Raw genomic sequence first — 72,089 nt, 5'->3', positions numbered from 1 at the left:
AGCAAGCTGTTTACACTAAATCCATTAAATCCATTATCCCCCAAAAATGTGTCTTTAGCAATTTTACACTACAGAATTTTCTCCCTTTTCTAGTCAGTTAATACCAACAAATCTCAATTACAATGAATAATGAATTTTTTTTTTTCCTAAGGCATAAACAAAACCCAGCTTTTGTTAAGTTTGTTTACTTATTTTGAGAGAGACAGAGACAGTACAAGTAGGGGAGGGCCAGACTGAGAGGGAGACAGAGAATCCCAAGCAGGCTCCGCGCTCCTGGCTCACAGCCCCATGTGGGGATTGAACCCACAAACTATGAGATCATGAGCTGAGCGGAAATCAAGAGTCGATCACCTAACCAACTGAGCCACCCAGGCACCCTTAGAATATATTAAAAGTTTTTATCATGTCAGTGGGTGCTTGTTAATTTTGCATAACTGGATAGTTAGACCGAAGAAATGAAACAGCAAAACAAGAAATAAACCCATGTATATATGGAAGTTTAGAACTTGATATAAACAACATTCAAAAAAACAGTGAGGTAATGAATGATGTTTGAACACCTAGATAGTCATCTGGAAGTGGAAAAAGTTGGAACTAAACCGGACACTGTACATCAAAATAAACCCCAAATTGATCAAAATGTAGATATTAAGAAATATATATATATATATATAAATTCTAAAAGACAATAGAGGGTAATCTCTTCCTTACCTTGGGTTGGAGGGCTTTTTAGAGATAACTCAAGATCCAGAAACCAAAAGAGAAAAGATTTTTAAAAAATTCATCTACGTAAAAATAAAGGTGGCTGCATCATTTAAAGAGGTCATTAGCAATGTCAAAAGACAAATGAAAAAATCTCAACATAAAGAGTTAATTCTGGTCCCCATATAAAAAAATTACGTGAGAGGTTATTGCAGCCCTGTTTCTTTTTTTTTTTTTTAATTTTTTTTTCAACGTTTTTTATTTATTTTTGAGACAGAGAGAAACAGAGCATGAATGGGGGAGGGGCAGAGAGAGAGGGAGACACAGAATCGGAAGCAGGCTCCAGGCTCTGAGCCATCAGCCCAGAGCCCGACGCGGGGCTCGAACTCCCGGACTGCGAGATCGTGACCTGGCTGAAGTCGGACGCCTAACCGACTGCGCCACCCAGGCGCACCTGCAGCCCTGTTTCTAAGAGAAAAAGATTTTAATTAATCTAAGGGTCCACATAATTATATCTCTGCTCCTGCAAAAGTCAACGATGGTGCACTCCATGTAATGATTCAGCAAGATTTCTAAGACAGATTAGTAAATGAAGAAAGAAAGAAGCAAGACAATGCATGGAAGGTGCAAATATTATTGGTAGGTACTTCTCCACAGAGAATTACCGCTGTGCACATTTTGGGAACAGAGACACTAACGATATTTTCTTACAGACTGTCTTTTCAAGGATACTTGTATAGCGAACAGCCTTGGATAATACAGACGGTACTTCTCTCTCTAGAGCAGAAAGCAGATTCATTTGCCATCCGATATAATAAAAAGAATATCTCCTTTATTTTTTTGATTTTATTTATTATTATTATTTTATTTACTTTTTTTAGAGAGAGAGAAAGCATGAGCAGTAGAAGGAAAAAGAGAGAATCTCAAGCAGGCTCCATGCCCAGCACAGAAACCGATGCAGGGCTCAATCCCACGACAGTGAGATCATGACCTGAGCCGAAATCAAAAGTCAGACGCTTAACCGACAGAGCCACCCAGGCACCCCTCCATTATTTTTAAAATAATTTATTTAATCTATTTTTAGTATTTAAAAAGAATGAACTATGTCTGAAGTAAAGATCAGGTAGGCTTGTTCAAAGCCTACTGCACAAGATCAAGGTTTCTTAAGGTGGGGACTGCTGAGCTGTGACTCAAACCCGCTACTTATGGAGAATATCTCTGGGTCACTCCTTATTGGCCCCGTAGAGCTAGGAGGGACCACACAAAACAAAGTGAACATGTAATTTACACGGCTTATCACGAATAATAAAGTTGCTTTGTCTCTGCCCCACAAATCTAACGACTTCTGCTAGCGTTCCTGAAATAGATGGCTACCTTGTTCCCCTGGAAAATAGGATAAAATCTCAGATTCTTCACAGTTTTTGACACTTTTGGGGTTGAAATGGGATGCTGACAGAAGCGTGCCTTCCTAGAAGAGAAAGGACAAGAGTTCCATGCATCAGGCTAGGGAATATCAGAAAAGTCCCTAGGATCTGCTAGTGAATGCTCTCATTCAAGTGGTCAGTGAGTAGAAAGGAACAAGGGTACTTCCCCATCCTAAATGTTAATGAATCCTTAAAGGCTGAGGGGCTAAGAGGTAGAATTGAAACAAGTCGTTTGAATAGTACCTTACTTGTTGCTTACTCTCTCCCAGGTAAGAGGAGGAAGGGACGTGTGGTAAGCAGAGGTCTCCAGAGCAACAAAAACAGTAAGGGGTGTGTGTGTGTGTGTGTGTGTGTGTGTGTGTGTGTGTGTTTTAAATAATGATGCCAGATCATAGATAGATACATGGATCATAAATAAAGTAGAGATGTATTATGGGAATCGGTTCACTTGATTGTGGAGGCTGGGATATGCCACGATAGGTTGTCTCCATCTGGAGGACCAGGAAAGGCCAGTGGTAGAATTTAATTGGAGTCCAAAGACCTGAGAACCCAGAGCTCTGATGTCTGAGAACAGAAGAAGATGGATGGGCCAACTCAAGAAGAGAGAGAACTTGCCCTTGCTCTGCAGTTTTGTTCTGTTCTGGCCTTCATTGGGTCGCATGATGCCTGTCCACACGGGCCAAGGCAGATATCTTCTTTACCCAGTCTACTGACTCAAACGCTAATCTCTTCCTGAAACACCCTCACAGACACGCCCAGAAATAATGTTTACTGCCCATCCTTTAGTCAGGCTGACACATAAAATTAACTATCTGGGATGCCATTATGAAAATAAGGCCTGAAGTCTTGTGATCCCAGCCAAACTCCAATGTGGTTGTAGCTGCTAAGTCAGAGTCCTTAAAGTCGAAACAAATGGTGTCGGCAATAAATATGTCTAGCTTTGGGTGGGTAGAAGTCACTAGTACTTCCTTTGGTTGAGCCAAGAGCATTCACCATCTTCTCAGAATGGAAAACAAATGTTCCTTCCTTATTAATACGGAACTTATTTCCTTCCATGCTCTCTGACCCCTGCCACACCTTCTACTGACCTCAGCAGCTCTAAGAGGAAAAGTGATGGGAGGTGGTGCAAAGGTCCCTCTGGCCCCAGGAAGGACCAAAGACCATATGCACCTGTATGAGTATGCTGGGAAACTCTGCAGAGGGGAAGGACTCAAACTTTTTTGACAGCCCATCTGAAACCAGGCAGATACCCAGACCATCATCCTACCCAATCCTTTGGAGAGTGGGGACATCCAAAGTCAACTGCTAAGGGTCGAGCCTAAGGGATTTAACCTTAATTGTGCTCCAGCCATGTGGATTGTCTTTTTGGACTGACAAGGTCCTGGATTGGAAGAATAATGACCACTTGGTTGAGGATATCGCTTGCTGAGTTCCCGTACAATAGTCCATGCGGGCTAAAGTAGGTCTCTGTAAATTCTATTCTTAAAATGCCCTTATTTGTCGTGTACCTGACAGTTTGGAACAAAATATCAGGGTACACCGAAGGGATGATTGAGAAAAATATATGAGGTTATAGCTACTCTAATGGGACACACTTTTTGGAAGCTGAAATAGAGTATGAATTCTAACTCCTAGGGAGGACATTTTGCAGACCCCAAGATGTATGGGGAAAGGAGGAATATTAGTGATCTTTGCCTTTCCAAACACCTAGGTGTTTCCTCATGAAGGAACACGCCCTGGGTGCAGCTCTCTCCAACTGCTTCAAACGCCCTAATTTTAAATCAGGGCCTCGTCTGTCATCCTCCACCAAATAGTTCTAACCACGACTGGTTGTCCTTTCCCGTAAGTTTTCTAGGAAGTCCATTGCAAATGGGAAGGGATGGCTTCAGCTCCTGTATCTCTCCTGCAAAACTCCTGCCATCCCTCCAGTGTATTGCCCATGCCTGTCCGGTATCTTTTAGTAAGTGGCATCTATGCTGCCCAGCTGTCGGCTTGGACAAAGGGAAAGTTGGTATGACTTTTTTCGGGCAGTCCCTCCAAAAAGAAAGAGTAGCCTCAATTATTAGAACTCAACTAGGACTCTTAAGATATGTCCAGGGCACTGTCAGTCTATGCCTTAAGACAGATAGAAATCCCACTTGGGTGCACCAACGACGGTAAATAATACTGTCTTCTTAGGCACACCCTTAGAATTATGCCCCCTGTGTGGAAATCGGGCATTAATTTGCCTTCCTCCCCAATACACGGTGACTGTCATAAGGGTAGTTAGATAGACTGAAATGTATGGGGTGCTAAGGGAAACTTTTGCTATTTCCCATTTAGTTAGAATTAGCCCAATTATTTTCATCCCAGATATTCTAAGAATACTTCTGCTTTGATAAGATGGTCATTACATTTCCTCCATAGATGAGGACAGTTTAGATTTCATAGCTCAATAAAATAATATAAAATAAAATAAATAGGAAGTTGACAAAGGTGGCTGAGTGTTTTTTTAATTTTGCCGCTTAAGGAATGAAAAATTAAGAAGTACGATCATTTATTTTTACCATTATTCTGTAAAAGAAAGGACATATGATATCAAACATGCAGGAAGACGGTAAGCTCAGAATAAAGAGCTTAATGTTCCATCAGGTGTCCTTATCTCCCCAAGGATTAACGCACACTCTGCCCCCAACACCAGTATCTGATTCTCAGCTATTCTTGCATTATCATTTGACAAATACTGTTCCTGGTGGTTCTCAACTGGGGGAAATTTTGCCCCCAGGGGATACTTGGCAACGTCTGGAGACATTTTTGGTGGCCATGACGAACCAGCCGCTAGTCAGTAGGAATCACAGATTCTGCGAAACATCTTACAAGGCACAGGACAGCCCCCGCCACAAAGACTTATCCAGCCTCAAATGTCAGTGGTGCCGAGGCTAAGAAACCCTACTCCGGGGGATAAAAAGAGTGAAGAAATTCCTATAAAATTATTATAAAAATGGTACCTCAGTTAGCACCACAAGGCAGCACTGTTTAGAAGGGAACGTTGATGTCTTGTTTCCTGGGATTTTATGACTCTAGTTAGGGACTGTTACCTGTCCCTGAAGCCACGTGGGTCAGAGCTAGTTATCGTTGAATCCAGTTGAATTTCTGATTACCCTCCTTTCCTCAGGTTAAATTTGCAGGAGAAAGTACACCTGAAAGACTCCGGCACGATGATGTCTGGTAGGTAATTAAGTCTCAATAAGTGTTGCTTTCCTCGTTTTTTTTTTTTTTTTTTTTCCTAAATCTTTTTTTCTAATAAACCTTTTTTTCATGTATAAATCCATTACGGAACTTAATAACCTATATGAAACAACTCACCAAACATCCCCTCACCAAGGAAAAATGATCATTTTCCATGCTGAAAAGATGAAGGATGGATGGACAGATGTAAATTTGTCCAGGTTTATCCGACACGTTCTGAATATTTTAATTAGCAAATTTGAATGCTAACCAGTCTTAGAACTTCTTTGAACACAATTTCAAACACCTGTTCCTGTCACTCCCACAAGGAAAACACTTTAACGGATTACAGTTGCCCTTTGAACAACATAAAAACAAAATGGCCACGTGATTTGGCCCCTCGCTTTGCTGGCTGCCTCATATTTCACTACACCCTGTTCTCTCTTTCTGCGTTCCACCTACTCTGGCCACTCTGAATCCTTGGACTTGACAGACTTTCCCTTACTTTTGTGTTGTGCACACTTTTTACCTTCATTTGAGACCGACTACTTACCCCAACAACCTATGTCTACATTACAAACATATACCTTTCACTTGTATCATACGTTTAAGGAGGTAGACTTCCCTGATGCTCTGGTCTGTGGTGGGCACCTCTCTTACTTGCTCCCTGTACACCTTGCAATCCTATCAAGGCACTTTTCACACTATATTATAACTGCTTTTTAAAATGTCTCCCCCCCCCCCGGGGCACCTGGATGGCTCCATCGGTTAAGCATCTGACTCTTGATTTCAGCTCAGGTTATGATCTCACAGTTTGTAAGATCGAGCCCCGTGTCTGGCTCTGAGCAGACAACATGGAGCCTGCTTGGGATTCTCTCTCTGCCCCTCCCCGACTCTCTCTCTCTCTCAATAAATAAATAAACATTAAAAAAATTTTAATACAAAATTAATAAAATAAAATGTCTCTCCCATTAAGTTGTAAAAGCTTTTACAGTGGGAATCACACCATGTCTTGTTAATTGTTGAATTCCCAATACATTTTTCAAGGTTTACCAAATAGTAAATGTGCAGTAATTATTTGTTAAAGAAATGACAAATTCTTTTAAACAAATCAACCTGCTTTTTACAGTCTTCCTTAGTTAATTCTTTGGAGGACTTCTCGAGCAATACTTAACTGATAGGCATTGGCAGGAGTCCAAAGACGAGAGGGAAATGACAAACTCTCACACATTATACAGAAGTAGGAGTTTGGCAATCATGCCCCAAGGTATCCCTGAAAGTTCATGACCAATGATGAATGGAGTGATTGTAGAATGGCATTTGAGCCAAATTACTGAAGTATGTCTTAATCTTGTTCCATGAATGTCAGGGTAGCAACTCAGCTTAATATGCTTGAGATTTATCATCAGAGACACAGAGTCAGAGTTAGAAAGATATTTGGACCAGCCTTGGGCAAAACAGACTGTTAGAAAATATAGTTGAAATGATAACTCAGGCTGTACCAACATATATTTCCATTTAATGTATCTTTCCTGTATTCCTGTGATATTAGGAAAGAGTAGAAAGACTGATTCACAAAATTACATGACATAATGTGGCAAGAGTCATATATAAACCTATTCTCCTATCACCATGGTCATCACTATGAGCTAGGTGTCTAGACCAGAAAGGTCTACCAGAACCATCAAGGTAGCTTGATGATTGCCCAGATAGTCACAGTGAACTCGGTCAGATCCCCTCAGCTAAGGTTATTTTACTTTACTATCTCGTCATTTACCCACTAAGGAAAGCATACACAAGAAAATAAGGATACAGCCTCCCAGGGCCTCCCTTGTTCTTTGAAAACCTTATTTGGTTTTATCCATCTTGTTGATGATAGAAGGAGAAAGAGACTGCTAGTTCAGAGGAATCCAGAAACCTGGATTTTATACCCTTTTATTCTGGGGAAGAAAGAGAAAATCATACCTTATCCCTCATGCCTACTGTCCAGGTTCCCCTAGCCTTTCATAACCTAACTTCTTCCAAGTTCCATGTACTGCTACAACTTCCGGTCTATTCCAGTTAAAATGTAACAGCAGTTCTGGGTAAGGAGTACATCTAGTTGAGGCTTCTGATTTTTAGATAATAATAAAATTAAAAGCCTGAAGATTCTTAAATGACCCTTCTTTGGTGGGATCCTCTTTGATCCTGCTCTCCTCCAGGCAGAAAGCTTCCTAAAACCCATGCTTCCTTATTAGTCCATTTGCGTGGTCTGGAGTTGATTTTGCATTTATCTCAACAATTCAATCACCATATTCTTGAGGAAAATAAGCTTTGTGTTATTATTATTACTATTTGATTCTACCCAATCACAAGACCTATTACTGATATGCGGTCATATGAACTGTATTCTGAATATTTTACAAAGCAGTCAACAAGTCTCTGTGTTGAATAATGTTAGTTGGAGTCTAAATGTCTTGCTAAGGCCATGTTTCCCCAAGGACAGTCACAGAAATTTCCAGGCGGATGGTTGTTCCAGTGAAGAATAACGTAACTATGCATACCGTACTATATTGTTACCATCATTACACATCCTTTCTCCATCTCATCTACCCCTCACCGCAACCTTTTAATATTTTCTCTAGTAAAGAAAAGGGCTGTAGAACTAAAGATGTCTGAACCACCATATGGGTGGTAACATTCGGTAAAGACTCCATTTGACATTTGTCTGCTTGGGTGGAGTGATATTATTTGAGATTGGTAGTGGGTGCTTAGGCAAACAGAAGGGCACAATTGACATTAAACAATCTTGGATAATCTTATCTTTGACACTGTTGAGTTTGGTTTGCAGAGTTGAAAAACGTGAAAAACGTGGCTTTGTAAACGTAGCCATGCCCTAAGTATTCAAGTGGTCATTCATCATCCATCTGGTTTTTTCCCCATTACTTTTTTTTTTTTTTTAATCACTCATCCACAGGTGGGTATTGTGTGGTTAGAAGTTTCTTGGCCACCTTCACAACCAATCAGTGAGGCAGGAGATAAACATCTGAGAATAAGAAAGGCAGTTTCACTCGTCAAGTAGGTTGTTCCTTTAGGAGGGAAAGGTGACTTCCCTTTCAATGGATTGCAACATCGGGAACTGAACAGCTTTATTTTAAAACGGAATTAACTGCCTATATATTACGGGTCTTGGGCAATGCTCTTATTTCTAATGTTGACTTAAACGTTTCACAAAGGTGAACTAGACATTCAAGAGTTTCTCAGGAACGCTGAAATAGGCTTTACATTTCGCACACGTAAAATGCGCTGTTATTAGTTAGGTAGCTAAGAAAATCAAGAAGTTTTCTTGCTGTTGAAAGAATTCGTAAAACGCATCGTGTCAAAACATTTTAAGGCATTGCCTCAGATTCATCTCATTCCCGCCCAGGTGGGATATATGTGATATTCCTCGGACACTCGTGGCTGCCCAAGAACAAAAGAAAGGAAAGGAAGCAAATGGTTGGCTGATAGAGATCACAGTCATGCAGGACAGGAGTCTCCCTCAGTTCACGGATAACTCAGTAAACTGCAAGAAAAAAGGCAATCTTATCCATAGCCTAATCTCCAGAAACCTATAGACTCGGTTGCTGGGAGCCCTAGTCTCGTCCTCATCAAGATGTGAGGGGGTTTAAGTGCTTGCCATGGTGGTGTGGGAAACAAAGGCAAATGAAAAATGATATTCCCTTACTGCCTACAGGCAGACTGACCTTTCTCAAGGAGCTCAGCTGCCTCGATGATGACACTTTGCTCCAGGGCAAAAGGGAATCTTAGCTTAACACTATCTTGACGCCCCCCACCACAGCCCCAGGATCCTGTGAGTCTCCTTAAACACATAAAAATTCCTTTGCAAACCTCTTTTATCTTTCACCCCCAAGTATATGTTGGCAATTATACTCCAAGCATATGGCTCCTGATATACATCTGAAGGGTCTCACGACTGAGGTTTTACTAAATGGTAATAAATGATGTCTTCCTAACAACAGCTAGCCTCTCAAGGTCCTGGAAACCTTACTTCCAAAATTCCTTAGAGATGTACACTGTCCCCAACCCCCTCCCAACCTAATCAGTCACTCTTCACAACTCAGGTGCAGCTCTTTCCGCCCACGTGTCCTGTCCCCGTGCTTTAATAAAATCACCTTTTTGCGCCAAAGACGTCTTCAAGAATTCTCTCTTGGCCACCACTTCTGAACCCCACCATCACCACAAGCCCCTATCAATCTCTACATTCATTTTGTCTTCCCTGTCTTGTCTAATTACAATGGCACTCACGCTTCGTGTCCATCTCGCCCTCTCCCATTCCTCATCTCCATGTCAAAACTCACCAAGTTCTAACACCTGCAGTATCGAAATGTTTCTTGAGGAGATACTGTCATCGTTCAATCCCTTACCTGTGTAACTTAGAATAGTCTTTGAGCAGACTTCCACATGGTTCTCTTACCACTATTTTGCTCACTCCCATTTTCCAAGGAGCCCAGTCATTACGTCCGTTACCCTCCAAAGTGACATTCAATCTCCTTGGCACAAGGAAAAGACTTCTCCTAAGCCAGCCACAACCTTTTTCAATCTCCTTATCGAATGTCATGTCATACCACCACCTTGTTTTCTCACCAAAACTGAACCTATTATTTTGAAAATATGCATAATATTTTATTACAGTCTTACAATTTTCTTCCAAAAGCTGTTGCTTCAGAAACGACAAATGTTGGTGAGGATGGGAGGAAAAAGGAGCTCTCAAAACAGTATGGAGGTTCCCGAACAATTTTTATTTATTTATTTATTTATTTTTTATTTTTTTATTTTTGAGACAGAGAGAGACAGAGCAAGAATAGGGGAGGGGCAGAGAGAGAGGGAGACACAGAATCTGAAACAAGCTCCAGGCTCTGAGTGGTCAGCACAGAGCCCGACGCGGGGCTCGAACTCACAGACCATGAGATCATGACCTGAACCGAAGTCGGACGCCCAACCAACCAAGCCACCCAGGCGCCCCTCCCGAACAATTTTTAAATAGAATTAAAATATGATCCAGTAATTCCACTACTGGGTATTTGCCCAAAAAACCCAAAAAAACTAATTTGAAAAGATATATGTACCCCTATGTGTTTTGCAGCATTCTTTGTGACAGCCAAAATATGGAGGCAACCCAAGTGTCTACCCACAGACAAATGGATACAGAACTTGTGGTGTCCATATATACAATGGCATATTCCTCAGCCATAAAGGAGATTAAAATTTTTCCATTTGCAACAATAATGATCGGGTCTACAGGGTATAATGCTAAAGGAAATAGGTCAGTCAGAGAAAGACAAATACCATATGATTTCACTCATATGTGGATTTAAGAAACAAAACAAATGAGCTAAGAAAAAAAGGGACAAACAAACAACAGACTCTTAAGTATAGAGAACGAACAAGTGGTGGCCAGGAGGGAGTTGGGTGAGGGGATGGGTGAAATAGGTGAAGGGGATTAAGAGTACTCTTATCATGATGAGCCCTGAGTAATGTAGAGAACTGTTGAATCATTATATTGTACACCTGTTATAATCTAACACTGTACAGTAATTATACTAGAATTAAAAAAAAAAACTTTTTTTAAAGCTGTTATAACAGTTTCTTTAATTTCTACTATACCTGGAAAATTCGTAATCATGTTAATATTTCCAACTCAAACCTTATTAAACTTGTTTCCAGCTTTCTAATTTATCATTTTAATATGATTCCACTGAGCATTGCTCATAGTTTCAGTATAGGATAGTCTTTGTGCCACATAGCATTGTAATTTATGTTTACATTTCCTGCTGAGTGGACAGGGAACTCTTCTAGGAAAAGAAGTGGTAGTACTCGGGGCGCCTGGGTGGCTCAGTCGGTTGAGCATCCAACTTCGGCTCAGGCCACGATCTCACGGCTCGTGGGCTCGAGCCCCACGTCGGGCTCTGTGTTGACAGCTCAGAGTCTGGAGCCTGCCTCGGATTCTGTGCCTCCCTCTCTCTCTGACCCTAACCCACTCGCATTCTGTCTCTGTCTCTCTCAAAAACAAATAAACATTAAAAAATTTTTTTTTAATTAAAAAAAAAGAAGTGGTATTACTCATCTGTTTATCACCAGGACTTAGTTTAATACTAAGTACATCCCAACATACATTCTCATGGTGCCCTATAGTTGTTTCTCCTCTGTGAGACTTACCGTGATTTTAATGACTTATTAGTTGTTAAGCCTCTGCCCTTCCTCATAGAATGATAACTCCAAAACCTACATTCACCTCTTCCTTTCTACCATCTACCACAATTCTAGCAGATAGTAGTTACTTAATAAACATGTACTGAGTGAATGAGTCAATAGAGGTATTCCCGCAGCAGTAAATACCAATAACTTAAATAGTGTCGAATCTGCCAAAAGATGTTGATGTAATATCTGTTTTCTATTACATATGGCTTTGCTCAGCAGAAACCTACTGAGAATTTAGAACAAAGTACATTAATCCATGTCCTTTCATATTCTTACCTATGAACATATCCTTTGATCTCATTCAATTTATGATTGCTAAAAGAAATTCTTCCCTTGGGGTGCCTGGGTGGCTCAGTCGGTTGAGCGACCGACTTCGGCTCAGGTCGTGATCTCATGGTTTGCGAGTTCAAGTTCCGCTTCGGGCTCTGTGCTGACAGCTCGGAGCCTGGAGCCTGCTTCAGATTCTGTGTCTCCCTCTCTCTCTGCCCCGACCCCACTCATGTTCTGTCTCTCTCTCAGAAATAAATAAACATTAAAAAAAAAAAAAAAGAAATTCTTCCCAACCCCACTTAACTGTCTGGGAGACCCTATGAAAATTAATGATATATTCCAATACTGTATTTTTCTTATCTGTACGATGAGAATAAGTGATACATTTAAAATTGTATTTTCTGAGGATTAGAGATACTGCCCATATCAGCCCCTAGTACACCGCCTGCTATGTATCAAGTATTCAGGAAATACTCTCTCTTCTCTATCATATCCCTTCCTTCATCTTCACTCTGCCCCTTCCCTTCTCCCATGTCTTTCCCTCTCTCCTTCTCTCCCTTTCTGCCTCCATTCTTTTCTTTCTTCATTCTCTTCTTCTTTCCTCCCTTCTTCCCTTGTCTACTAGAAGGTAAACTGCTTTAGAGAATTGTGTCTTACTTATCTTTTTATTTCTAGAACTAGCACTTTTGCCCATATATAGCAGGTCTTCAATAGGTAAGTTTGAATCCATACCTGAATTCTCTGGAGGAAATGTTCATCAGATAAAATTATATTTGAGGAAAGAAATGTCGTAAAACCCTGCTAGTCCCTAAGATGAATGAAAAGAATTGCGAAAAACCCACATTCTTGTTAGCAGTAAATTCCCTCGATTAACGTTAAGATCAACAGGCATTTACCCAACATAAAGTTTTACATTTGGAGGGACGCCCAGATGGCTCAGTGGATTAAGCGTCCTAGTTTGGCTCAGGTCACGATCTCACGGTTCGTGGGTTTGAGCCCCACGTCGGGCTCTGTGCTGACAGCTCAGATCTGGAGCCTGCTTCAGATTTTGTGTCTCCTTCTCTCTGCCCCTTGCCAGCTCACACTCTGTCTCTATCCCTCCCAAAAATAAGTAAACGCGAAAAAGAATTTTTTACGTTTTACACTTGGAAAAGTGCAAATATTTTAGAGAAGTTTCAAGCTCTTTGGATTTATCATCCCTGGGAATAAAGAATTCATTGCTTTGATCTAGCAACAATCTGGGAAGCTAGTGATTTAATTTATCTTATGATATCAGTATGGGGAGTGGACTGGAAAGAGTGGTTCTAATAATAAGCCTAAGGGGCTATCAAAGGAAGGGTGTTGGTCAAACACAGAGATTAACAGTCTGGGGTTCCAGTGGAAAAAAAATTAAATCTTAAAAATGATTGGACAGGTCAACAAGTGAGAATTAGTGCCGAAGCAGAGACTTTATTTTTTTTATTTTTATTTCTTAAATATTTATTTATTTATGAGAGACAGCGAGAGACAGCATGAGCAGGGGAGGGGCAGAGAGATAGGGAGACACAAAATCATAACCAGGCTTCAGGCTCTGAGCTGTCAGCACAGAGCCCGACGCAGGGCTCGAACCCAGGAATCGTGAGATCATGACCTGGGCTGAAGTCGGGCGTTTAACTGACTGAGCCACCCAAGCCCCCCCGCCATGCATGCAGACACTTTAAAAGAGTTGGCTTCCTCTGCAGGAAGAGTTGGCTTCCTTTCTCTTCCTTTTAGAGAAAAGGCAAACACAAAAGTCTTAACGTGGAAATGAGGAAGGGAGCAAGGTCTCACTTGTACTGAGAAAGCAACATGGTCAGAGTTTTGGGGAACACACTTCTGCACTGGAATTCGAAACGGGGTCAACCAGGAACCCTTAGTCTCCCATTCCTGAGGGCTCTTACTACTTCATTACAGCTTCTCCTCTATTATAACTGCTATTTTTTGTTTGTTTGTTTCTTTTGACTTTGCATTGCCTTTGCAGTGTCGTGGGCCTATTTCTTTCAGAAATGAAGACCGAAACCAGCTCCCTTAATCATACAACGTAACATTCTTCAAGCCAGATGTACTAACTCCGTCCATACTTGAAATAGAAAATATGTTAAAAAAAAAAAAAAAGGAAACGAGACAAGTGGGAAAAATAACACACCAGAGACACAAGTCAAGAGGTTGCCAGTTTCTTTGGCATGGCTCATTTTCCATTTAGAAATGCTTTGCAATCACCATAAGGGTGAAGTGACTACTGGGCGTGTATACGCACGTACATGTATTTATTACTTTTGCTTGAATTTTTTTCTTATTATATTTAAATTTTTTTTAACTTTTTATTCAGTTTTTTGAGAGATGGAGAGAGACAGAGCATGAGTGGGGGAGGGGCAGAGAGAGAGGGAGACACAGAATCCGAAGCAGGCTCCAGGCTCCGAGCTGTCAGCACAGAGCCCAAAGCGGGGCTTGAACACATGGAGTGTGAGATCATGACCTGAGCTGAAGTGGGACGCTTAACCGACTGCGCCACCCAGGCGCCCCTTTTTCTTATGACATTTAGGGTAGAAAAGGATATTGAACATTGTCAAAAAAATCTCCTTAAGAAAATCATTGTAAATGTTGAACACACGTCAACATTTTAAAGGTTCCATTCTGCATTTTGAATTTATAAAAGAATAAAAACAGTATCAATTATCCATAAAACGAGCCTGTATTGAGATATCCATTTCCACCTGTGTTTTGATAGCATCGGATATTGCTACTTTTCTCAGCAGCTTAAAAAATGTACCTTTTGGCAATCAGAATGATAACAGCTTTTTGGAGAGGTATTTTTCTGCCCAGTGCTAATTCCTATCTATCAACGCTTTCTGATACTGCGGTCAGCCCCGGGAGGGAAGTGCTAAATTAAATGAATGAGCTCTTAAGTGTTGCACAACTGTTTTCTTTGTTTTCTCTTGCTTCCTGTCCAACCTGTGCTGCTGATTCCAAAAACAGAGCAGCATCCAATGAACTTAAGAAGGAAGTTTTATATATAAAGCAATAACGCGCCCCTCCTTGCTCCAGAAGTAATGGGAGAGGCTATTCTACGTGTGATTGATGGGTCCCAGGTGACTTGTTCCAAAAAGTAACCGATCCTTTGTCGTGCCTGACTATAAAAGCAACAACGTACAGGGAAAGGCAGAGTGGAAGGAAGAAAAGAAAGTGGATAATTGGGGCAGCTAACATCGAATAAGAAGAGAGAGAGAGAGATTGAATATTTACCTTGAAGTCTTTATTGTTCAGACACTGCGATAAAATGGTGCCCACCATTTTTCTGAGCGCCTTCTTGCTTCATTTTACTGTTTCTGTGGCTTCAGAACCGTAAGGAAATGTATACTCTGTATTCTTACCCTGAGTCCTGGCAAAGTGACCGGGGGAAATGCGTGCTGTGTTAAAATATGATTCTACTTGACCGTTTCAACCTCTGAGACTGAGTGCTGGTTTGCCTTATAAATTTTAAACAAGCGTATGAGGGAATTAGGACCTTTTTCTTAAGATGCCTCTCTCTACATACTCAAGTTTATCCCAATGCTATGAAAAATGTTTCAGAAACATTTCAATACGTTAAAATTGTTCCTTATGCGTGTTCTGCATTTCTGCTACACTTGTTTAAAGCCTTGGTTACTTTCTTTGCACAGGCAATATATCCTATGGGTGTCCTCCGTGATGCAGAGTCATTCTACAGACAAGGCTTGTCTCCACCTTTCAAACCTTAACGAATCTGTATCCTTGAGTGTTGTCCTAGAATATGATGGATACAACACCACGATTTTTGACCAGTCTGTGGACGACGATAACTTCTACGCTTGTGCAGATTTCAAGGTGAGGCACTGAACTTGCCGTTTCCGAACTTCAGCGGGGGTGAGGAAATTATTACTGAAAAATTATTTTTAGAGAGGGGTCCCTGAGCGGCTCCGTCGGTTCAACGTCTGACTTCGGCTCGGAGATCATGATCTCATGGTTCGGGAGTTCGAGCCCCACATCAGGTTCACTCCCGTCAGTGCAGAGCCTGCTTGGCACCCTCTGTCCCCCTCTCTCTGCCCCTTCCCCAACTTGCGCTGTCTCGAAAACAAATAAGCATTAAAGCATTGCTTGTAGAGAGATAACAAACCTTGATTTTGGATGAAATGTGGAAGCTAGGGAATGGGATCAGAGACTTCCTGAGAGGCAAGAAACAAAAGGAAAATTTACCCATGCAACAAAACCTGTGAAATGCTGCCATTATTCTTTCATAGGCAGTGATAATCAAGCACAATCACTGTTCTTTGGATAGAACCGTTTAACAATATGAGGAAAGAAAATGCAGGTAAAAAGAAGCAAGATTGACAGTGAGGGCAACACACACACACACACACACAGAAAATAGAAGGCTAGCGGACGTAAAAATAAGTTTGTCAGAAACAGTCCTCATGCTAACTAAAGCAATTGTAAAAAGTGGTCTCCGAGTCTCCCTTTAAGACATAAGGTCCTCTCTAGAAGCTCGCGGCCTGAGAAGCCGATTTAAGACCTTGTTTACCGGCTCAATGTCTACAACTTGTTTTCCCATTCTCTGCTCTTTAACATGAACAGGTGTCTCAAAAGTCCTCTGAGCCGTTGGCCTTTGTGACATTGCGGGCTAAGGGAGAGACTCTTAAAATCTTCGAGAGGAGGTCCGTAGCACTCGCTTCAGAGGAGACCGTAACCTTTGTGCAGACAGATAAGCCCATCTATAAACCTGGACAGAAGGGTAAGTCAGTGTTCTTGTTTCCTTTGTTTCACTGGCCTCAGGAACACATTCCTCAAATTTAGAGCACCCCGAACGTGTGAATGTCAGTCTTAAGTTTATTCTGAATGTTATCGGATCACGGATTTCTCGAATTTCTACTGGCTGCCTAGGTCAGTTACGTAACAGTGCCCTCCAGCCCCAGGAACTGAATGCTTTCCTTCTTAAACTCGTGCGTGCCACTTTAAAAGTTTAAAAGTTCTAGTGACAGACTTTCGTAATAAAATGGGTACGAGCCTGGGATGCAAAATGTTTGGTTTCACTTCTTGCTCCATAACTTACCAGTTGGGCCAGCTAAGTAAATCTCTGTGTAGACTCAGTCTTTTCATCCGTAGAATGGAGGGAATAAAAATGCCTCCCTTCCGGAAATAGTGTGAGAATAAAATGGGACAGTCAATGTAAAATAGGACCTAGCACAAAGACTCCTTATTATTATTATTATTCATGCCAGTAGAAATAATCACTAATCTGATAACCTAAGCAGAGTTCTTCTATTTTCTGTAGTATTGTGGTAAGTAAAAGGTGGCAGAAAGAACACCAAACTAGGATTCTGAACTGGGGTGGTTTTTGTTTTGGCCGTACCAATAAATTATTGGATTTCGCCAAGGAAATTCTGCTCTTTGAGATCTTTAGCTTTCTCATTTGTAAAATTAGGGGGTTGGATGACAGCATCTATGTATTTTCTTCTAATATTACATATTTGTATGATTTATTTTGAAAAGAAATAAAAGAATTAAAACAGCATTCCTATAGTGAGATTTTTTTCCCTGCATTGTATTCTCTCTGTACTTATTAAAATGTTATAATGACAGTTATGTATATAAAGGTAGTTAAAATGATCTTTCTGGAATTCTGCTAAAATTAATTTAATGTTTGCCAACGTTACTATACTTTTCCGGAAAATTATGTTTAACTTCTGCTATACATACTTCACATTTTTCTTTCTCCAGTTAATTCTGGCACCAATTTTTTATAACGTTTATTTATTTTGAGAGAGAGAGAAAGCACATGTGTGCATGCGCGCACATATGCAAGCCGGGGAGGGTCAGAGAGAGGGAGAGAGATTCCATAGCGGGCCCCCCACTGTCAGTGCAGAGCCCGATGTGGGGCTTGAACTCACAAACCGTGAGATCATGACCTGAGGCAAAATCGAAAGTCAGATGCTCAACTGACTGAGCCACGCAGGTGCCCCGAGGCACCAATTTTTAAGGTGTTCCTGTGGGCCATTTAGGGCAAAACTTTCCAGTTGGTGGTAGCAGCTTTGGTAATAATAGAGCATCGTCAACAGTCAACAGAGGAATTACAAATGTGTAACGAGAGCTCTTTCCAAATAGAACCCAAATTTCAAAGGGTCACATCAGAGCTAGGGGACACAGGGCAGCATTCCGTGACAGCAAGACAATTAATTGCTATGTCTATTTACAAGCATTCATACCTGGGAGAAAAACAAGAAAAAAATATTGTCCCTTCTTCCTCTTTTCTTTTAGTTCAAATTCGCATCGTGACGCTGGATACCAAGTTCAGACCTGTTGAGGAATTGGTGAGTTCATTAATTTCTAATGGTACAATGAAATTGAAGCAAAGTAAACAAATCTATTACCATCTAAAGTGTCACCAGGAGGTTTTCCATAAGTATGGAAATTGATTCTAACATGGAATACTGTACAGGTGGAGTTTCAATGCTGACCCCCAAATTTAGAACTTGTCTTTATTGGGAGTTAGTTTGTACTTCTTTAGGGCTTTTCATCATATAAGGGGGAAAAAATGGGTTGCATGGAACCTGCTTTCCACTTCCCTGATGAGGTTCGGGATCTCTCACATTTGGGGTTTCCTTGGCACGCTTAGCTATGGAAACTTTGTCTTCTGCGAAACTTAAGGCTGTCTCAACACGAAGCCAGATGATCTTAATAATGCAATATCTGGCAAAAAAAGAAAAAAAAGCACTATTACAATATTAACCTGCATTTTTTTCTTTTCAGTATCCGTTGATCACACTTCAGGTAAGCAATCTGCTTTATCACACTCGTTATTTTGAATATTCAGATAAATAAGGATGTGTGTGTGTGTGTGTGTGTGTGTGTGCATGTGTGTGTAGTTTTCATGACATGTAGTTAGAAAGTAAGGGAACTGAAATAAGGGGAAGAGAAATCTTTATCTACTTACAATGTAAGGCATCAGCCGAAGATGTAAATAAAAAGCTGCCACTTTTCACATCCTAATTCAGCTAGTGTTCCACTGAAAGCACCAGAAAGCTTAACCAACATTGGTTTAAATGAGTAAAAGTTTTATTGTTTTCACAAACCACTAAGTCTGAGTGCAGGCACTTTAAGGTTGGGACAAGAACAACATAATATTACGAAGGATCCGGGCTTCTTCTACTTAACCTCTCTGCTGGCCTCAGTGTGTTGTTTTATTCTCAAGGCCAGCCGCATCTGATTCTTTTAGAAATAATGTCTACTCGGTGACTTCTGCTTACATTTCATTGGCCAAGCTGGTTACATTGGTCATTTCATTGGCCAACTTGGTTACATTGGTCATAGGGACAATCCTTACTGAAAGGAAGCCTGGAAAATTAATTTAGTTTTCTAGGCTTTCTTGTAGAGGAAAGAAAAAAAAATTAAATTAAGTGAGTAGTAAATAATGTTTTTGTTTCTTTGTAGAAATCTTTTTATCAGGAATTCTTTAATCACAACTGGTTGATATCTTTTTTTTTTTTTCAACGTTTATTTATTTTTGGGACAGAGAGAGACAGAGCATGAACGGGGGAGGGGCGGAGAGAGAGGGAGACACAGAATCGGAAACAGGCTCCAGGCTCTGAGCCATCAGCCCAGAGCCTGACGCGGGGCTCGAACTCACGGACCGCGAGATTGTGACCTGGCTGAAGTCGGACGTTTAACCGACTGCGCCACCCAGGCGCCCCTGCAACTGGTTGATATCTTTAAATAGGCTTATGGAAGCAGGCTCACATAAGGTGCAATGTGCTAAAAATAAATAAAGGAGAAAATGTAGAACTCCCATTAAACAGCTCTTGCATGCAGTGTGTAAATTCATAACCAGTTTATTTATAGACCAAATAAACACCAGTGACAAATAGAAGTATTTGCTAGAAGAAATCCCTCCTTATGCATCTGTTGGAGTGGGTCCACTCTACCGTGGAAAGCACTACTCTGGAGCAGGCACATTGCGTTTTATTTTTTTTTTTTAATTTTTTTTGTGTTTAATTTTATATTTGAGAGAGAGAGTGAGACAGAGTGTGAGCAGGGGAGGGGCAGAGAGACAGAGACAGAATCTGAAGCAGGCTCCAGGCTCTGAGCTGTAACACAGGGCCCGGCAAGGGGCTCGAACTCACGAGCAGTGAGAGCATGACCTGAGCCAAAGTCAGATGCTTAACCGACTGAGCCACCCAGGTGCCCCTGTGTTTTATTTTTTTTTAACGTTTATTTATTTTTGAGACAGAGAGAGACAGAGCATGAACGGGGGAGGGGCAGAGAGAGGGAGACACAGAATCTGAAACAGGCTCCAGGCTCCGAGCGGTCAGCACAGAGCCCGACGTGGGGCTCGAACTCACAGACTGTGAGATCATGACCTGAGCCGAAGCCGGCCGGCCGCTCAACCAACTGAGCCACCCAGGTGCCGAACCCCTGTGTTTTAAACTTGTTAACTATGGAACTCTGGTTCAGAAAGACAAAAATCCAAAGCAATAGTTAGAGATTGTTGTTCTTATCCTTTTGGGGCTTAACAGAGACATACTGTAATATTGAATTTGTATACCCGAGGAAGTTATGTTATTGTTACAGTGTGAGATATTAGTGCAATAAAACGGTAGTTTTCTTTACTTCCAATAACTATAGAAGGTACTCAGAATAAAGAAGGAAAGGATAATACTCTTCATGATCTCTAATTTTATTTCTTCTTTATTTCTAGGATCCTCAACACAATAGGATTTTTCAGTGGCAAAATGTGACCTCCTTTCAAAACATTACCCAACTCTCATTCCAACTGATTTCAGAACCAATATTTGGAGATTACTCTATTATCGTGAAAGAAAAATCAGGAAGGACATTGACACACCAATTTACTGTTGATAGATATGGTAATGAATTACTACTTATGGTTGTTTCCTTATAAAGGAAGAGTTCAAAGGGCTGAACAATTTTTATGTTAGATTTAGGCAAAAGATTTAGGTGAGGCTTGATTTGATTTTCTGCCATTTTCCTTTCTTGGGGTTTTCTGCTTTATCATCCTTCCTTCTTGCCCCGTATCCTTATTCTAACCCCTGACCTTCCTACCTGGGAAATGTCTCATCTTCTAGAATCCAGACAATCTTCTAAGACGATCTAAATGATTACGATAAATAACAGGGAAGAGAGAGAAGTTCTGAGAACAGGGAAGATAAAGGAAAGGCCCTATCACTTATTGGTGCCACACACAGAATTTGGGGCAATTGAAATGTGGGCTATCGAGATGCATACATAGGAAAATGTTGTGCACAGAAACCTACCTAGTTACATGATTAGTTACGTGATTGCCATAAGTTTTTCTCACCAGTGATTGTAGGGGCTGAAGTCTATTTCTTTTTGTTTCCAGTGTTGCCCAGGTTTGAAGTTAAGGTCAGTGCACCACAAACAGTAACTATTTCGGATGATGAATTCCAAGTGAATGTATGTGCTAAGTAAGTATTCAGGAGATTTGACTCCAACGGTCAATATAGAGCTCAGAAAGAATGAGAAATGAGATTATCCATGTAACTTTATTTATATGCTTCCTTTAAGATTGTTAGAGAAAGAGTGAATTCTCATTGTAAAATATTTTAAAAACAAAGAAAACCATAAGAAATTACCTGTAATTAATTCTGCTGATTGCCATTTACCTTGTAAGGTATTTTTTTTTTTTCAACGTTTATTTATTTTTGGGACAGAGAGAGACAGAGCATGAACGGGGGAGGGGCAGAGAGAGAGGGAGACACAGAATCGGAAACAGGCTCCAGGCTCTGAGCCATCAGCCCAGAGCCCGACGCGGGGCTCGAACTGACGGACCGCGAGATCGTGACCTGGCTGAAGTCGGACGCTTAACCGACTGCGCCACCCAGGCGCCCCATTACCTTGTAAGGTATTTTCTTCTAGTCTTGTATGAATCTTTTCATATTCATCAACTACAATCATCCTTTTCTATACACTATAATTAAGAAAATACGTCTTCATATTCAGCTCATCTTTTACGAATTCCAATTCCTTGCTGCATAGACATAACTCTATGTGGCCATACCAAATTAACTCTTCTTTATTACATAACATGGAGGCTATTCAATTTTTTTCCATACTATTATAGTATATGTCTTTGTGTATAAGTGTATAAGAAGTATCTTCTGAATTAAAAACGATGTACTTAAGATGTCCAGAAGTGGAATTGTCAAGACAGAATGTATAACATTCTTTTAGTTTTTTGATTGCCATATTACTCACTAAATACGTTGCATCAGTGTAAAGTTCCAGCAGCTGATACAGAAGTACCTGCCTCACTGAATCTTCACTATCATTGATATTTTCATTTTAAATAAAAAAGAAACTCTTCAAAATGTCATAGTGGGAAAAAAGGTATTTTTAACAATTAGAATTAATTTGAATCCTCCTCGCATGAAAAAAAATCCTGTATGATTTTAGAAATTTTAGTTTTCTTTTTGGGAAATTATTTTGAATGCCTTTTACATTTTTAAGAGTATGATGCCTTTTCTCAAATTTCTAATAATAATTAATATAGTTAATATTTATTGAATGCCAATTTCTGTGCTGAGCATTGCCCTTATTATATTCTTACCCCCATGCTATGTGATAGGAGCTATTATCATCTTTGTTTTAGAAAAAAAAGATAACAAGACACAGAGAACTGAAATAATTTATCAACAGTAATGGCGCCTTTTGATGGCCAACTTAGGATTTAGACCAATACTATTTGACTTCAGAAGTACTCTTCTAACCAAGACCTCTGTTATAATTTATATAAACAATTAAAAATTTTAATATATGACATATTTGTTCCAACTTTTTATTTAATTGGTGACATGGAAATAGTTTGCTTTAGAGCATTTTCAGAGGATTTCAAAGTAGATTTTGACTTTCAAAATAGTCTTGAGCAGAGTCAAGATACTTTAAAGATATATTGGGTGAAAGGCTGACAGTATCTACAATGTTCTTTGGACTCTAGTACAACTTTACGAACATTTTCTTGTTTTGGTGAAGAGTAGCTGACACGTGCTAGAATTTCATAAACGTAATATATGAAAGATGTAGATATGTGTGCTAAAAATAAGGAGGTAATCAAATAAGCTTCAAAAAATCCAGGCTTCTAAACTAGTTTCACTCATAAAATCCCACACAAGCCAGAATTGTCAGTGGGATTAATACCTATAATTTATCTGCCCAGGGGTATGCTAAAAAAAAAGTACGACACAGATATCAGGAGAGCCAAAGTATTTATCAAGTATCGTCTTCATAGGAGACTTGCTAAACTAACTGTTGATACAGAATTGGGAGTTCTCAAAAACTTCTTGAATGTTACCTTTCATTTAGATTTGACGTGACATGGTATTCAGTTATCAGCAATCATGATGCCCTGCAACAGGACCAGGCAGTTGAGACAGAAGTTCTCGTGGCTACAGAAATATTTCTGGGCAGGTTACAGGAACAGGATGAATAAAATCAGTATGTCTAGGAGTGAACATCCATGCGTGAGTTGCCTAATTCAGGTCGCACGCACTACGTCTGTGCATTGTTTCTTCAGGACTCCCTGGCACTTAACTTGAGAAAACAACAGCAAGCCAGGGTATTTTGGCAAACGGCCCCCTTTTAGCAAACAGGGAAGAAAACGCGCCTGTAGGCAAAGACACCTTAATAAACCACATTAGTATCCACCAAAAGCTTTTCAAATCACAAAGGGAAAATGTTTATTCTTTCTGATCTGTACGAACATTTAAACTACATATTTCACAGGCATGTGTTAACCCCCAGAAAATATGACAATGAGAGTTTTATTTTGTAAGCAAAAGACAGTAAGAGGCAATAATAAGATACGTTCAGGTGTGTCACCTGTGGCCTGATCTGAGTCTTGCCGCTGTGTTATATGTAATTGATCTTTAAAGCTCACGGATGATTTTAGCGATTTGGCTCGAATCGAATTCTCAGAAGCATTGACAATTTTTAAGTAGGGAGAGAAAAGCAACTTAGTGGAAGAGCCCGGACTGTGGGAAGGGAGGAAGATCAGAGTTTGAATTTCAATTCCGTATCTTACAACGTAGGCGAGTTGCTTGATCTCAGTTCACTAATCGGCACAATGACATTATACGCCTACGTCTCAGCATTGCTTAAAAAATAAATTAGATCATCTGTGTAACCACCAGATACATAGTAGTGCCCAACAATTAGAAAAAAAATATTATCATCGATAAATTTAATTATTTTCAGTTTTACTACTTACTAATTTCACAGGTGCTATGTTTTTCTAAATGAAGCAATCCTCAAATAACAAAAAATTTCAAATCAACTATATTTGCCTTTGATTGAAATTAAAAAAAAAACAACCCACCTTGTGTTGTGGTTTTTTTGTGTGTTTTAGGAGAAAATGAGATATTTATTTAATCTCACCCCACAAGACATACTTTTGATCAAAATTTATCTGTTTATGCCAATCTTCATACCTGCTACATTTGTTGGATGTACAATGAGAATTGTTGTTTAAAGTATTGATCTGGGGGAGCCTGGGTGGTTCATTCGGTTAAGTGTCCAACTTTGGCTCAGGTGATGCTCTTCCGGTTTGTGAGTCACAGACCAATGTCGGGCTCTGGGCTGATCGCTCAGAGCCTGGAGCCTGCTTCAGGTTCTGTCTCTCCTTCTCTCTCTGCCCCTCCCCTGCTCGCACTCTGTCTCTCTCTCTCTCAAAAATAAATAAATATAAAAAATTTTTTTTAAGTATTGATCTGGAAGTATTTTAAGATCCTAAATAATCCAGGAGTGCCTGGGTGGCTCAGTCGGTTAAGCCTCTGACTCTTGGTTTTGGCTCAGGTCATGATCTCACGGTCTCTTGAGTTCGAGCCCCACATCGGGCTCCAAGATGACAGTGCGGAGCCCGCTTGGGATTCTCTGTCTCCCTCTCTCTGCCCCTCCCCTACTTGCACTATCTCTGCCTCTCTCAAAATATAAATAAACTTAAAAAAAAATCCTAATAATCCACATGTTACTTAGATCCATATATATTTTCTGCTAAAAAAAAATGGTGCTGCAGACAAATTTTATAATATTTCTATCAGGCTAAAATGTAATTTAAAAAACTCGATGTGATCATTAAATCCCTTTTGCTGAGACCTTAGGTTCTACATTTCCCTGAATTTGATTTTTGTTTTCTTTTAAGTAAGCTCTGTGCCCAACGTGGGGCTTGAACTCACAGTGCTGAGATCAGCCGACACATGCTATATCAACTGAGCTAACCAGGCACCCCTTGAGTTTGATTTTTAAAAAGGCAGCCGAATCCTCATAACAGATCACATGCCTAATTGAACTCAAATTCTGTGGGGAAGATAGCACTAATAGATGATGATTGCTAATAGAATTCAGTCATTGGGGTAGCCATTCGTTCCGGATTTCATATACAATTTCTGAAAAAGCCCATAAAAGAGGCCCATGGTATTGTTCGTCTATAATTGTCACTACACTTTCTCCTACCAGGTACACCTATGGCCAGCCGGTGCAAGGAAAAGCTCAAATCCGGGTGTGCAGAAAATTCTTTTCCTCCGAGAACTGTGAGAACAACAACAATGAAATATGTGAACAATTTATCGCGCAGGTACAGATCATTATTATTATTGTCATTATCATTATATTTCATTATTATTCTTTCTTCAATTCTGTAGAGAAGGAAAAATCCTCCCTCTACCCTTTAAAGTCTTCCACTGGACTAAATAGAATTAAGTTTACATGAAACAGGTTAACAGGAGAAAAAAAACCCAAAGTTTTACTAGGTACATACAGCGGTCCCATAATGAAATTGAGGTCCAAAAAGATGACCAAGGCAAGCAGCTTTTATACTTTTTGACAGAGGGACAATAAATTTGTGAGGAATTGACAGGATAAAGAAAACAGGTGTTTGTAAGCTTTAATTAGTAAGGAATTCGAATTGGAATTTGGGTCGAGGTAGTAGATTAGAAAAAAACCAACAAGGTTTTTTGAGGGGTTTTTTGGTTTTTTTTTTTTTTTCTAGAGCTTTCTTGGCTTTAAAGTACCTGTCTCTGGTGGTAAGGATGTCTTTTTACTTTTTAGTGCAGCGAGGGTGCCTTTCACCTGGGAGTTTTTTTCCCTTCTTTCAGGGGGACCAAGGAGGATCTAAGTGTCCTTGCACCGGCTCTTTCTTAAGTAACTTTTATGTAAAATAATCAATATGCCTTGGAGCGCCTGGGTGGCTCAGTAAGTTAAGTGTCCGACTTTTGATTTTGACTCAGGTCACGATCTCATGGCCGTGAGATCGAGCCCACATCAGGCTCTGTGCTGACAGCATGGACCCTACTTTGAATGCTTTCTCCCTCTCTCTCTATCCCTCCCCTTCTCTCTCTCTCTCTCTTTCTCAGTAAGTAAACATATAAAATAAAATAATAAAATGAAATTAAAATAAAATGAAATTAAATGATAAAATAAAATAAAATATCGATATGCCCACGTGGCATGTTTGGGGGGACCTGACCTTGGCCCCTACAATTCCATTTATAAAAGGGACTTAAAAACATTATTTTCATTTTGTGGGTAATGGAGGCTGCAGCTAGATAAGGTGAAGAATAAGGAGCAAATACAACGTCCACCAATAGTCTCTTTCTCTAGGCCATGTAAATGGTTACCCACCTATGGATTCATAGAATTTTTAAACTTGAAAAACCTTATTGGTTTTCTTGTTTTATATACCGTCTAGATGATCTCTCTGGTCTTCCCATGTGGAATCATTAGTCATCTGTTAAATTAACAAATCCCTGATAGGACCCACCATGCAATCTAGAATTGTCCTTGTGAAAAAAGTTCATTCGCACACACCTGCGATTCGGAGTACCTACCTGCTAATCTCAGTAAATAATCCTGCCCATTTATTTGAGGATCAACTTAGGACCTTGAAAATGAGATTTGCATATATTTCAGTTTATAATTTAAGTCTGATTGTCCTGAAGTGACTCACCAAATTGATGAACATCAATTGTTTAAATATCGAGATTTGCTAAAGACAAGCAGAACTCCTGTAGATAAGAATTGCAGGCAAAGAAAGGCTGAGTCGAATTCTTCCATATCAGCAGTGCAGTTTTCTGTAGTGTGATTTTAATGTAATTTAGTCATTTTACCAAGTGATGGGTGTTCTCTCAGCAAATGGCTTTTTGCTCCCCAGTGTGACAAATATAGCAATAAATAATCTGCTAAAACTATCTTTCTATATCAGTGGTTTTATGTATTTCATACAGATTCCTTCGCATGGGTTTCATGAATCAAAGTAGATGATAGATAGAGAGAGAGAGAGAGATGATAGAATCACACACAATTTTACATTTGAAAAATATTGTCAAAAAAAATTTTAAGCATTTAAAATTCCTGTCAGCAATGTGTGAGAGGACTATAGTTCCCAAGTTACTGCCTGCAATATATATAGCAGGTTTTAAAATGTTGCCATTTTGAAAGAAGTTTATTTTGCTTTAATTGGTATTATTTGTGAATTTGAGTGTATTTTCATATTTTTGTTATGAGTTTGAATTTGTTCTTTGAAGAATTCTTAATGATCCTTGTTTTCCCTGTTTGTGTGAAACTGAAACTTTCTTTTAGTATAAATATTGCCCTCTATCCCCTAAGCAAATATTTTTTCAAGTCTGTTATTTAAATATTGACTTTGATTGTGTTATTTTTGAAATACCAAAGTTCCTGATGTTTACAGGTTCTCAGCCTTAGAAAAAGTTCTCACCTATCCCCATGTTGTACGTGTAGCTATCTAAGCGTGATTTTAACATTTTAAAAATTTCTCTAATCAACATAAAGTAGTTTTTATTATGTTGTAAAATAACACATTTCGTTTTCTTCTAAATGGATACTAAGTTGTATTAGCATCTAATCTTATACAACTTTGGTCTCCCTCTTTATTCTAAATAGTGCTCGTAAAAGGTTATTCTGTTTTGTTGGACTTCCTCTTACTTTTGTTTTATTATTTCCTTTCTGATACTATTTTTTTGTTCCTAAATCATTTATTTTTTTTTATTTTTTTTATGTTTTATTTCTTATATTTGAGAGAGACAGACAGAGGGACAGAGCACAGGTGGGGTGGAACAAAGAGAGAGGGAGACAGAATCTGAAGCAGGCTCCAGGTTCTAAGCGGTTAGCACAGAGCCTGATGAAGGGCTCGAACTCATGAGCCATGAGATCATGACCTGAGCCAAAGGAGGATGCCCAACCGACTGAGCCACCCAGGCGCCCCTAAATCATTTATTTAAAAAAAAATTTTTTTAACGTTTATTTATTTTTGAGACAGAGAGAGATAGAGCATGAACGGGGGAGGGTCAGAGAGAGAGGGAGGCACAGAATCTGAAACAGGCTCCAGGCTCTGAGCAGTCAGCACAGAGCCCGACACGGGGCTCAAACTCACATACCGCGAGATCGTGACCTGAGCCGAAGTCAGACGCTTAACCGACTGAGCCACCCAGGCGCCCCTATCATTTATTTTTATAATCATCATATTCTTTCTTTTCCCTGAAATTTTAGTTTATTTTGGTGGTTTTAAAAAATGTTGTTTCTTCTCCTTAAAAACATTGTGTTTTACTTTCTCTTTTAACCATAGCTTAATACCATAGATTTTGATGCAAAACACTTTTTTCCTTGTCTTTAATGTCGAGATTCTTATTGATTTACATTATATTTTCTCTTTGACTCAGGTATTACTGAAAAATGGTTTTTTTCTTAATTTCAAGGCATGTAAGATTCTTTTGATTACATTTTATTTTCATTTTTTTAATTTTTAATTTTTGTTTTTTTAGAGAGAGAAAGAACGCGTGAATGGGGGGGGAGGAGCAGAGAGAGAGAGAGAGAGGGAGGGAGAGAATCTTAAGCAGGCTCCACATCCAGAGCAGAGCCCAAGGTAGGGCTCGATCTCACGACCTTGGGATCATGACCTGAGCTGAAATCAAGTGTCAGACGTTCAAGCAACTGAGCCACCCAGGTGCCTCTGTCATTTCTTTGTAATTTGATTGTATTATAAATAGACAAAGTAAAACTGCCTGTTTTTGTTGTTGTTAACATTATAGTTGATGGTTCAGAGGAGCACATGTTCTGGGATCAGAATGCCTAGCTACCACTTTCTATCTGTGTGACCTTGGGCAGATTATATATTTCAGTTTATTCATCCATATAATGGTGATGACAATCGAGTCTACTCATGTGGTAGTTTTGAGAGTCAGATGAATTGATCTATCCCTCTACCATTTTAAATTTAGAATTAATAGTACCGTTCATTTTATTTTTTTTAATTTTTTTTTAATGTTTATTTATTTTTGAGACAGAGAGAGACAGAGCATGAACAGGGGAGGGGCAGAGAGAGAGGGAGACACAGAATCTGAAACAGGCTCCAGGCTCTGAGCTGTCAGCACAGAGCCCGACGCGGGGCTCGAACTCACGGACCGTGAGATCATGACCTGAGCTGAAGTCGGACGCTTAACTGACTGAGCCACCCAGGCGCCCCAGTACCGTTCATTTTAAAATATAAGTAGATCTACGTTTCTCTCGTTCCTGATGTCACCAATGAAAGATCATCTATAGATTTGTTCTTCATTTTAAATAACAATTTACCTTAAAAAGAGTTCTTGTGTGACACACTTGAAGACTCAAGATGATTTTAATCTCTAATTCTTAAAATAGGATTCTCATCTTTAATTTATTGCCATCTACATTGTTGTCAGTAGAATATCCCTGAAGTCTGTAAAATACACATTACCTCCTTCACTTGTAATTGCTGATGGACTCCCAGCCCTTCTTTTGGAATTCTTGGTCATTTCAACAAGTTTGTGAGATGACACCATGGGGTGATGGGGGAAGGTAGAAATCTGTGCTAAAAGTCTAGATCCCTTTAAGACCTTTGAATCCCTAATCTTTTCACTATACCTTCTCTTCATTTTTCAGTTGAGAAACGGTTGTGTGACTCAAATTGTGAATACGAAAGTCTTCCAACTCTACCGCTCAGGATTTTTCATGTCATTTCAAACCGCTGTAACAGTTACGGAATTTGGGACAGGTAATGATCATGTTTTATGGGCAACCTGGGGGTATATGCAGCTTCCTAGGGAGAAGTGTATCTAGTAAGCAAGATTCACCAAACAGAGATCAATAATTGTTCCACATAGTAAAGTAGAGTACATTTACCAATAGGTCGACTTGAAGGTTGCTTCTGAAAAAAGATTTTCCTCGTAATGTTTAAAATAAACTTATTATGTAAATGTTACAGGTTTATATCTACTTCTGTGCCTGTGCCAGACAGAGATTTCTTCTGAAGTAGCAAGCTAAGCTAATAAAATAGGCACTCTTTTTAATTTTGGGTAAATCAGTTGATAACCAATTGACCGGGTCTGAGCTTTGATTTAATACAAAAGTTCACAATCTACAGCTAGAATGTCAAACCCAGCTCCACGCTTCTTTATGTAAAGTTTACTAGAACACGACCCCATTCGTTTGCCTTGCTTAACAGCTAAAATACGAAAGTTGTGTAGCTTATGGTTCACAAGCTTAGAATAATAACTGTGAGGTCCTCTTCACAGAAGTTTGTCAACTTCTGATTTAATACAAATGGAGACATTTGCGGGTATAAAATGTCATTGAGAAATTTACAAGATGGCACATGAGTGCTCAATAAGTCATTGTTAAAAGAATAACAAAGAAAAAGAGGAAAGTGGAATTTAATTTGGAGTGGAGAAAGCCAGATTCAATTGCTATTTTTGTTGCTTAAAAGTGAGTGAGATAATATTATTTATAAAGTGCTTTGTATAAACACACTTGATCAATAGCGTGATGGCATTTGTTATGGGTATTTGTCGCATTGTAACTTAGCTAGGTATGTTTACCTCTGCTTATCACAATCCATTCCTATTTACTTTGCCTTCAGATATTTTTCTTATCTGGGAAAAGTCTAAAAGCATAGTTATCTTGACAGGCTAAAGAAAGATTTAAAGGAAGTGAAAGCCTTCTCTCAAGAGATGTCTGTGACATTCTCTGCTATAAAAGGAGTTACAAGCCAGAACTGAGTAGAATGGTCAGAAGAAAGAAATTAAAAGCATTTTCTCCTGCTTCTGGTCCAAACATTTTCACATTAATTATGTTATTAAGTTTGATGTATATTATAACCAGATAAATACAGAGCATTCTGAAACATACTCCAAAGCACCTACGCTTCCCTTTCAATGTAATTACAAGAATGTAATTCTCTGTATAGAAGTTTGCACATATCCCCTAAGCTATTTGTTCTTTTGAGATTCTAGATTAAACAATTCATCCTCCCTCACACTATTTTTTTTATTTCTTACAGGTGTGCAGATCAGTGAAAAGACTTCCATTTTTCTCACTCAATTGCTTGGGAGTGTGAGCTTTGAGAATATGGATTCTTTCTACAGAAGAGGAATTCCTTATTTTGGAACTGTAGGTTTGACTTAAAAATACATATTCTCATTTCATTTTCTTGGATCATGGATTGCCCTTTGAAAATTTCTGGACATCTTTTTCCTACTTTTATAACACACTTGTAGCCTCACGATGTCTGATAGATGAGAGAAAGTCCCTCACGGGGGAAGGAAAGCGATCAACACAATTATAGCTGTTTCCATTTTATGTATCTATTTAATAGACCATCTTTCTGTCTATTGGATTTTAATAAAATTACAAATAAGCAATCACATTTATGAATAGAAAATTTTTTCTCTATAGAAATGTGATGTTTTGAGTTTTAAAAATTAATGCTTTTTTTTTTTTTTGGCACAGCTTAAATTTTCTGGACCTAATAATGTACCGATGGGGAACAAGCTATTGCGATTGGAGCTAAATAACAGATTTATAGGAAACTACACCACAGACGACAATGGGGAAGCTCTGTTTTCCATCGACACTTCAGATATATTCGATTCAGAGTTCAACCTGAAAGTAAGACACCAAAGAGTAGACAAGATCCCACAAAGTATTTGAGTGTTAGGAATTTTGAACATTAGGAATCTCCTAAAAGATCATTTATATTAAGAATATATTTTAGGGTCACCTGGGTGGCTCAGTCGGTTAACCGTCGACTTGGGCTCAGGTCATGATCTCGCAGTTCATGAGTTCGAGCCTCATGTCGGGCTCTGTGCTGACAGCTCAGAGCCTGGAGCCTGCTTCAGATTCTGTGTCTCCCTCTATCTCTGCCCCTCTGCCACTCACACTCTGTCTCTCTCTCTCTCTCTCTCAAAAATAAATACAAACATTTAAAAAACTTAAAATATATATATTTTTAAAAAGTTGCAAAATTTCAGGTATTTTATATGTCTCCTTGTTCATTAAATAATATGTAAGAATACTTACTCAAGAGGATGAGATAATAGCCTGGTACAATTGTTATAAAGTCTGTAACATCCAATATTTTCCTCCGAGACACCAGAAATAGTTCGTGAAGATGATTTGGCCTTTTTATCCCCTTTGATCATTTGATGCCTGGATAGGGGAGATACTACAATTTCCACTTTTCTGCTCCTTGAACAGAATTTTAGAGTTAAACAATTCATCCACGTTCAAATATAGCTGAAAGACACAGGGTGTAAGACTATTCCCTGACTTCAGTTACAAAGTAAAAATAAACTAGCGTAGACCTAATAAAATATACATACAACTATGGTCATGTTTTGTACGCCAAAAAAGAAGAAAGCGTAATTATTATTTTACTTCCAATAACTTGATATTTGAAACGTCAGGCACAAACTAAGATTCCTTTCTACTGTGAAGAGATAAGAAGCCTTCCATTCTGGAATAATCCCTGTCCTTAAAAGTCTTTATAGCGCTAACATCCTTTACTTCTCTTTTCCTATTAGGCCACGTATATTCGACCTAAGAACTGCTATCCTCCCAGCTGGTTAGCGCCTGAGTATGTAGATGCTCATTTCTCAGCTTCACGCTTTTACTCCCGAACCAACAGCTTCCTGAAGATTGTTCCTGAACCAAAACAGCTTAGATGCAATCAACAGAAAACTGTTACTGTGCATTACACCCTAAACAAAGAAGCATATAGGGATGATTCCAGTATCAACTTTTTTTATTTGGTAAGTCTCCACTGACGGATCCTTGGGTCTTGTCTGATTGTCTGCTTAGCACAGGGCGGCTTGGAACGGGGACATCAATCATGTCATTGTTCCTGAGTGTGCAGACCCCACGTGGCTGTGACTACCCCTGGATCTGCTAAAAACAAACACAGAAACAAGTAAATGAACACATAAAAACATCCAAGGCAATTTCAATTTCCCTAAGGTTGAAAAACCTGCTATTCAGAGTCCGCTCTTTTAAACATTCAGTTATAATTCACATTGAGTATCCATGACCCTTCATGAGAGTACAACATTAGGCAGAGACAAGAGAGTAAAGGGGAAGGCTACTTTTGATAAGCAGTAAAAGGAATGAGCCCTTTTGGCTCTGTCTCCATATTTATCCATTTTGTCCTTATGAGGCAAAGGGAAAAAAAAAAGTTACACTTTTCAGTTTACAAATAAGGGAACAGTGGTGGAGAAGTGACATGACTTGGCTTCCTTGAAGCGAGACAGTCTAAATAATTCAGGGCTTTGTACACTCCCTTGCCTGGTGAATTGCATATTATTTACCAAGTTGCTAGCACATAATAGACTTTCAATTCATCGTCGTCAGTTTCTGTGTTCTTTTCCAAGTGGTGCAGTTTTGCATTTGTTCGTAGAAGCTACTTTATCTTTGGAACAGAATTATCATCAGACCGTCATTAGCAATTTTTCAGATTCTGTTAGCGTGATATTACACGTCGTGTTTCCTGTGTTCTGTCCAGGTGATGGTAAAAGGGGCTATCTTCCTCAGCGGACAAAAGGAAATCAGAAACAAAGGTAAACATAATACATTCATTTGTTTGTTTGTTTTTTTTACGAGGTACTCTGCCTTCATTTTTCTTTCCTTCTAAGAAAATGTTATAGGGATAGAGTCAAGAGCACTTAACGTTAACGATTAGTGGGTGGAAAGCAATAGTATGACCCCAGGGTATTCTTCCAAATATTGCAGAGAAAGTGATTTCAACTCCTTTCAATCGTTGCCAGGCTGTCAAGCCCATTATAGAAACGTGCTCCGCCAAACCCAAATATTGTTCCTGCCTAAATTATGCAGTCTTTTTTATCTGCCCACGTCGTTCCCATTATTTAACTTGTTTGCCTTTAACACAAAGCCCAATTCGCTCCCGCTATCCGTCAGCCATTCTCTCTTATCCAAGTGTAGCCAGTGAGCCAGGAAAGTTTTGGCACTAAAGTTAATGACATCTCCTACTACACAGCCTGGAATGGAAACTTCTCGTTCCCGATCAACATCAGTGCCGATCTTGCTCCTGTGGCTGTCATGCTTGTCTACACCCTTCACCCCAGTGGGGAAATTGTGGCTGACAGTGTCAGATTCCAGGTTGACAAGTGCTTTAAAAACAAGGTGATGTTTCTTCTATTTCTTTCCTGTCCTGAGAGAGAGGAGCGAAGCAGTTCTCTCCCCGCTGTCTCCTTCTTTACATGACTACTATCGCCTTTACGCGGTGATCTCACAATAAATGTCGGTGTGATTAAAACAGGAGGGATGAGGGGCGCCTGGGTGGCTCAGTCAGTTGAGCGACCGACTTCGGCTCAGGTCATGATCTCGTGGTCCATGAGTTCGAGCCCCGCGTCGGGCTCTGTGCTGGCAGCTTAGAGCCTGGAGCCTGCTTCGGATTCTGTGTCTCCCTCTCTCCTTGCCCCTCCCCCCCCCAAAAATAAATAAAGATTAAAAAAAAATTTTTTTTAAAGTATCTTACTCTCCTTTTCTTCCTCCACTTTAGGTTAGCATGAAGTTCTCTAAGGAGCAGGGGCTACCTGGCTCCAACACGGATCTCTACCTTCAAGCAGCCCCTGACTCATTCTGCGCACTCCGGGCTGTGGATAAAAGTGTTCTTCTGCTGAAATCAGAACAACAGCTGTCAGCCGAAAGTGTAAGCTCTCTGATCTCCTCCTGTTCCTCGTTTTCAACTGGACTCCTTGCCTTTCAGCCGATGTACTTTATTTGAGATGAAACAAGTTTTAGAATATCAAGTATTCTCCTCCTTTGTTCTCTCAGGGATTATACACTTTATTTTTCTTGAAACTTAAAGTTAAATCTCTGTGTTGGAGGAGATGCTTGGATACAGTCTACAGTTGTCTATTACCTATTAAGAGATCTTATACTCTCGTAAGCATTTCCAGACCAGCAATTCTAGAATTTCACATCAAAATTGTTTCCATGAATAACTGTTGGCTATTTTCCCTTTATTTTTTTTTTTTTGGCATGAGGACATATAAATATTGAAAGGTATGATCCCATTTATAACTAATTGAAACACCAAAAATTTTTCTTCTGATTAAAATTATGCTTATTGTCTTAAGCTATTTGAACTGCTACAAGAAAATACCCCCAAACTAGGTAGCTTATAAACAATAGAAATATTTCTCACAGTTCCGAAGGCTGAAATTCTGACATCAGGGAGCTGGCATGGTCAGGCAAGGCCCCTCTTCTGGTTTGCAGACTCCTTGTGTCCTCACATGGTGGAAGGGACAAGGGACATCTCTCAGGCATCTTTGATAAGGGCATTAATCTCACTCTCTACCCACTCCACCGAATCACCTCCCCAAGGCTCCACCTCCCAATTCCATCACTCTGGGCACGAGGATTTCAACATACAAGTTCAGACCACAGCACCTGTGTCCTGCGGAAAATGTGCAAAATACACAAAGGCAGAAAGAAGGAAATCTTTAAAATCATTCATAATCTTAACACTAAGATAATTTGTTTTAATTTCACAAAATGGACTTTTATTATATAGATATGGACACTTCTGATGTAATTTTTTAAATCTCTTTTCTGAAGGCATATATATTTTACAAATGGGGTCTCACTGAAAAACACAATTTAGTATTCTGCTTTTAACAATCTATAGTACATCCAGCTTTAAGTATAAATTATAAAAATTAATGACTTAATATACTAACAATTAATCATGACATAAGCTATACATTTTTTCCCAATGTCAAAGTTGAATACATTTAAATTTCTTATTGGGGTTGAGAAGCTTCTTTTTTTTTTTTTTTAAGTTTATTTATTTTTGTCGGGGGGAGGGGCAGAGAGAGACAGAGAATCCCAAGCAGACTCCGCACTGTCAGCACAGAGCCCAATGCAGGGCTTTCGAACTCAAGAACCAGGAGATTGTGACCTGAGCCGAAATCAAGAGTCGGATGCCTAATGGACTGAGCCACCCAGATACCCTGGAGCTACGAAGCTTCTAACTGACTTCAGAGTCAGAAAAGTATCAACAAATAAAGGATAAACTTACCTATAAACATGGAAAATCTATATATACTTTTCTTCTAAGAGTTTCATGGAGCCAGAGTAAATCATCTCTACTCATTCTTCCTACAACTGGAGGTAGCAAGGTCTTAGAAAAACCACCTTGAGAGGGGTGTCTGGGTGGCTCAGTCAGTTAAGCCTCCGACTTCAGCTCAGGTCATGCATGATCTGTGGCTCCTGAGTTCTAGCCCCGCATCGGGCTCTGTGCTGACAGCTTGGAGCCTGGAGCCTGCTTTGGATTCTGTCTCCCTCTCTCTCTTGGCCCCTCCCCCACTTATACTTTGTCTCTCTCTCTCTCTGAAAAATAAACAAACATTAAAAAAATATTAAAAAAAAAAACCACCCTGAGGAAAAACCATCAAGGGTCCACCAATAGAAAATTCCAGAAGCATTTCACCAGACCAGAAGATACAAGTGAATCAGAATATATCAGAGCCAAAGGAGGTTGCCCTTGTTTATTATCTATGGCCATATTAACAGTGTAAATCAAGCGATGTTATATAAAGGAGAATGTTCCTATTCATATTAAGTTTATAGTACTTTCAATATTATGTTATATAAGTTTAATTTTTAGTTTTAAATAATGTTAAAAGATATAAGGATTGTATAGAGAACTCTCATGTACTCTCTACCCAGATTCACCAGTTTTTAACATTTTGCCACATCTGTTTTCTCTTTCCCATTCTCTCTCCCCTCTTTCTCTCTCTCTCTCTCCTCCTTCTCTCTCTCTCTCTCTCACACACACACATATGTATATAGCATTTCAAATTTTTTTTCTAAACCGTTTGAGAGTGAGTAGAAAACTTCATGCTATATTATTCCTTAATATATCTGTGTTCATTTCCTAAAAGCAAGGATATTCTCCTGCATAATTACCATACAGTTATCAAATTTAGGATACTGCACACTGTTTCAGTACTTTCGATCTAATCTGCCAGCTATGTTCAAGTTTTGTCAGTTGTCCTCTATACGACACATTTTCCCTAATTTAGTGCAAGATCCAGGGCAGAATCACATATTGCATTTGGTAGTCATGTTCCTTTAGTTTCCTTTAACCTGGAACAGAATCTTTCTTTGTCTCTAACGAATCTGACCTTTTAGAACAACATAAGCCAAGTAGTTTTTTAAATAGGATGTTCCTCATTTTAAGTTTGTCTGATGTTTCTCATGTTTGGGCCAAGATTATGCATCTCTGTCCAGAATACAGCGTGTAAGATACTGTGTGTTTTTCAAGGTACACAAGATTCAGCCGCGCATCTGGTGACGGTAATTTTAGTCACCTGATAAAGGTGTTTCCATATATCTCCACTGGCTATTTTGTTCCTTAAACTAATGAGCAATTTGTGCTTATTAAGACTCTTTGTACATCCTGCTTCTCATCAGAATTTCCTTGGAGTTAGCATCCATTGATAGTTTTTGCCAAAACCAATATTGGTATGAGAGTTGGAACATGATTTTCTAGTTCTCCCTCTTCCTCTTTACTTATTGGATGCAGGAATATTTATTTCCCAACGTTTATAATTTTGAATTAATAATTCACAATTCAGGGGTGCCTGGGAGGCTCAGTTGGTTAAGCGTCTGACTTCGGCTGAGGTCATGATCTCATGGTTCAAGAGTTGGAGCCCCGCGTCGGGCTCTGTGCTGAGAGCTGAGAACCTGAAGACTGCTTTGGGTTTTCTGTCTCCCTCTCTCCCTCTTCCCCTCTCCCACTCATGCTCTGTCTCTCTCTCTCTGTCTCTCTCTCTCTCAAAAATAAAAATAAACATCACAAAAATTTTTCAAATAATAATTCACAATTCATTACTATCTTTTATTTTTATGTTACAATTATCTTAAATTTTCCCAGGGGGAGGGAGCATCTTCAAGTCGGTGCCGGTGTTCTTGTGACGTGCCCACATCATGGTTTTAGCAATTGCTGATTTTCTGGTGCAAGATGCTATAGGCCCATCTTGTACTTTCTTTGCTCCAGCCTTGAAAATAACTATTTTTCCAGGGATCCTTGATTCACTAGACAATGGAATAGTACTTATTTTATTTCTCTCTTCTTAAAATTTAATATCTATCCAGTTGATACAACATTATCTTTGCTCTGCTGGTTTGCAATACTTTCCCATAGACTGTATTTCTATTTGCAATTATATTTATTTCTGGAGTTTATATTCTATCCCACTGGTCTGCCTGTCTATGGATGGGTCAGCACCACAGTTTTAATTATGGAAGCTTTGTAGGGTGCATTAATTTTTGGGTAGAAATCAACTCCTCATTCTCATCCCCCAGCTCTTATATTTCAGAGTTTCCTTAGCTATTTTGCCATGTTTCATTTTCTGTAGCAATTTTATCTTTAACTTGTCTAATTCCAGAAAACGTTCACTGATATTTTTTTATTGTGATTGTATGGAATTTATAAATCACATCAAGGACATCTTGATGGTGAAATGTCACATCAAGAACATGGAATGCCTTTTTCATTTGTTCAACTGTACTTTTACGTCTTTTGTGAATTTTAATTTTAAATAATTTTTATGTAGTTTCCTGTTAAGCTTATCCAGAAGCAGGTTAACTTCTTTTGTTGCTATTGTGAATGAAGTTTTCTCTTCTATAACACATTCTACCTTGTTATGATTTGTGTATATGAGAGGTATTTTTTTGCAGAATAATTTTTTTTTTAATTTTTTTTCAACGTTTTTTATTTATTTTTGGGACAGAGCGAGACAGAGCATGAACGGGGGAGGGGCAGAGAGAGAGGGAGACACAGAATCGGAAACAGGCTCCAGGCTCTGAGCCATCAGCCCAGAGCCCGACGCGGGGCTCGAACCCACGGACCGTGAGATCGTGACCTGGCTGAAGTCGGACGCTTAACCGACTGCGCCACCCAGGCGCCCCTGCAGAATAATTTTATAATTTTGCTAACTTGCTGAAATCCTTTAGTGATTTAGTTCTAGAAGTTGTTCTCTAGGCTTTCTAGGGATACTGCCATATTACCAACAAATAGCACAGAGCGGGAAGCGGGCCTCGAACTCACTGACCGCGAGATCATGACCTGAGCCAAAGTCGGACGCTTAACCAACTGAGCCACCCAGGCGCTCCCCTGATGATCTATTTTTAAAAAATTGTTTGCCTAATTGCAGTAGAATATTAAATTGCAGGAGGAATAGCATCCTTGCCTTGTTCTGGACTTTAGCAGAATATCCTGTGCCTGGTGCTTTGTGCATGGTAGTTTCTTAATAATTTTATTTCTTTTGTAGAAATTGGTCTGCTTAAGCATTCTCTCTCTACTGGTGTCACTTTTGGCAATTTATATTTTCCTAAGAAATTAAGTCTTTCTATATAGGCTTTCAAATTTATTTGTACTGAGAAGTGCAAAGAAATCTCATGATATTTAAAAACTCTGTGCTGTATATCAATCGTTACACCCTTCTTTTCTTTAATTTTTTCCTCTTTATGTAACTTTTATTTTGCATATTTTTAGTTTCTTCCTTTTTTTCTCCTTATCAATTTGTTAGTGGTTTACCTGTTTTGTTGATTTTTTCAACTTCAGATTTTGATTGATTAATTTGATCTAATATGGGCTTTTTGAAGTATTCTAACACATTAATTTTTGCTTGTGTCCATATAACTTCTTTATTGTTGCTTGTTTTGTTGATGTTATTTTTAACTTCTTTTACTTAGAAATTTGCATAATTTTCATTTACTTATATTTATTGGTTTAAGCGTTAAGGCCTACGAATTCTTCTCTGATCTCTACTTTTAAAGTATCCCTTAGATTGGATCTGTAGTAATTACATCATCATTTTTCAGAAATTCTATACTATCTGCATTTAGCCTTTCCCTGAAAACTTACTTAGTGAAGCATTCTATAATGTATATGTAGACAGGCCTACCTATATGGGGATTTTCGTTTTAATTTCAAGTTATCCTGCCTCGTGATCAGTAATCTTTCTACTTTATGGAAACTACTGATTTTTTTTCTGCGTGCCCAAATGTATCAACAGATTCTGAGAATGCTTCACTTGTATTCAGAAGATGCAATCTCTTTTATCGGTTCGTTTTCTATCCGTAAGATCTAATGTGTTTCCAAGTTTTTATTTATATTCCAGATAGTTAACATACGTGCAATATTAGTTTCAGGTGTGCAATATAGTGAGTCCACACTTTCCTACAACAACAGGTGCTCACCACGACAAGTGCACTCCTTAATTCCCTTCATCTATTTAACCCATCCCCCATCCGCCTCCCCTCTGGTAACCGTCCGGTTGTTCTCCACAATTAAGAGTCTGTTTCTTGGTTTCTCTCTCTCTTTTTTCCCCCTTTGCCCTTTTGTTTTGCTTCTTAAGTTCCACATAAGAGTGAAATCATATGGTGTTTATCTTTCTCTGACTAATTTCGTGTAGCATAATACTCTCTAGCTCCATCCACGTCATTGCAAATGGCAAGATTCTGTTGTTATTTTTTAAATACACTTGACTTGTCTTGTACTGAGAGTAGTGTGTTAAACTACTCCGTAAAGAGTGTTTCTGTCTACCTCCCCTTGCACCTTCTGCTGTTTCTACTTTGCATAAATGACTGCTGTATTTTTTTTTTAATTTTTTTAACGTTTATTTATTTTTGAGACAGAGAGAGACAGAGCATGAATGGGGGAGGGTCAGAGAGAGAGGGAGACACAGAATCGGAAGCAGCCTCCAGGCTCTGAGCAGTCAGCACAGAGCCCGACGCGGGGCTCGAACTCACGGACCGTGAGATCATGACCTGAGCTGAAGTCGGACGCTTAACCGACCGAGCCACCCAGGCGCCCCAAATGACTGCTGTATTATCTGGTGCACAGATATTCATTACCCTTGTCCCTTTATTGTGCAATGGGGGTTTTAGCACTACAAAGTGCCCTTTTCTATCTTATTTGATGCGTTTTGTCCTTACTTCTACTTTGTCTAATATCAAGATCATTACAACCTCTGCTTTCTTATTAATTTCATTTACCTACACTTCAGTTTTAGTATCTTGAAATATTGTATCTTATAGGTTTTTTCTAGAAGTATAGTGCTGGATTTTGCTTTAAAAAAAAAGCTTTTTAGAAAAGAATTAAGTCTATTTACTTGTATTGATATGAGTGATACCATCAACTCTATCATAACAGGCATCAACTCTATCATAACGTTTTTGTTATAATTACTGTGCAACATTTAAATTTACTTTATTTCTTTTTTTTAAATGTTTATTTTGGAGAAAGAGAGTGAGCGAGGGAGGAACAGAGAGAGAGGGAGACAGAGGATCCAAAGCGGGCTCTGCGCTGAGAACAGAGAGCCGAATGAGGGGCTCGAAATCACAAACTGAACCTGAGACCATGACCTGAGTGGAAGTCGAACGCTTAAGTGACTGAGCCACCCAGGCACCCCAAATTTATTTTATTTCTTTAGCTTTTTGAGTTCTTCTTTGCTCTAGATGGTTTCAAATTTCTTGCATTTAACTGAGGTTTAATTTTTATTTTAGTGATCGTCTTTGTGTTTATATCTTTTATAATACTCTAATCTCACTTTTTTCTTGCCTAACCTTTAAATCTAACCAGTCATTTTTAAGTATATCTTTTGACTTCTTCCTATTATCTCTACTACAGTCAATAATTTTATTGTACTTTCACCTTTTCTCTCATGTTAAAGTTGCATCTTTACTTCTTTGTCAAAACATTCTATGTTTACATTCTACTTTTCTCTTCAAACGCACCGAGTTTCGACCATTGCCTTAGCCATCCTTTGGATGCACAAAGCTCTCTTTTTTTTTTTTTTTAATTTTTTTTTTCTTTTTTTTCAACGTTTTTATTTATTTTTGGGACAGAGAGAGACAGAGCATGAACGGGGGAGGGGCAGAGAGAGAGGGAGACACAGAATCGGAAACAGGCTCCAGGCTCTGAGCCATCAGCCCAGAGCCTGACGCGGGGCTCGAACTCCCGGACCGCGAGATCGTGACCTGGCTGAAGTCGGACGCTTAACCGACTGCGCCACCCAGGCGCCCCCACAAAGCTCTTTTATACTAGACTCCTCAGAAGGTCACCTGGGTAGAGAATTCCCTGAATTTCGCATTCACAATTCTTTCACTAAAGCTTTGTTGTGGGAAAGACAAGTTATCTATATTTTAAATTCTTGGTTCCCACTTTCTTTAAATTTCTTGAAAATGCTGCTACCCTATTGGAATTGCTTCAAATCTTCCTTTTAAGGACACTGACATAAGTCTAATTCATGTGCCCTTGTAAATTATTTGATTTTTTTTTTGCCTGAAGGGCTTGGCTTTTTCCCTTTATATTTAAAACCTAATATTTTTAGTAAAACACCTCTCAGAATCTGTTTGGGAGATGTTTTACCAGCTAGTCAGTAGACCCATGCGTTGGGTAAACTCATTTTTTATTTCCAGAATTTGTCTTGAATTATAATTTTAAATATTAGTTTTTCCATTTTCCTCTTTCTAGAAAAACTCTGTAAGCAATATTGGATCTTCTTTGCCTGCTTTCCAAGTCAACTGCTTTGCCTGTGACTCATTTTAATTTATTTTCCTCTCGTTTTTATTCTTTTTTCTTTATTTTTATGTTGCTTTTTAAAGTTTTCTTTCAATCTATTTTTTCTTGAGCTCTGTATAATTTAGAGTTTATATCTGATATTAATTTGACTATTTCTGACTTTAATAAATTATCATTTTATTTCTTCCTAGGTCTTTCTCATTTCCTTTCTTTCTTTATTGAATTTCCAATTCATGGTGCTTTTTTTAGTACCCCCAGTGAATGTTTAAGAATATTTGATTTAGGGGTGCCTGGAGCCAGTTAAGCGTCCAACTTTGGCTCAGGTCATGATCTCACTGCTCATGGGTTCGAGCTCCATGTGGCACTCTGTTCGAGCCCCGTGTGGGCTGACAGCTCAGAGCCTGGAGCCTGTTTCAGATTCTGTGTCTCCCTCTCTCTCTGACCCTCCCCCGCTAGTGCTCTCTCTCTCTCTCTCTCTCTCTCAAAAATAAATAAACATTAAAAAAAATTTTAAGAATATTTGATTTATATGAAGTGTTTTTGGTTTTGTTTTTTTTTTTTTTTGGTATAGCTTTTTCTCTGTTCAGTTAGTGACTTTAGCAGACAAGTTGCATGAGCTGAAATGTTTTGATTTTCATTGTCTCCTTTATCTTATAGCAGTTTGGTATGGAATTAATTTTTTCCAGTTTTTGATATGTTTGTGAACAGTGTTCATTGATAAAGAGTGCCTTTTCCAGTTATTTTAATGAAACGCTATTTGTTTAATTGCAAATATTGTTGCTGATGGAAATAGGAGTGGAGAATGCTATCCTACATGCTATCTTAAATCCTGAACCAAAGCTGAAAACTTTATGAACATGACATTGACCACCTAAAACAAAACTGGTTTCCCTCTTCTGGAAGGATGAGTTGACAAAAAATGTTGGATTAAATATTATGGCTATGCTCTTAAAATAAAGAGAAGATTACTATGGAACAAAAAAGTATTTAAAATACTTGCCAATTTTGTAAAAATAAAAGAGGACTGCTTAAAACCATTGGGAACCATGTGATTTTTCTCATAGGTGTATGATCTTCTTCCACATGTAGAACTGTATGGTTATTTCTATCATGGCCTCAACCTTGATGATGGCAAGTTTGACTCTTGCATTCCTCAGAAGGATATATTCTACAATGGTTTGTATTATATACCTGTAAGCAACTATGGGGATGGAGACACCTATGATATCCTCAGGGTAAGATCACTTAAGACTTTAAAAATTATTTCATTTCAATTTTAATTGTAGCATTCATAATGCATATCTGTGTTTTATTAAATGTGTCGTTTTCTTCCTATTCTTGGAGACTGGTGTCAGTAATCTGTTTCAAGATGACTCAGAAACTATCTTATAAAAAGATATTAAGGGGTGCCTGGGTGGCTCAGTCAGTTAAGGGTCTGACTTCGACTCAGGTCATGATTTCATGTTTCATGAGTTCGAGCCCCACGTCGGGCTCTGTGCTGACAGCTCAGAGCCTGAAGCCTGCTTCGGATTCTGTGTCCCCCTCTCTCTCTGCCCCTCCCCTGCTCATGCTCTGTCTCCCTCTGTCTCTCAAAAATAAGTAAAAGATTTTTAAAAAGGTATTAATTTTTGTTGGTTTTCTCCCTCTTTTGTTAAAAATAAGTGGCAGTGAAATTATAAAACTTTGTGTTCGAAGTAATGAGCCAGGCTTCAATTTATTGCAATAAATGTTCCACAGAAATTACCGAACCAAGAAGCTGAAATATAGTCCAGGCACCATCAATTAGATCCGCTGAAGTCTCCATAAGAGGAGTCAGAAGGCATGGAAGGAAAAGGGCTAGACAGACTTTAGTTTAATCTACAAGGGACTGTGCATTGCATGTGTATATATCTATGTGTTTGCATCTGTTTGACGTTAATTAGGGTGATGATAGTGCTTACCTCATAAGTATTTTTCCCTTTGCATTAAATGGAGAATGACTTAAAATACTTAGCAAAATGCTGGCACATACATGCTAGATAAATCATAATGCTTATCACTTTTGTTCCAAATTAAAGACTTTCCATACATCAAATAGAGCTGACTTGACTTCTAAAATCCCACACCCTTGCTGGCAGAGGAAACCTCTATCATCTGTTTATCATTATAATATATAGTTGGTAGGCCTTTTTTTAGGTCTTGCATGAAAGAAACGCACAGCTTTCTTTTGTTGTTTGTTTCTTTGAAGGCTATGGGTCTGAAAGTTTTTACCAACCTTCATTACCGGAAACCGGAAGTATGTTCAATGGAGGGAAGGATGCCATTCCTCAGGCCGTTGCATCTAGACGCAGAAGGATATGGGCCAATATACAGTGCCCCATCTAGAATTGCATGTGGGTATCACCTCACGCCAGTCAGAGTGGCTAAAATGAACAAATCAGGAGACTATAGATGCTGCGAGGATGTAGAGAAACGGGAACCCTCTGGCACTGTTGGTGGGAATGCAAACTGGTGCAGCCACTCTGGAAAACAGTGTGGAAGTTCCTCAAAAAATTAAAAATAGATCTACCCTATGACCCAGCAATAGCACTGCTAGGAATTTACCCAAGGGATACGGGAGTGCTGATGCATAGGGGCACTTGTACCCCAATGTTTATAGCAGCACTTTCAACAATTAGAATCACTATATAATTAAAAATATTAAATTGGAGAACTGGGTAATCTAAAAATACCTTTAGTTGTGATTCAGGCGATCTAATCCCTTAAAATATACACATATGTAGATATATAATGGAAATAATAAGACAAGGTTTGCTTTCTATTAGGATTTTTAGACATGGCTAATTAAATTCACAGTAGTTTTAGAATTCTCATATCAAAATTTCACCAGTTTAATATTTCCTTATGTGCAAACACACATTTTACAACTTAATCAGATATATTATTTTGAGAATACCCCTTGGATAGGAATTTTTTAACATCCAGGTAGACTAATTGTTGTATGTTTTAATATTTAATTATTTTAATGCTTAAATGTTTAAACCAAAATCTGAGTTTCAAGGAGCATTGATAACTTGGCTTTGAATTTTATTTATTTTTTACTTTTAATTTATTTTTGGGAGAGAGGAAGACAGAATGCAAACAGGGGAGGGACAAAGAGAGGGGGAGACACCGAATCCGAAGCAGTTTCCAGGCTCCGAGCTGTCAGCGCAGAGCCCAACGAGGGGCTCGAACTCATGAGTTGTGAGATCATGACTTGAGCCGAAGTCAGACACTTAACCGACTCAGCCACGCAGGCGCCCCTTGACTTTGAATTTTAAAAAGATCCACAAAGTGGAGGTTCCTCAAAAAATTAAAAATAGACCTACCCTATGACCCAGCAATAGCACTGCTAGGAATTTACCCAAGGGATACAGGAGTACTGATGCATAGGGGCATTTGTACCCCAATGTTTATAGCAGCACTCTCAACAATAGCCAAATTATGGAAAGAGCCTAAATGTCCGTCAACTGACGAATGGATAAAGAAATTGTGGTTTATATACACAATGGAATACTACATGGTGATGAGAAAGAATGAAATATGGCCTTTTGTAGCAACGTGGATGGAACTGGAGAGTGTGATGCTAAGTGAACTAAGCCATACAGAGAAAGACAGATACCATATGGTTTCACTCTTATGTGGATCCTGAGAAACTTAACAGAAGACCGTGGGGGAGGGGAAGGGGGAAAAAAAGTTAGACTTGCATGTGGGTAATCTAGAATTTTGTGTCTTAGAGATGGCTAAAAGAGTGTGTGGAACTGGGTGTATTTGTGATAAAACTATAAAAATTGGGATTTATATGTGAATTAGGCCATGTTTTTGACTACAACTAGACATCCTGCAGGATAAGGCAGACTAGAAATGGTTTTTGGGTTTGGGTTTGGGTTTTTTTGTTGCTGTTGTTCAAAGAAAGAATTAGCTTCGGATGTACAAGGAAGTTTATTTTTATCGGTAGAACACAGAATCAGAAGTGTTTAAGAGCAGGCTATGTGTCGTGATGCGGGAGGGACAATCATTGTAAGTGAGTGTGATACAGGAGAAGGTGTCCTGATGGGGCCCTTATACCTGTATTACGTGTAAACCACAATCCACAGGGTTCAAGACAGAAGGCATTTTGATTCCCAGGTAGCCGAAAAGCTGGCATCAGAGACGTGAGTTCAAATAGTAGTCCGTTTCCTATTGAAAGGGCTGTAAACACAAAAATCAGCCATCATCTTAGGCGAATGAGGTAATGAGACAGATGTTCAAAATGGGAATGTAGTCGGGAAAGCAAATGAAACAAGATCATCGGAATGGGACTAAAATAAAAGCTGAATTCCAGATCTGAAAATACCTGAATAACACCCACAAATCCCCCTACACAATATCGAGTGAGTCCAGTAGTCGAAGTGGGGCTGATCCTGAAGATGAGTACCAGAAACTACTGGAGAAAAATGAAAGCCCTAACAACTTCATGCAAGGGTGGATTCAGTGGGTACTCAAGAGACCCTAGAAGTGTAGAGTTTAAAACCACTTCGAAGTCCTAGTCAAGAGGTTGAAGCTCTGTACTTTTTTTTTCTGCTACTCGATGACTCTATATTCAGTAATCTTTATCAGACACATTTAAACTGCTTAGTATCTTTCAACGAAATATACTGAACCCCAAGGCCATTCTCTGTAATGTCCTCCTTCTTCAGTTATTCATTTGTTAACTCACTCAACAAACATTTATTGAGGCCAGGTACGGAGTTACGCATCATAAAGGCAGTGGCTTCATCTCGGCTTTTCTGGAACTTTTAGTCTCACAGGGAAGCATGACAAGTGAAGCAGGAACACCAAAAACCTGGGAAGAGTGCACGAAATGGGAAGAATATAAACAGGAGACAAAAATTCCTCCGGGGCCTGTTAAATCCTTGGCATTTATGCCAAGACCTGAAAGATGAATGATTGTACATCGCAAAAGAGTTAGAAGCGCATTCCAAGCAGTGAGGGAAGCACTATGCAAGACCAGCGAAGAAAACAAAAGTGTTTCAGGGTGGCAGAAGGATGGCTCAAAGGCAAGGGTAAAGATAGCCCAAGCAAGAGGGATAGATAGCTCAGGAAGACCTTGTAGGGCATTGAAAGCGCTTACAATTCATTTCAGTGAAATCATACACTATTGACAAGTTTTCAGCCATCTAATATGTGTTTTTAAAAGATATCTCTGGCTGCTCTATGGAAAAGGGGATTGGGATTTGGGCTGCTTGTGTGAAATATTCTAAATGCTAGTAATTAAACTGAGAGACGGCAGTGCTGGGACTACCATAAAAAGGCAGTGGAAATAGAGAAACATGGATAGATCTGAGAGCTGTTTTCAGAGATTGGTTAGGATAGAAAATGCAGAAAGGGGGTCTGGGATCAAGGGCAATTCTTAAGTCTCTGATTTGGGTAAGGGAGTGGATTTTGGTACTTTTCAGGGAGACAGGAAATACTAGAGAGGAGAAGGGGGTGTATATAATGAGTTTACCTTTGGAACAGTTTCATTTGAAATGCCTGTAAAGTATCCAAGAAGAAATGTCCAGGTTGGAGACGCAGAGGTGGGGGGGGGGGGGCGCTGGGGAGACCTCAGCACACGTATTGTAATGGCGCCATGTGTGGGGATGTCAATGGGGAGATAGTGCCTAAAGAAGAGAAGAGGTCTTAGAAACCAGAGCTCTTAGAAACCAGTCAAAGAGGGGGAGATCACAGAATGGGGAGAATGGGAGAATGGGAGTGGCCAAAGAGAAGAAAACTAGAAGGATGTGGTGTCACGAAGGTTAACGGGAGTGACTATTTAAAAAGGACGCAGTGATTAAGAATGCTGGTTACAGCCTAGAGGCCAAGTAAGTGCAAGATACCAGAATGTCAAATGAGAAGCTCAATTCAGGAACAGACATCACTTTCTCTAAATCTGGCCCTGGAGGCACAATGTAGCCCGGTTGTTATTTTTGTCGGTTTGTTGTGGTTTTGAATAATGGCAGAGATTTGAACGCCAAAATGCCGGTGCCTAGGTGTAGATATACATTTATTGGCAATGAGCCCCGGGAGCAAAGCCCTATTTTGCTTCACATTAAGCATGGGTGACTAACGACATAGCTTATAGGTGTGTGCCTTTGAAACACGTACCTTTATTCTCTCCAGATAAAGCATTTCTCTTGTCTTTTAGCTGGTGACAAAATTCTCCTGAAGGAGAATTTTGACTATGTAGAACAGGCTATAATAGAAACGGTAAGAACAAACTTCCCAGAGACGTGGATATGGGACCTCGTCAGAGTCGAGTGAGTTTTTGAGTTTTCTCTCCTGCATTTATTTCTATTTTCTTTTCGTTGTTATTTCTTAAACTTCACCATCGGTCATATAAAGCAATACCGTATTTGTAAAATAGAGACTATCATTCATTGGTAGGTCCTGACCACGTTATTTTTTTTTCTCTAGCATTGTTTCTCATTTATTAATCTCATGCAGGCAGATGCAAGCTGCTTCAGCTTTTTTTTTTAATCGTGCAGTGTTCAAAGAAATTTGCCATTTTTAAAGATAAATTTGATAAAAATACGGCTTTCATGATTGTTATCTAATGCCCTGTCTAAACATTTGAACTTACTTTTTTTTTTTTTTTAATTTTTTTTTTCAATGTTTTTTATTTATTTTGGGGACAGAGAGAGACAGAGCATGAACGGGGGAGGGGCAGAGAGAGAGGGAGACACAGAATCGGAAACAGGCTCCAGGCTCCGAGCCATCAGCCCAGAGCCTGACGCGGGGCTCGAACTCCCGGACCGCGAGATCGTGACCTGGCTGAAGTCGGACGCTTAACCGACTGCGCCACCCAGGCGCCCCTAAACATTTGAACTTACTTTTAACCTTCAGTTAATATGTTTTTGCTTGCTCTGCACTACGTTTAGCTTCCTTGTGTAGACAAGGAATGCATTTTATCAATGATGTCTCCTTAGTTCCTCAGGTTCAGCAAACATGTCCTTCCTCGTCCCTGATACCATAACCCAGTGGCAGGCAAATGGCTTCTGTGTGAATGGTGACGCTGGGTTTGGCATTTCATCAACAGTCACTCTGGAAATCTCCCAGCCTTTTTTTGTTGAAATGACTTTGCCCTTTTCAGTTGTTCGAAATGAACAATCCGACTTGGTTGTCAGTGTCTTCAGCTACCTGAGTACATGTGTAGAGGTAAGCTGTTCCCTTCGATCTGGACATGAACTCTACCAACGCCAAAAGATCTCTCAATATTTTCCTTGAATATTGCCCTAGTCTCTTTATTCTCAAATGCAAAAATGGCCCTATCAAGTTATAAGACCTGTTCCCATAGTTTTTTGCTAGCAAATTGGCTAATTTTCTCAAGATGGGAAGAGGAATCGTAGCAGCAAAGTTTTTAGAATGCCACCCTCATTGCTTGACTGGTTTTTTTTTTTCAGATTTCAGTCCGGCTGGAATCATCTCAGTATTTTGAAGCAAATATCAGCACCCCTAAAAACAATGGCAGTGAGATTATCCAAGCTGGAGAGAAGAAAACGTATGTCTGGACTCTTCTACCGAAGACATTGGGTAAGTCAATGGGTATGCCAATCCCTCATGGAAAACCAGCCCTTTTGTTTTTTAACTTTTTTTTTCTTTACTTTTATTTCCAGTATAGTTAACACAAAGCATTATATTAGAGTCAGGTGTACAATAGAGTGAGTCAACAATTCTATACATTATTCAGGTCTCATCATGGTAGGTGCAGTCTTAATCCCCAGGATGGGTGAAATAGATGTAGGGAAAAAACAGCCTACTTTTATAGCCTTCATTTATTTTCCTTAAATCCTCTATACAAACATAGTTTTCTCCTTCACATTTTGTAAGTCTCATTTTTGTAAATTTTCTTTAAAAAAAATTTTTAAGGGGCGCCTGGGTGGCACAGTCGGTTAAGCGTCTGACTTCAGCCAGGTCACGATCTCGCGGTCCGTGAGTTTGAGCCCCGCGTCGGGCTCTGGGCTGATGGCTCAGAGCCTGGAGCCTGTTTCCGATTCTGTGTCTCCCTCTCTCTCTGCCCCTCCCCCGTTCATGCTCTGTCTCTCTCTGTCCCAAAAATAAAAAAAAAAATTAAAAAAAAAAAAGTTGAAAAAAAAATTTTTTTAAATGTTTATTTATTTTTGTGAGAGAGACGGCACGCAAGCAGGGGAGGGGCAGAGAGAGCAGGAGTCATAGAATCCAAAGCAGGATCCAGGCTCTGAGCCATCAGCACAGAGCCCGACATGGGACTGGAACCCCTGAACCATGAAATCATGACCTGAGCCAGAATCAGACGCTTACATGACTGAGCCACCCAGGTGCCCTTCCTCTTTGTAAATTTTCAATTAAAAATCCTATTTTGATCATCTCTTTTCCAGTTGCTAATGCAAAGCCACCATTCATTTGTATAAAAGCATAACATGATTTAAATATACTAGAAATGCCAATTTTCATGATCTATCAAATCCATATGTCTTGTCCCAAAAGGAGGTTATACTGTCATTAATGTTGCTCAGGTCCTCCACTTCTAACTTGCTCCTTCACCTATCATCGTGGACAAGTGTCACCTATACCAAAATTACTCCTCAATCATGATGATTGCCAGGACTTCTAAATTTGCTAGATATATCATGAAACATCAAAAACAGTGAACCCTTGGATGGAGATCAGACACTGAGAAGAGTATTTTCTTCATGCATGTGTTATCTGCAATATAGAAAAATAAATTTGGAAGTATCTTGTTGAAAATATAAGGGAAGGGAAAGTTAAAAAAAAAAAACTAGTAAAGAAAATGCTGGATGTGACAGATCCATGATACTCATTATCGCTGATGTAAAAAATTGTCATTAAAATTTCCTTTATTTCATGTTCCATGTTCATTGTGTTATTGCAGGCAGCAAAGAGTTTATTTATGTGATTATTTTGGTTCACCTGTGATGTTGGTGTGACTAAAAGTACTTTCCCTGTTAGATTTTGTTTCTCGATTTTTCTGACTACAGTTAAGTCTTCAAAAATCTTACCCTGGCAATTGAGATAGAATACTATTTGGCATTTTTTATGGTAAGTTTTATGGCATTATGTGGGGCGCACAGTTCTAAGAATAGAGAATCAAAGTCGTTCTTAAAAGGAAACAAATGAAACAAAACACAGCAACAAGTAAAAACAAGAACAGTAATTGGTTATATATATTGGTATATAGGCTTACAGTAATAGGAAGCCAAAAGAATTATCTTTTTCAATCTTCCAATTTTCACAAGCAATGACACTGAAGATCAGTTTTAATTACATGACCCATGATTCACGGGGAGTTAAAAACAACGGATTCCTTGCTAGCACTGACTTAAATCCAGTGCCCTTTCCACTATGTCATATTTTACTATTTGTGTTTGTTCAAACTTGGGAAAAGTGAGGATCCCTGGTTATTTGATGTTCTGTCCCCATGTTGGTATACGTAACCTTTATCGACAACCAATTATCAAGGAATTTGCTCTGGTGGCTTTGCAAATTATTATTTTTCCTTAAAATATTTTACTTTTTAATTAAATAAATGAATCATTTATTTTTTTTTTGTTGGGTTGGTTTTTAACTTCTTTTTTATTTGAGTAGAGTAGGCACACTGTGCGACATTAGTTTCAAGTGTAAAACTTAGTGATTGAACATCTCTATGGTATAACCACCATCCGTCTCCATACAAGGCTACTACAATGTCATTGACTATACTCCCCATGTTGTGCCTTTTATTCCCATGACTTATTCATTCCATGACTGGAACCCTCTCCTTCACGCAATTTGCCCATTACCCCACCCCCTTCCCTCTGGCAACTATCAGGTTGTTTGTATTTAGATCTGATTCTTTTTGTTTGTTTCTTTGTTTTGTGTTTTACATAATGAATCGTGTATTTAACATAAGGATCTTGAAACAGCTAAAACAGAGCATATCAAATCATCTTCAGTCAGGAGAAAGAACAAATTATTTTGGTCAAGCACAAATACGATGATCGTATGTATTCAGTTCATCCAATTCAAGATGTGGTTCGTAGAGTCTAACCATTTCCCATTACAGAAGAGCCCTATGGTCAACAATGTAACTTATATTCAGGAATGTTTTCCAGGTAAAGTGAATATCACGGTAGTTGCTGAGTCCAGACAAAGTAGTGCCTGCCCCAAAGAAGCAGCTGATCAGCAGAATCTAAACTGGAAAGATACTGTGGTCAAAAGTCTATTGGTGGAGGTATGTACATGCAAAACTGTCAGGCTCTTTCCGATAAGCAATGGGTTAAATATAGGGAGGCATTCTTCTTGAATATACTTAATGAATTGAGTATAGTGACTTTTGACACAAAATATATCATTTTAGATGAATTAAAGCAGCAGGAAAATTCATCCTTTCTTTAATTAATATCTGACCCAGGATAGTAAAGCTTAATATTTGAAACAGGCTTGATGATTTTTTGCTTGCTCCCAACTCGTGGTTCCTGTAGACCTGTTGCTCTTCCCTTCCTTTTTTTTTTAATTTTTTTTTTTTACATTTTATTTATTGTTGAGAGAGAGAGAGAGAGACAGAGCACAAGTGGGGGAGGGGCAGAGAGAGAGGGAAACACAGAATCCGAAGCAGGCTCCAGGCTCTGAGCTGTCAGCACAGAGCCCGATGCGGGGCTCGAACCCACGAACCGTGAGATCATCACCTGAGCCGAAGTCAGTTGCTTAACCGACTGAGCCACCCAGGCGCACCTTCCCTTCCTTTTTTTTAACCTACTCTTAAATCTGAGACAAATCTACTTGTCCTACACTCTGGTGTAGATCCCATCATCCTCAAAAAGAATTAACAATTCTCAGTAGATAATTCTCACCTCGCCTCTTGGTCCTACTCCACAAAATACTGTCATTTGTCATTGGAGATGCTGGATGGGATTGGGGGGTCGACAGTGTCCCACAATGATATCGAAGTTATCTCTGTTCGAACAATGGGAACACAGGGTCTAAAGTAGATCTTTGTACTACACAGTGACTTCCAAATTTAAACAAAAGGGGTCAATGAATGGATCATCTCCCGGGGACAAACATGGGCCAGTCATGCCTCTCTGAGCTGATTCTGGATTACGTTTCCTACATGGAAGGTGCCCCAGACTCATTACTTTGTGCTTGTCTTTGTTTACTCTTTGACAGCCTGAAGGTATTGAAAAAGAAATGACTCAAAGTTTCCTTATCTGTACACAAGGTAAGAGACTCTTTTAGGTGGTCAAATTAGTCCCAAAGAAAATTTGTCAAGTCAACTTATTTCCTTTCCTTACACATTAGTTCCCTGGCCACACTGAGTAATTTCAGTGATTTCATGTTAAGTGCCTAACGGGGGATGATTTTATTTCATCCCCTATCTTCATTGTACAATTTTGGCTAACCAAAAGTATAATTTGTGAGAATTTTGTTGTCAGTTCATCTATGACATTGGTCTGCCTCAACCCGTTTTCCCATTTTACATATTTTTTGGCTCCTCTTGCCATATGATGTGTTGCACAGCATTGGACAGAGGAAGATCGGGACTGGGAGAAAGCAACCCACAGACACATCACCACCCCTCAGTCACCTGCTTTGTGGCCATCTTGTTGATGATGATCTGATGTTAGTGGGAATCTCCAAACTTTGCCTTCTGTGTGTGCTGTTTTATATGTCATAGTCAGTAGCTTTTACATTTTTTTTCACACATAAGGAGTTTAGGCACTCTACTAATGGAAACTAAGGGCCATTATCTAATACACACACACACACACACACACACACACACACACACACCATTCTCTGAATGTATTATTATTCTAAACAAGATCAGAGATTTCAATTTCATCTTTCCAATAAGCAACTTGCAAAATAAAAGTCAATAATGGAATCTGTTTCCTAATATGTTTGCCCCACGTATCTGGCTGCTATTGTCTGTAAAAGAAAGTTATCACATTATCTTTTTTATCAATATTTTCCATCTAGGGACCAAAGTCTCCAATCAGGTCGTTTTGGACTTGCCAAGCAATGTGGTAGAAGGATCATCCAGGGCCTTTTTCACTGTTGTCAGTAAGTTGGCTAAATCTTGTCTTTCACAATGAGTTGAAAATTTTGATTGAGGTGATCTTAAAAAAAATTAATCCTCAAAATAACAGAATGGAGAGATTTCTCTAAACTATTAGTTGGAGGGAAGGATTGTTGAAGGTCATTCTCTATGCTTATTTCCAGTGGGATCTGAAAGGAGAATGGTTCCATTTTCTTTTTTTTTCTTCCACATTTTTTATTTAAATTCTAGTTAGTTAAGGAGCACCTGTGTGCCTCAGTCGATTAAGTGTCCAACTTCGGCTCAGGACGTGATCTCGTGGTTGATGGGTTCGAGCCCCACATTGGGCTCTGTGCTGACAGCTCAGAGCCTGGAGCCTGCTTCAGATTCTGTGTTTCCCTCTCTCTCTACCCCTCCCTCACTAGCGTTCTGTCTCTCTCTGTCTCCCTCTCTCAAAATAAATAAACATTAAAAAAAATTCTAGTTAGCTACATATAGTGTAATATTGGTCAGGAGGAGTAGAATTTAGTGATTCATCACTGACATATAACACTCAGTGCTCCTCACAAGTGCCCTCCTTAGTACCTATCACCCATTTAGCCCATTCCCCCCCCACCTCTGTCCATCAACCCTTAGTGTTTTCTCTATTGTTAAGAGTCCCCTGGAGCACCTGGGTGGCTCAATTGGTGGAGCATCCCCCTTGGGCTGAGGTCATGATCTCCCAGTCTGTGAGTTCGAGCCCCACATCGGCTAACAGCTCAGAGCCTGGACCCTGCTACAGATTCTGTGTCTCCTTCTCTCTCTGCCCCTCCCCCACTCATACTCTGTCTCTCTGCCTCTCTCAAAAATAAACATTTTAAAAAATTTTTAAAAGAGTCTCTTATGGTTTGCTTTCCTCTCTCTCTCTCTCTTTTCCCCTTCCCATATGTTCATCCATTTTTTTTCCTAAATGTCACACATGAGTGAACATGAGTGAAAAAAATGTATTTGTCTTTCTCTGACTGATTTAGCTTGCTTGGAATAATACACTCTAGTTCCATCCACATCATTGCAAAGGGCAATATTTTATTCTTTTTGATGGCTTAGTAATATTCCATCATATATGTATATATATGTGTATATATATGTATATGTATGTATATATATGTGTGTGTGTGTGTGTGTGTGTGTGTGTGTGTGTGTGATACTATTTTCCAGAGTAGATGCACCAGTTTGCATTCCTACCAACAGTATAAGAGGGTTCTGTTTTCAAATCTATGCCCTTAGGAAACACTTGTTCTGCTGGACAATAACTGCCATTTAGAAAACAAAGGCTTCTATTATAGCTCATTAATCGGAAATATTATACATATTTATATATTTCCCCTTTGAAAAATCAGAATAAACTTTGCCTGGTAAAGATGCTGAGAATTTCCTCAGTAACAGGCAAAATCTATTTTACAAAAGGCAAACTTCTCTTTCTAACATTAATGCTTTTGTGGGAGGGATGGATTGCAGTTATAATTCACAGGCTCAGTTTCTCAAAAAGCTAACAAGCAAACAAGCAAAGACACACTTTTCTAACTTCCCCCTGTCTCTGGTAAGGAGATTTTCAGAAATATTTTGTATGCTTTGGGGCACCTGGGTGGCCCAGTCGGTTAAGCACCCAACTCTTGGTTTCGGCTCAGGTCATAATCTTGCAGTTCGTGAGTTCGAGCCCCGCGTCAGGCTCAGCGCTGACAGTGAGGAACCTGCTTGGGATTCTGTCTTCCTCTCTCTCGGAGTCCCCCTCCTCTCAAAAATAAATAAACATTTAAACAAAAAAGAAACATTTTGCATACCAGAAACTCCTTTAACTTCACCGGCTACGCCTATCTCCTCTTTGGAATTACCTCAGGAGAACGTTCCTTGTTTCCACCATTTAAATGCAATTTTAGGGACACCAAGGTGGCTCAGTCAGTTAAGCATCTGGCTTTGGCTCAGTTCATGATCTCAAGGTTCATGAGTTCGAGCCCCGTGTTGGGCTCTGTGTTGACAGCTCGGAGCCAAGAGTCTGCTTCAGATTCTGTGTCTCCCTCTCTCTCTGCCCCTCCCCTGCTTGTATTCTGTCTCTCCCTCAAAAATAAACAAACCTTAAAAAACAACTGTAATGCGATTTTTAATATTTCCTACTTCCGCTGTGTGTCTTTTATCTGCGGTTGTTAATGCTGAGGTACCAACCATAAGCAGTGGTAACCTTCTGCTTTTCTTATTTTTAGGGGATATTCTAGGACTTGCGATGCAGAATCTGGAGAATCTTCTCCAAATGCCCTATGGATGTGGAGAGCAGAATATTGCCCTACTCGCATCGGATACCTATGTCCTAGACTATCTACAATCTACTAAACAGTTGACCGAGGAAGTTAAATCTAAGGCTTTCTTTTTCTTGTCTAACGGTGAGACTATTTGAGTAATTTCCACCCATAATAAATAAAATCAATTGTCCCTGATACCAAGATGTCCTAAAGCTATTATTATGAGGTGGTCTCGTGGGGGGGGGGGGGGCAGGTAGGTATTTATTTTTGACCCATAATAGTGGGTCTGGACCCCCAACTGAGGTGCTGAGTCCTAGCTATTTTTTCTTTTTACTTCAGTATCTATGTGGTCATTCAGCTTCACCAATTAGAACAATAACTTTTAAAATTATGAGCCCAGTTTTTTTTTCATCTGAACATTGTGCCACCCTACCTAGTTTGTTGCGCTTGTTACTAATAGCTATAAATAGCTCACTCATCAAGTTCTGTATTCGTTTGCCCAATTGTATTCCATTGTAATGAAGTGACTGGATTTGTATGTAAAAAAAAAAAAAAAAAAGGATATACAAACCTTGCAAAATGTGACACCAAGGAGAGATCCAAGGGGATAATTTCTCCAGGTTTACTTTCCAGAAAGATATCACAGAAATAAATTAACCTTAAGGAAAAGGTATTAAACAATTAGTTAAGTGCCACTTAGTAAGGTAGGCATAGTCACATGTCATATCTGGTCATTAAAACCCTGTAAAGCATGACTTACTTTTTCTCACTATGGATAGAGAACACAAATTTCAGAAATTATACTTGAAATGATCCTCCTAGTAATTTCTGTCTGTCTAAAACCCAAACACAGGGCTTGTGCTATGCTGTTCTTTTTCTTCTAATTTTCGTAGCTTGAAAAACTAATTTCCTATTTTTTTTTTTATTTTAGGTTATCAAAAGCAGTTGTCTTTCAAAAACTTTGATGGTTCATATAGTGTGTTTTGGCAGAGTAACCGGAAAGGAAGCCTATGGTAAGAGATGAACATTTTATTTTAAATAATGTAAGAGTGATCCAAAGAGGGCTTGTGACAGTCTGAGGGGGCTGATTTCGGTGGGATTTGGAAGCAAAATGAGTTTCAAAGTGACTTTACAGAAATGAATCACATTGACTAAAATGTTTGACTGTTCTATCTCTAATACAACCATATACCTAAAGTACCGTGGCAATTTGCCTAGCAGTCTGATCATTTAATGACACCCCCCTGTACCGCCACAGCCTAACATTGTGGCAAATGACACAGGTTGGTCTACACTTCTCAGAGAGCCATGTAGATTCAGGAGAGAGGAAAGGAAAACCAGAAGGCCCCAGAGCATCTAATTAAACCCATTCTGTCTCCGTGTATAGATAATCCAATGAACCACAAAACAAGAATTTTGAGTGGAAACACGCTGGAAATTACCTACGCTTATGTTCACACATTGAGGTTCACAACATTTTACTGACCCAGTGGAAAAATCCACTCTCAGTAAATGTTCTTTGCGGTCAACAGGAGCCAAATTAGACGCAGCCACTCTTGTAGGGGGAACAATGCTGATGAACCTGTTGGAGAAATGACGTCTCTTTCTTATCTAACTGTTGTCTAACTAGTGATTTGTATTACAGGCTCAGTGCCCTTACTTTTAAGACATTAGAGAAAATGAAGGAATATGTTTACATTGATGAACAAGTTCAAAAACAGACCTTGCTCTGGCTTTCAAGCAAACAGCAAATTGATGGCTGCTTTAAAAGTGATGGCAAGCTTTTCAACAATGCCTGGGAGGTGAGAGATGAACAGAATTAGGCCTTCCTCGCGACATTGCATTGCCTACCTTTCCTACTTCTGGTCTAACTCATCTAGAACAGGAATATTTTTCCTGGGAATATTACCCCTTCTGAGTCCACCAGGGTTGTAGGTCCCTGGTGTATTGGTCAACAGACTCATTCCCCTGCATGCATGTTAACCACAGCGAGACTAACTCCTCCTGAACCTGCCGTTTGCCTCATGGTCTTTAGTTCTTCCATAGAACTGGTCTCCTGCAGTGGAGAAACTAAAAATAGGAGAGAAGGAAGAAAAAAGAAACCTGGAAGGGAAACATTCATAAATTTAAAGTCAGACAATATGTTAAAGAATGGGGCCCTAATTAGGGAATTCATTCCTATTTATGGATGGCAAGAACTTTCAGGAAGCATATCCAGTCATTCACAGCATTTCAGTGAAACTCTTTCAATGTTTTCTCAAGTCAAAGGATGAAGGCTTAAGTTGCTGTAGGTCAAAATACAAATGAGATGAACTATGTCCTTGAAGGTACCCACCCCTTCCCTTCCCCTGTGCATATGTAGGTAAATCACTAGGCATTTTCCCTTCTGCTTTCCTTTCTTTGAGGATACCTGTACACCTCCATTCCATCCTCTACATTCTTTTTTTTTTAATTTTTTAATGTTTATTTATTTTTGGCAGAGAGAGAGAGAGAGAGAGCATGAGCAGGGGAGGGGCAGAGAGAGAGGGGGACCCAGAATCTCAAGCAGCCTCCAGGCTCTGAGCTGTCAGCACAGAACCCGATGCGGGGCTTGAACTGAGATCATGACCTGAGCCGAAGTCAGCCGCTCAGCCGACTGAGCCACCGAGGTGCCCCTCCGTCCTCTACGTTCTTTATTCTCCTAACCTTTGTATTTCCCTCTGAAAACAAGCCCTGATCATGATTTTTAGCATGCCATAGTATCGCCTAAAATATTCGGGGCTTTCCCTCTTTATTGTTCAGAGTCACCACACCTATTTTTGGATTTGAAACCTAAAGCTAATCCACTTCAAAATATGGACAAATGGCCACTCTGTATGGTATTTCATTTTAATGCAATTTTTTTCAAATTGTTATACTGTTTGTAGTGTAGAAAAATGTCTTTATCTTTTTACTGTTTTAAAGTTTGTTTTTGAGAGAGAGCACGCACAAGCGTGAACAGGAAAGAGACAGAGAAAGAGGGGGAGAGAATCCCAAACAGCCCTCGCGCTGTCAGCACAAAGCCCAAACCTGTGGCTCGATCCCACGAACCGTGAGATCATGACCTGAGCCAAAATCAGGAGTCGGACACTTAACCCGCTGAGCCACCCAGGCACCCCTAGACAAATGTCTTTAAATTATTTCAAATCTCTTCTTCACAATAGGAGCACCCTGGTAGAGAAGAGCTCTTGTCCTTATGTAGAAAATGAGAATTGTGTATGTTCTTTTCTAAAACATCTCTGCAAGCTTTCTTCTTACTGGGCTCGTTACCGATCACTGCTTCCGTTTGTCTGATCTTACCCAATCCCTTTTCCACGATTCAGTGTGTGTGTGTGTGTGTGTGTGTGTGTGTGTGTGTGTTGAGTTGGGAAGGAGTAAGAAGCAACAGAAAAACAAGAACCCATACTGCAAGAGAGTGGTGATAGAACCTGTTATAATTTAAATGGGTCCCCACAGCTTATTTTGGTGTTCCTTTCTACAGTTATTTGCACCTTGCAAACTGAGCTCCTCAGATGTTCATTTTCTGAGGAAGAAAGAGGTCACCTTTTGCTTAAATAGAGAAACTGAGAGGTTTATGCCAGATCAGAGGATCTCAAATGCCATCTGAATGCTATGCACCTATATCATTAGAGCACCCATTCATTTCCCTGTGTCTTATTCCTAACTTTTTGAATCAGAATCTCTTGTGTGAATGCTGGTTTATCTAATGCTCAAGTTCCCCCACTGCATTTTTATGCATTGTCAGCTTACAAATTGCATAACTTATAGATGCTTTTCTGATTTTACACTCTACGAATCCTTGAGACCTGACTATCGTTACCTCCTAGGATACGTCCCCAGGGATGTTCAGGCAGCTTCGCAGCAACCTTCTGCTCGAGGGCAGCAGAAATTCTGTATTTGTTTTTCCAAATGAACAACAAATAAAGGAAAATAGAGCCATGGGAGTTATTTGGAATTCATGCTCAAGCCTGGGTCATGCAAACAGATTGTCATTTCGTGTACTTGACATTAATTGTATTTTTGTTTATTTCATTAGTGTAATGAATCTTGATGGATTCTCACTCCAATAGCATAGTTATTAACCATCTCATTTTAAAATTACATTTAGGGGGCGCCTGGGTGGCTCAGTCGGTTAAGCGTCCAACTTCGGCTCAGGTCATGATCTCACGGTCCGTGAGTTCGGGCCCCGCGTCGGGCTCTGTGCTGACAGCTCAGAGCCTGGAGCCTGCTTCAGATTCTGTGTCTCCCTCTCTCTCTGACCCTCCCCTGTTCATGCTCTGTCTCTCTCTGTCTCAAAAATAAATAAACATTAAAAAAAAAAATTAAAAATAAATAAATAAATAAATAAAATTACATTTAGGATGTTTTTATAAATAAGAGTATTGGTTCCAGTGTTTCTAGCATACTTAGTTTCACTTCAGAAGAATAGCTCTTTTTTGTGTGTGGTCTACTATCCTGTGTGATTAATTGTTCCCTTGTGTTTAGGGTGGAGAAGAAGAGGACGTTTTACTCACTGCCTATATTGTCGGAGCGTTCCTTGAAGCTGGACTCAATTTCACCGTACGGATTCTTATCATCCTTGAGTTCCAGCCAGTTGAATGCACATTAAATGCGTTATGGGTTCAGAGCGATTTGAAATCCTTAGACTGAACAAAACATCGGGAGAGCATTTAATTCATTACCCCTCCTTAAGTTAAAGCTGCTCAAAGTTTTTCTGATTCATAGAAACCTCTGATGAACGCTTGCGTTTTTCTCTAGGGAAAATGCACATAGGCACACATCCGCAAGCTTTTCATGCCATTTCAGGTATTGAGATATCTCCTTATGTTCAGCCATGAATTTCAGGTTAAGAAGTCCTGTTTTAGGTGTAGACGTAACCGAAGAGTCTGTTTGTCAAACCAGTTTAGTATGTAAACATTTTCAACTTAAGTGTGATCATATTGGCTACCCCCCAATCCCAAATTCAGATTATCTGACTGAAAAATCTATTCCTGAACTAAGTGAAATAGCAGGAATTTTTAGTCACTAGTATATCTCGAAGAGCATCCTTAGAAATATAATGCATATTACTTAGCTTTTATTTCCCAAACATTAATATTGTCATTAAAACTGAATTTTAACAATATTTATGAACTATCACACACACGTGTATATGAATAAGTTTATATGTAAAATATACTTCAAGGACATATTGTATACATTTTACAGAATGATTAGTTTAAATAGTCAGCAAGCTTATAAAGTATTCAGGTATTATTTTAAAATATATTATTCTTCGCCTTGACTAGTTTCCTGCTCTACGAGACGGGCTCTTTTGCCTAGAGGAAGCACTTCAACACGGGGTCACTAATGGCTATAATCATGCAATTCTAGCTTACGCTTTTGCATTAGCTGAAAAAGAGGAGCAAATGGAATCCTTACTCCAGATCCTGGATCAATCTGCTACCAAAACAAGTAAGTATTATTAGTCACTCTTACTAATGAGGATGGCCTTGAGAATAAAGAAATGCAACTTACTTAGAATCATAATAGGAACCCATGTCTTCACTGGTCTGCTTCCATTTCGCTTGTGGAATTTCTCGCCTCCCCTTTATCTTTAAAGAACATTACAGGGGCGCCTGGGTGGCGCAGTCGGTTAAGCGTCCGACTTCAGCCAGGTCACGATCTCGCGGTCCGTGAGTTCGAGCCCCGAGTCGGGCTCTGGGCTGATGGCTCAGAGCCTGGAGCCTGTTTCCGATTCTGTGTCTCCCTCTCTCTCTGCCCCTCCCCCGTTCATGCTCTGTCTCTCTCTGTCCCAAAAATAAATAAATGTTGAAAAAAAAATTAAAAAAAAAATAAAGAACATTACATAGGGCACCTGTTGGCTCAGTCAGTTGAGCATCCAACTCTTGATTTCGGGTCAGATCCTGATTCTGGAGTCAAGGGATCAAGCCCTGCTGAGCGCAGAGCTTGCTTAAGATTCTCTCTCCCTCTCTCTCTCTCTCTGTCCCTCTGCCCTTCTAAAATTACAAAATTGAATTTAAAATTTAAAAAGTTTTAAAACAATAAAAATAAAATCAAGAACGTTACACGTTTTCTATTTCCCTCTTTCTCCTTTCTGTTAGTTTCTTTTCCAATGAGTGAAGTAGAGAAAATCAAGCATGGTGACCATGCCGTCGACCAAAATTACTGTTTGTGTGACTTAATCACATACTGCTTTTAACCTTAGGGAATTGCTGTTGGAAGCTATATGGGTTTTCTAAGACTGCCATAACAAAACACTGCAGACTAGGTGGCTGAAACAACAGAAATTTATTATCTCACAGTTCTAGAGGTTTAAAGTCCAAGATCAAGGTATCAACAAGTGAGGTTTCTCTTCTTGGCTTATAGATGGGCATATTCTCCCTCTGTCTTCACACGGGCGTTCTTCTGTGCACCTGTCTGTCTGGTGTCCCTTCTGTGTATCCAAATTTTCCCCTCTTATTGGAATACTAGTCACACTGGAGTAGAGCCCACGTTAACAGTGTCATTTTCACTGAATCACCTCTTTAAAGGCCCCATCTCCAAAGAAAGTCACATTCAGAGGTACTGGAGATTAGGGCTTCAATATGTGAATTTTGAGAAAACACATCTCAACCCACAGCAGAGGTCAGAAATGGAAGTCGCACTGTTCTTATGTGTAATCAGCGGTATTTATAGGGACTATGTGAAAATTCTTCCTTTTCCTTAGATAATGTCATATACTGGGAACGAGCAAAGAAACCCAAGACAGAAGCATCCCTGTTCTTTATTCCTCATGCGCCTTCTGCTGAGACTGAGAAGACTTGTTATGTGCTCTTGGCTGTTCTTTCCAAGAAAACTCCTGATCTCACCTATGCGAGTAAAATTGTGCAGTGGCTTGCCCAGCAGATGAATTCCCATGGGGGTTTCTCCTCCACTCAGGTGATTGACATGGGCCTGATATTAATCATATGTTTCATGCGAAAGATGCTAGCCTTCAATAATCTGGGTAGCAAAGGTAATCATAGAAAATACCTTCTGAGATGAAGAATATTTGATATTGTGTATGCCCAACGATTTGTTGGGCAGTTCTTGTGCAACAGAGACTCTACCAAGAATTCTTCATATACAGATGAGTAAACTAAGGCCTCTGTTCAAGGAATTTGTGACTGATTTTTACCTCCATTTGCACAGTAAAAGTAGAATATAAGTCTAGAAGGGATTGTTACCGTAAGTACCAGAGTCTTGATGATGTTAGATATCCAATAATACTATGATACTACATATAGACCAAGAAAAAAAATTTCTCTCTATTTATGTGGTGTACGCATTGGGAAAAACAAATGGAAGTAAGGAGTAACAAAAGAAATGGGTATACAAAACAGTGGCTTATGTCTTTCCTTAACAGGAAAAAAAGTAAAATTCAAAGAAATGCCGTTTCATTCCTATGAAGGAAATTGTTACTTCCCTCCTTATTTTCTTTGCTTTAGTCTTAGTATCTGAATAAAATCATATGTTAGTGAATCTCCCAACATCCTTTTCTGATTCTGACTCCTTTTCTTGAAGATTGTTGGGCATAAGCATTATCCAAGGCAGCCAAAGTACATAGAACCTTAATGTTTAGAAAAGATTTGACACTATTTTCAACAACAGAGACTACATTGCATTAAATCCTTTAAACGAACATCTAATTAAGATGGGTTGAAGAAGATTAAATGGCAATCATTGCATAAGCAAATGTATCTTCCTATGACTTAAGATTTGTTTCTTGGTCCGTTGACCTGTCTTAGGGATATTTTTACGGATTGATTTAAAGTTCATGGTCAAGTGATGACTAATATTGCAACATAACAGAACTTAGATCTTGGCTTCTACTGTTCTTTGCAGGACACCGCAGTCTGTCTTCTTGCCATGACCCGCTACATGAAGTTAACCTTTTCTGATGACCAAAACACCGTCACCTTTCGCAGTGAAGAATCCAGTGAGATTTTCCAGGTTAACAGTGACAATCGCTTACTGGTCCAGCGTTCCGAACTAACAAAAGCACATGGACAATATACAGTAGATGTGGAAGGACAAGGTTGTACGTTTATCCAGGTAATAGCAATCTACCTGAGGCAGAGATAAATATTTGCCAGTTAAAAAGCCAGACTATCCTTTTAGTTATAGATAGAGTGTTATTTTACCGTTTTATATTTTCATTATTATCTCCATTCTTTCTCTCATTGATATTTTCTAATCAAAAGCTGAAAATGCAAGTTATTTTATGAAGAGACACTTACAACTAAAGATAGCTGGGTAACTGAGAAGTTTCTCGAGGAATGTCACTGTTAGAAAGAATTCCGATATTTCCATTAAATTATGTAAAGGTTCTTACATCTTCTGAAAACTGAACAATTACATTTAGCCTTATTCCCTGATGGTAAAGATATAAAATAAAGTGCATTAGAAATAAATATAGAAGGGGGGTGCCTGGGTGGCTCAGTTGGTTGAGCGCCTGACTTCAGCTCAGGTCATGAACTCACAGTTTGTGAGTTCGCGCCCCACGTCGGGCTCTGTGCTGACAGCTCGGAGCCTGGAGCCTCCTTTGGATTCTGTGTCTCCCTCTCTCTCTCTGCCCCTCCCCTGCTCACGCTCTGTCTCTCTCTCAAAAACAAATAAACGTTTAAAAAATTAAATTTAAAAATAGAGGAAACAGAAGTCCTTCAATTTTTACTTCAGGATAAATTTGTCTTATGATTTTCTTACGATTTGCTTTTCTTGTTAGGCTACCCTGAGGTATAACGTACTCCTACCTAAGAAGGCATCTGGATTTTCCCTTTCCTTGGAAATGACAAAGAAAAACTCATCAGATACATTCCAGAGCCATTTTAACCTGACTGTAACCCTCAAGTGAGTGTCCCATTTTGACATCAACTCCCAGCTTAGACAGAGGGCGATAGATCAAACAATAATTATTTTAAATAGTAGCAAAATAAATATTAATGATGGCAACCACGATGAGTTCATAGGTTGGTGGTGATATTTCTACAGCATAGTTACTTTATAGCTCTCTCTGTACACACCAGTTTAGTACTTATGCAAGTATGATTTGTATTATAGGCAAGTATAAATTTGAAAGCTTCTGCTGGAAATATATTCCAGCAATGCTCCCATTTGTGTGTGTGTATGTGTGGTGTGTGTGTGTGTGTGTGTGTGTAAGATCTGTCAGATTCGGGCAACAGAGATACTATTTTTTTTTCCTCCTGAAGACCACACAGTGGGGCCAGTACAAGGAAACTTACAAATACTGGTTCTCTAACTATGCAGAGCAAAATTTTAGATTTTTATTATTTGGAGTAGACAAAATCATTCTCTTGAATTAAAATATAATTTATCGATGCCAGAGAGCTTTAATCCTAGTTAATATGTGGAGAAACACCGAGTAAAATTAGTTTGGGGGATTTTTCTTAGGATTTCCGAATGAAAATCTTTTAAACGTCAGGGCTAAGATAAGAACTACATACGCTGTGGAACCCTCAACTTCATGTCCAAACAATGCTGTCCAGAGTCAGGGACATAATCTAATAGTCAGGGCATGACTACTCTATGATTCTGCCAACATCTTGCTTTCCAAAGATATCCTTTAAGTATTGTGCAAATCTAAGGCTAACATAAGTATATGTCATATAAATTTATCAGCTTGGTTTAAAATTTATGATTTTGAGGCCTCAGGTAAACTTAAAAGAGATTGGAGAGATTCTGGGTCCAGGTAATTCACTCTTTACTCCAAATTACGCTCCTTTGTATCTTCTCATCCATTATTATTCTAGTAGTGCCTATTCTCAGATGTTTGAGAATGACTTTCTTCACCCTGTTCCCTCTTCAGTTCTTGCCTTTGCTCCAGACGTACAGACAGTTGATATCTACGTCTCCATCATCCTTGCCTTAATATAGGTCACTTCTCCAGACAGTTGTCTCAACTTGTGTTTGTTTTTAAATTTCAGATATACTGGAATCCGCAATAACTCCAATATGGTCCTTGTTGACGTCAAAATGCTGTCAGGATTTACTCCAGTCATGGCATCTATTGAGGAGGTAAATAATAGAAGCCTAAAACTTGAGCACAGAAAAGGCTATAGTGTATACATGGAATAATTCATTAGCAAAACAAAATCGTGCAATTCTTCCTTTAAACAAATATATTCAGAGTTCATTTGTTTGTTTTTGCTGTCACACTGGAGGGACGGTGTTCTTACTTTGTAGCAATTAGAAGTCATTTTTTTCCCATAGTTCATAATTAATTTCTTTATTTAGTTCCTACTTGTGTTTATAAAAATATCATGGCATGGAACACCTAGGTGTCTCAATTGGTTAAGCATCTGATTTCAGCTCAGGTCATGATCTCACAGTTCATGAGTTCGAGCCCTGCATCGGGCTCCACGCTGGTGGTGAGGAGCGTGCTTGGCATCCTCGCTCTCTCCTTTCTCTCTCTCTCTCACTCTCTGCCCCTCCTCTACTTGTGCTTTCTCTCTATCTCAAAATAAATAAACTTTAAAAAATATCATGGCATAAAGGAACATCCATAAAATGGATTCCTGACAGTCAGTTAAGTAAAAAGCATGAAACATTCAATACTAGAAGATATTCTTTAATATCTATTCTCCATCCCTCCCTGCCAATTTCTTTAAAGCTTGAAAATAATGGCCAAGTGATGAAGGCTGAAGTCAAGAATGATCATGTTCTTTTCTACTTGGAAAGTGTAAGTTGAGCAATAATTGTTTTTTTTTTCTTCCGTGGCTTTCTTTTGTTGTCTGAAGGTAATTGGATGCTTGTATTTTATTGATACATATATGAATTTTTATCCAGTTGACCTTTGAATGACACAGGTTTGAACTGCATGGGTCCATTTACACAAGGATTCTTTTTTTTATAAATGCAATACAATACTGTAAGTATATTCTCTCTTCCTTATGATTTTCTTAATAACATTTTCTATAGATTTAATGTAAGAATACAGCATATGATATAACATACAAAATATATGTTAACTGTTTATGTTATAGGTAAGGCTTCTCTTCAACAGGAGGCTATTAATAGTTAAGTTCTGGGCAGTCAAAATATATATGCAGATTTTCAACTGCACAAGAGGTCGGTACTCTTAACCTCCATGTTGTTCGAGGGTCAACTGTATATCTGATGGGGTTTATTAGAAAATATGGGACATTAGGGGCGCCTGGGTGGCGCAGTCGGTTAAGCGTCCGACTTCAGCCAGGTCACGATCTCGCGGTCCGGGAGTTCGAGCCCCGCGTCAGGCTCTGGGCTGATGGCTCAGAGCCTGGAGCCTGTTTCCGATTCTGTGTCTCCCTCTCTCTCTGCCCCTCCCCCGTTCATGCTCTGTCTCTCTCTGTCCCAAAATAAATAAACGTTGAAAAAAAAAAAAAAATTTAAATAAAAAAAAAAAAAAAAAAAAAATATGGGACATTAAAGATGCTCAGTGTTCTTCCATTCCCACTTCTCCCTCTTAACTCTAAATGTCATTAGATATTTAACATATTTAATGATATCTAAATATCACTAGATAGTAAGAGTTAACAAGCGTGTTCATAATATGCTTTAGCTACTTTACTAGAATGACTCAAGTCAGCAATATCATTTTCCTGTTTTTCATTCCTCACAGCATCTAACATAGTATGGACACAGAGTCGATGTAGAATTCATGTAGAGTTTAACAGGAACTCCCAACAAAGGCTGGCATGAGTTTTAGAGTCGTCCTTTCTATGTGTACATCATTACCTTTCACATAAATGCCTACATTACACTAATGCTCTGAACTAGATTTCTTTCACTTCAATATAAGCAATGGGACTTCAAATTTCTTATAATTTAATGTCACCTAACACATGATTTTGTCATTATGTAAGATACTGATACCCTAGTTCTTTTTTTTTTCAATATATGAAGTTTATTGTCAAATTGGTTTCCATACGACACCCAGTGCTCATCCCAAAAGGTGCCCTCCTCAATACCCGTCACCCACCCTCCCCTCCCTCCCACCCCCCATCGACCCTCAGTTTGTTCTCAGTTTTTAAGAGTCTCTTATGCTTTGGCTCTCTTCCACTCTAACCTCTTTTTTTTTTCCTTCCCCTCCCCCGTGGGTTTCTGTTCAGTTTCTCAGGATCCACATAAGAGTGAAACTATATGGTATCTGTCTTTCTCTGTATGGCTTATTTCACTTAGCATCACACTCTCCAGTTCCATCCATGTTGCTACAAAGGGCCATATTTCGTTCTTTCTCATTGCCACGTAGTACTCCATTGTGTATATAAACCACAATTTCTTTATCCATTCCTGATACCCTAGTTCTATTTAATTAGGTAAATCATGAACTTCTGGATATGATTTGCTCAGTGACTTTCTTTTTGCAGAACTGCTGATGTATTTGTACCTAATGTATTTATCATTTGCGTCCTCGTGTGATGTAGACCTGATGTATTTACCATTTGTATCTTTCTAGGTTTTTGGTACAGTGAACAGTTTTACTTTCTCTGTTGAGCAAAGCAACCTCGTGTCCAACATACAGCCAGCCCCAGTTATGGTCTATGATTATTATGAAAAAGGTAGGCAAGCAACGCCCTTGCCCTAAAGCTACTGAACATGACCATGATATCTAGATCTAAGACTCCCTGAGCCACTAAATTTTCCGAAATCAACCTCAGTCATCAAATACTAAACAGTAACTGGTTTTACTTTCTATATTGCTTTTTTGCCCTCCCTGTTATATATTCAGACTGGGCCATTTTCGAGTTACCAAAGATTTTTGGCACCTAGAATCTTTTTGACATAGTGTGAGAAAGCGCCCCTTTAACTTGAAATACAAATCATTCGACACTTCCAGTCTCTTTGTTGCCCTTACCATTTCGTGCTACCTTTATGGACTTTGATTTGAGAAGGAGAGTGGACAATACTCTGAAATGTTATAGAAAACTCTTGATAGATTAGGTTCCAAAACAGTTGCTAAGATGTTGTAAGGACCATAAAAATTTTCCATGGAAGCTCAGTGCTATTAGTTTCTCATTGAATGTCACATGAAATTTGTCAAGTAGCATTTGAATTCCTGCTCCTGTCCTTTACTAATTGAATGTACTTCATCAAGCGCTTTAAACTTTAATACGATATTTTTGGATTTAGAAAATGGAGAAGTGATTGACCGTCTTAACAAAATTATTGGAAAGATAAGACCTAATGTATCTATATAGTCTGACATAATCTGATTATAGAAAGTAGGAAACTTAATAAGGGGCGGACTTTCTCTTTATTTTCCAGATGAATATGCCCTTGTTACTTACAACATCAACAGCGTTTCAGATTCCTCGTGAGAAAAAACAAAGCACCGGAAAAGGTAAGGAAATTACAAATATTGAAAATATATCTGCAACGAAAGCCTAAAAAGATAAAAACAATAGATGAAACAAAGGGAAGTCTGCCATATGTCACAGGGTTTGAGTAGCTATGTGTACTAAATGAGTATCTTGATAGTCAATAAGATTTTATTTCTTTCTTTAAAATAGCTTTAAAGAATTTCCAGCTGTATACGTGGCTTTTGTACATGACTCATTTTTTAAAGCCTCTCATCTTTGTTTTATAAGTTGATAAGTCATCAAATATAGATACGCATACATTTATACACATTCACGTATAGATTAGATGTGTGTGTGTATATATGTATGTTTGTTCAGCAATGTCTATACCTATCTATCCATCTATCTATCATCTATCTATCTCTCTCTCTATGCACACACAGTTATTTATTGTTTAACCTATGTTTTTAAATTCCAGATGGAAAGCTATTTACTTTGAATAAACTCATCTTTCTGTATCAAACCTGGAAGAAAGCCATGCATCACCTCCCATATTGAAGAGACCACAGTCGGGGCGCCTGGGTGGCGCAGTCGGTTAAGCGTCCGACTTCAGCCAGGTCACGATCTCGCAGTCCGTGAGTTCGAGCCCCGCGTCAGGCTCTGGGCTGATGGCTCGGAGCCTGGAGCCTGTTTCCGATTCTGTGTTCCCTCTCTCTCTGCCCCTCCCCCGTTCATGCTCTGTCTCTCTCTGTCCCAAAAATAAATAAACGTTGAAAAAAAAAAATTTTTAAAAGAAGAGACCACAGTCTTCTGTGACTTCTTATCAGATTGTATTTTTAATTGTCCTATAAAATGCTTTCATTTCTCATCTGAGTCTGTGAGTTTCTCTCCTTTCAGTACATTATATGTAATTTTCATCCTGGGAAACTTAGGACTTTCTTTGATAGCGGCTCTCATAATTTTCTTTACTGGTGTCAATTCTGAAGTCAAGTTTCTAGACGCTATGGTGTACAGACTATGGGATCCTCCAATATCCAGAGAAAGAGCAGGAAAGCCAGGGTCAGTGGACGTGAGGGAAAGAGATGAAGTTAAAGAGGACTTCATATGGGCTCAAGGAAATAAAAGAAACACAGGCAACACAAAACACACAGACTCTTCTCCATGAAAGATCATCAGAGAATAAGGGGAAAAGTACTTAGAAAGTCACAAATTAATTGATGGATTTATTAATTTCCTTTATATAATTGAGAGGGAAGTCCAATGGCATTTGATCTTTTGAAAAATTAATTTATTATACTGATTAATACAGGCTTATGACTCTGCTGAGCTACTACTACAAGTAAGAAAAAGATACAGATAAATTTTCCAGTTGCTGAGCTGAAAAAAAAAAAATGGAAACAGAGTATCCTGGACTCTACCAGTACCCCCAAAATTAAAAATATAGTGTTTTAAAAGAAAATGGTTAAACTTATTTTTGTAGTATCTCTGCCCAATGTATATTGCTCACAGTGCCTCAATTACAACTGGGCCCTTACTAAATGTTTATTAATTGATTCATCATACACTGTTGGGGTGAGTCCACAGGTGGTGCGACAAAAGTTTATTTCATTGGGTTAAGAATTGCTTTATACCTTCTCAGTTCGCTTGTTTTACCAAAACATG

At 39.1% G+C, this 72,089-nt stretch overlaps 1 protein-coding gene across 2 annotated transcripts; it reads left to right on the top strand.

The window, feature by feature from the left end:
• Positions 1-14,920: 14,920 nt before the first annotated feature.
• On the top strand, positions 14,921-71,200 carry LOC115518323 (ovostatin homolog 2-like). 2 transcript variants are annotated; one of them, XM_030321759.2, is made up of 36 exons: positions 14,921-15,203; positions 15,521-15,704; positions 16,452-16,608; positions 18,132-18,184; positions 18,624-18,644; positions 20,569-20,737; positions 21,232-21,316; positions 25,359-25,476; positions 29,817-29,928; positions 31,213-31,322; positions 31,662-31,820; positions 32,735-32,962; positions 33,709-33,763; positions 34,201-34,346; positions 34,726-34,875; positions 43,830-44,000; positions 44,993-45,137; positions 48,950-49,061; positions 49,731-49,959; positions 50,205-50,334; positions 52,893-53,011; positions 53,947-53,998; positions 54,760-54,843; positions 57,055-57,231; positions 58,022-58,103; positions 58,736-58,892; positions 61,594-61,668; positions 62,397-62,562; positions 63,818-64,029; positions 64,975-65,184; positions 65,855-65,979; positions 67,074-67,164; positions 67,760-67,828; positions 69,584-69,686; positions 70,393-70,468; positions 70,906-71,200. In XM_030321759.2, exons 1-35 carry the CDS (start codon positions 15,139-15,141, stop codon positions 70,443-70,445), a joined length of 4,374 nt encoding a protein of 1,457 aa, XP_030177619.1. In that variant the 5' UTR covers positions 14,921-15,138; the 3' UTR covers positions 70,446-70,468; positions 70,906-71,200. The 2 variants fall into 2 exon arrangements, with proteins under 2 accessions (XP_030177619.1, XP_030177620.1); XM_030321760.1 differs by lacking the exon at positions 43,830-44,000 and having other exon boundaries at positions 70,906-71,045.
• The last annotated feature ends 889 nt before the right edge of the window (positions 71,201-72,089 follow it).

This window comes from Lynx canadensis, chromosome B4 (assembly GCF_007474595.2).
Source record: "Lynx canadensis isolate LIC74 chromosome B4, mLynCan4.pri.v2, whole genome shotgun sequence".
Classification (NCBI taxonomy): domain Eukaryota; kingdom Metazoa; phylum Chordata; class Mammalia; order Carnivora; family Felidae; genus Lynx; species Lynx canadensis.
The sequence above is the reverse complement of the archived record's forward strand: the minus strand, read 5'-3'. Positions and strand labels throughout refer to the sequence as shown.

Bases quoted from the DNA above. Each gene is read 5' to 3' on its own strand.
- LOC115518323 (XM_030321759.2), top strand. From the start codon at position 15,139: ATGGTGCCCACCATTTTTCTGAGCGCCTTCTTGCTTCATTTTACTGTT. The intron at 54,844-57,054 runs GTAAGTTGGCTA...TCTTATTTTTAG, and splicing joins GGCCTTTTTCACTGTTGTCA to GGGATATTCTAGGACTTGCG. The intron at 64,030-64,974 runs GTGATTGACATG...TGTTCTTTGCAG, and splicing joins GGGGTTTCTCCTCCACTCAG to GACACCGCAGTCTGTCTTCT.